Source organism: Panicum virgatum, chromosome 4K, assembly GCF_016808335.1.
Source record: "Panicum virgatum strain AP13 chromosome 4K, P.virgatum_v5, whole genome shotgun sequence".
Taxonomy (NCBI): domain Eukaryota; kingdom Viridiplantae; phylum Streptophyta; class Magnoliopsida; order Poales; family Poaceae; genus Panicum; species Panicum virgatum.
The window spans coordinates 30,041,165-30,100,313 of NC_053139.1; the positions used below are offsets into that span (position 1 = coordinate 30,041,165).

General features: G+C 44.0%; 4 protein-coding genes across 4 annotated transcripts; 1 reads left to right on the forward strand and 3 right to left on the reverse strand.

Moving 5' to 3' along the window:
- Positions 1-7,031: 7,031 nt before the first annotated feature.
- Positions 7,032-21,789, reverse strand: LOC120702102 (peroxidase 2-like). The gene is made up of 2 exons (XM_039985868.1): positions 21,607-21,789; positions 7,032-7,322 (listed from the first exon to the last, which is right to left on the reverse strand). The coding sequence occupies exons 1-2, from the start codon at positions 21,787-21,789 to the stop codon at positions 7,032-7,034; spliced, it is 474 nt and encodes a 157-aa protein (XP_039841802.1).
- Positions 21,790-30,423: 8,634 nt separating this feature from the next.
- LOC120702103 (CLAVATA3/ESR (CLE)-related protein ESR1-like) lies at positions 30,424-30,795 on the reverse strand. The gene has a single exon (XM_039985869.1). It carries the CDS (start codon positions 30,793-30,795, stop codon positions 30,424-30,426), a length of 372 nt encoding a protein of 123 aa, XP_039841803.1.
- A 7,674-nt stretch (positions 30,796-38,469) lies between these two features.
- LOC120702105 (serine carboxypeptidase-like 34) lies at positions 38,470-40,481 on the reverse strand. Its single transcript, XM_039985870.1, has 5 exons — positions 40,196-40,481; positions 39,816-40,019; positions 39,619-39,711; positions 39,119-39,495; positions 38,470-39,010 (listed from the first exon to the last, which is right to left on the reverse strand). The coding sequence occupies exons 1-5, from the start codon at positions 40,479-40,481 to the stop codon at positions 38,507-38,509; spliced, it is 1,464 nt and encodes a 487-aa protein (XP_039841804.1). The 3' UTR covers positions 38,470-38,506.
- A 3,983-nt stretch (positions 40,482-44,464) lies between these two features.
- LOC120702106 (hsp70-Hsp90 organizing protein 3-like) lies at positions 44,465-46,316 on the forward strand. The gene is made up of 5 exons (XM_039985871.1): positions 44,465-45,272; positions 45,452-45,547; positions 45,725-45,895; positions 45,984-46,063; positions 46,211-46,316. The coding sequence occupies exons 1-5, from the start codon at positions 45,138-45,140 to the stop codon at positions 46,314-46,316; spliced, it is 588 nt and encodes a 195-aa protein (XP_039841805.1). The 5' UTR covers positions 44,465-45,137.
- The last annotated feature ends 12,833 nt before the right edge of the window (positions 46,317-59,149 follow it).

Consider the following 59,149-nt stretch of genomic DNA (forward strand, 5'->3'; position numbering starts at 1 on the left):
CGGTTCGGCCTCCCCTTCAACCAGTGGCTTCCTCGGCTTATAAATCGCTCGCACCTTATTCATCTCGAAGCATCCATCCAACCAGAACTCGACGAAAACCTAGGGCCAAGACCGGAGGGAGACGACGGCCGCCACAAGTCTTCGAAGTTGTCTAGGAGATGGCTTAGGCCACCCCTAGCCGCCATGGCCTCCCTGCGTGGTTGTGCCATGGTGGAGTTCATGAGCTAGTTGGAGTCGTCAATGGTATGTACTCGGTGGTGACGATCCAAACGAATCTATTATGTGAGTAATGATAATCATGTCTTCCGAATCTATTAGCGACCATGTTCTCTCTTTCGATTTCGTTCTTTTCTTTGGGTTTGCTTCATCTTAGATCTATTATCGAGATAGATCACTTAGCATGATCTTGTAGTCATGGTGGCTAGAGGTTCATGACGGAACTACCAAATGTGGTTCGACTTGCTTCAGGGTACTTCGTTCAAAGGGGGGGCGTCGTGACAGGCCGTTCCCACTGAGTAGGCGGAGTATCGAGGGATCGGATTGGAGATTTTGAGTTTAAAGATGCTTTTGATTGATATGCATGATTTATTTGCTCGTTAGCTTGAACTACAACTAGATGACGATAGGCCTAGTCATGTCTTTGGTTTTGCTATGATTAAGCCTATGTTCATGGATGAGATCAACCTTTATACATCACTCATATCTGTCAAAGGTTTACCCTTTATATGCAATCAATGCTTCATGTTAGGATAGATCCGTTAGATTAGATGGAAAACCTTAGGTAGTTCTTTGTCGATCCACGGATTGATAAACCTTGGGGGAATACTCTAAGGGAAAAGCTACACGAACCGTGCGCTTGCAGTATACAAATCGGGACGCTAAGGAGCGTCAACAACCACCCTAGTCTGAATTGACTCCAACTCACTAACCTTATCCCTAAGAGCTTTCTTCTCATTGGCGTCATCCTCTACCGTCTTCCAAAGGTTTTCAAGAACCTTCTCGTTGTCTCTCGCTGCCGCCTCCAGCCTGGTACACTTCCCCTTCAATTGTGTGTTCTCATCCCTCAGAGCGAGAACCTCCGCCTCAGCCCGCCGTAGCTTCTCCGACAGGCTCAGCTTCTCAGTGGCACTCTTGACCCGAAGGTCCGCGTCCACCTTGGCCTTCTACATCAAAATTCGGCTAGCGTGGGCAAGCTTCTTGCTCAAGTCGGCCACGATGAATGCAGCATCGGAAGTGGACGTTTCTGCCACAGCTGCATTAAACTCTGAATCAAACACAAAATGACCTTCGGGGACACCAAAAATTGAACAAAAGCTAAACAAAATAAAACCCCGCATTACCCTTCTCAGGGGGGAGAATCCCGGTCCGGCCAGGCCCTTGCATCAATGCCAAAAGTTGCTTCATCGACGCTGACACAACTGCGAAGGAAATAAAAAGAGGAACCCTATAAGATCACAAACAAACCAAGAGCTGTCAAAACCAAGGTAACGAAGCTTACCGGCTTCATCGAAGCCCAACCCCTCCAGAACATCCACCTCCCTATCCGAAGCTAGAGCCGAGACTCCGCCTGGGAAATCCCCGCCACTGAGAGAGAGCAGCGTCTCACCAACCACGATCTCCCCCTCCTCGGTACCCGCCGCAAGGGAAGGTGTGGCGACCGCCGTCGTCGGCGCTGCATCCTTCGAGACACCAACCACAGGCCCAGTAGGCCTAGGCTCAGGCGGCTTCGGAATGTCCGCAGGCTTGGCCCCAGTTTTGACAAGACTCTGAATCCTCCGGCGTTTCGTCGTACCTTCGGAGGAACAGTGAAGGTTAATCAGCGCTCTCGCCACCTCAACCCGACGGCCAGAACCAAAAAGCATGGTCCCGTACTCATCACTAAGATCATAACGGGACCTAAAAAGCCTCCCCTCGAGAACTACAATCTCCCCACCCACCGTCCCCATGAGCTCTTCCATGAATGAGGGTGTACCGCTGTCGCCCGAAGAAACCTCCTCATCTTGCGCCTTCCTCTTGGCGCTCTCAGCCCTCGCAACAGAAACCCTCGTGCTCGAAGGTTGCCGACCACGCCCGCGACCTCGCGTACTAGTAGCCCCGGAGCTCCCGCCTCCTCCACCTTAGCCTTACCTCTGGACTTCGACCCAGGAACCTCCGAACCAACGTTCCCCGGCGGAGTCATTCTTGGAACGGCATTCACCGGCACTGGCCGAGCCTCGTAGGCCATGCCCATCTCAGCCAAACACCGGTTCAACCGAAGATTACCGCCGCACACCTCCACCAAAGAATGATACTCCTTTTTGTTCCAAGGACCCAGTATCTCCGCAGTCTGCCGCTCCAGCTCACCCACAATAACCTCGTCACTGGAACCTTCGGGCCTTCGAAGCCCAAAAACTGGAGAAGTCACATCATACTTCAAACCAGCAAAGCGCTTACGCTCGAACCTTGACGGAGACCAACCAGCAGCCAAAGGTCAAACCTTCGCAGCCAGAAATTCCTCGACAGCATCCCTGCCACCGCAAACTTGGCAAGCAGTCATGAAGGCCTCCAGACACGATTTGAAACCCGGCCCACGCTTGCTGAAGGCAGGCTGATAGACGTGATCGAACATCTCAATGTCCGAAGCCAGCAAATACTTCTCCTCGACAGAACCTTCGGGATCAGTAAAGCCAATCTTGGCGTAAAACCAGTATCCCAACTAGTTCCCCTCCCACTTGTTCTTATAAGCTGTCGAGACATAACCTTCACTAGGCCGGTCCTTTTGTTCGGCTTGCGAGGAACGAAGGTGCAGCAGCCGTTCTGAACCTCGCTAAGCTTGGCATCATCATCTACATAAACCTTACGAGGCTGGCAGTGCAGCTGAAAAAGCCTACAAAAGGCATCCACGGACACTTCCCCTCCGAAGGTCCGCACCACCCACAGAAACTTGGCCAATGCAACAATCCCATTCGGGGTAAAGTGGTGGAGCTTCACGTTAAATGGCTCCAAAAGCTTCGGCACAATTGGATCCATCGGAAGCCTAAGCCCCGCTATAAAAAAATCCTTAAAGACCACAACCTCGCCGGTCTCCGGTACAGGAATCACTTCTGCCCCCGGAGGGCGACAAACACCCTCGGCGAAATAGCCCTTCGAAACGTAGAAGTCTATCGTGCTCTGAGAAACGACAGATGACTCGAAAAGCAAAGTCTTACGTTTCTCCGGAGCCATTAGTTCCGACACGTCCGCGGACACTGCCGAAAGACTTTCGCTGGACTGCTGCTGCTGAGAAGGCTGCGAACCACCCGCCTCTCCTTCGGGAGCTGGACCAGAGTCTGCACGAAGAACCGCCCTCTTAAGGAATGCCATATCTACACAAAAACAAAGAAAGGAAAATTAGAAAGAAAAAAAAAGGGTTCAAACGAACCTTCGATTAACCTCGCTGTTTGCTTGGTACGAGCCATGAACCACAAATCCACTTACACCGAGGAAAACGACCAGCTTGACCACGCACGAAAACGAAACCTTCGAAAGAAACACTTTATAGTGGAAAGCGCCGAAGGTAAGCAAAGCTCGAGAGGGCACAGAATTTACCCCCCCCTCCGCTTATATAGGCGAGGGAAAGCAACAGTGCCAATGGTAAAATCGAGGAGTCGGCTGCCCGAGCGGCGCAATAGGAGCCTGACACATAAACCACCAAAACTGACCGTTGCAGCCGACGGTTCGGGAGACGTTTTTCCTCAGGAGCTTCCCGAAGGTTACTTGCAATCTTCTTCTTCAACGCCGGTTCGGACCGTCGGCTTCGGACCTCGCCCTCGAGGGGCTACTGTTGGGGATTGGACCTTCGGGTCAAGCCCTCACCCTCGGAAATGCTCCTTAACTCGTTTGCAGGGCCCCAACGAGAGGAAGCCAAGCATACCGAAGGTATCGGATGAACACTCAGAAGCGCAAGCTCAAAGACCATGACCTTTGGGGATGAAGGATATCACCTTCTGTAGGCCGAAGGTGACGGATGACTGCCCAGAAGCGCAAGCGTAAAGACCAATATCTTTGGTGACGAAGGATATCGCCTTCGTCCGGCCGAAGGTGACGAACGGTTGCTCAGAAGCACAAGTTCTAAGACCAGGACCTTCGGGTAAATTGATCAACTTCGGGAACGAAGGTGACGACTGATTGCTCGTTGATGGAACCTTCATGGCTGTGACTCCCGGAGGTCCCCGAAGGAAGTGAAAACCTTCGGCGGTTGTAGATATGTGTGTGAAACGTGAATATGTGAGAATGTCGGATTTGTACACCTCTCGAATACGTGAGAAGGTCGGATTTGTACACCTCTCACCTTATAATTTTACCCCAAAGACGGCTAAAAGTGAGCTGTAAATGAGTTGGGAGGGGCAATTTAGGAAAACCTGGCCGAGTGCTAGGGGTATAAATAACCCCCTCTCTCCACAGTGTAAAGGGTTGAATTTTCTGACTATTATTGGAGAATTCAGCACCTACGTTTATTACCACCTTCATACTGTTCATGCTCTCTGTCTGGACGTCTAAGAAGCTAAGATCCCAACACTAGGCTATGGGTCGCCGCCTATAAACCGCCTAGTGCCTAGCTGAACCATGATTTCTAGGCATCTGCAGTGCTATACAACTCCCCTAAAGGTCTTGGATATTAGCTTTGATGATCTAAAATATATTTAGTACAAATGAGTTAATTTTAGAGATACAGTTATACAATTAGGATCAAAATCATACTTGAAGGCTGATATACTTTCTTAAATATGTTAGGACAATTCACTCACATCATGCTTAAACAAATTCTGGGTAACTGAAAATATAACTCAGTGATAAAAGGCAAATAAGATGTCGTGGTTGGCGACCTGGAGAACAACTCATTTGTAAAATCATTACATTTTGGATATGTAATTTCATATCTGTTGTGTTCTTTTAGCTTTGTCAGAAAGAAGACAATCTTGATGCTTTTGCAAGATTGCTGATAAACTGATGGACAGTACTAACTAAGCACATAGATATTTATGGATTCTTCTTCTCTGTTTATACTGCAGGTCTGACATGACTCAAAAATCAAGAACTAAATTATCTTGTTTTTCACCTCCAGTGCCTTAAAGAGGGAAACAAAGAGACTCTCTAGGATGATTATGTAGGTCTGTGATGATTAAGCTTGTGGTACCTATCAATTGATGGCTAGTAAAGATGCAAGCTGAGACCGCCTGCAAGCAACTAAGAGTAGGTAGAGACCAAGCATGAAGATTGTTTAGCATATCCTACAATTAAAACTACCGTGAGATCTAAGGTGAGAACTCGTCCAGGCCGGTAACTGGCTTCTCCAGGTAGGACATGCAAAAGGAGATTCTCCATACAAGCACCATAAAACGTATTCCATAGATCCATCGACAGGCGGTACTCACAAAACGTATTCCATAGCCCGCCGCCGCCTGATCGCTCGCCTCCGCGCTGAAGCCGAGGAGCCTGGCGGCGCAAGGTCGTGAGTCGCGACTCGCGAGGGGGAAGTCACGCCGTGTCGACCCTATCCAACCATCAGGTCAACAGGTTTGAGCCCTAAATGGACCGTTTCTCATTTGAGGCCGACCCGGTGGCCCATTAGCCTTGCTATTGTGGGTCGGGCCAGCGACCGAATGGGTCAACCCGGCCCATTCTCATCTTGAAGGAAAATGCATTTGAGATGGGCGCTGCCACTCCTGAAAGTTGGCATCTGCAGTGTTCGCCGTATAAGCTTATGGCTTGCAAAAAATACTTTATATATGGTTCTTTTTTTTTTGAGTTCGTGTTAGGTTTAGGTTCCCCGTTTTGGGTGGACAGGATTTACCGTGTACCCGATAATAAGCTGGACCATAGGTTCGTCTGGCAAGCACGGTAAAGGAAAGCACAAGATGGATTTTGGCCAAATGCCTGCACACAAGCACTGTTGTACACTTATTTTGGACTTTGATGGATAAAGAAAAAAGAAGGAAAACATATGCATCCCCAAAAGCGGGAGAAGTGGGCCAAGAAATTCAAAAACATGCATCACCAAAAGCGGTAGAAGTGGGCCAAGAAATTCAAGTGGAGTCGATGTAGAATCGTAGCTAATGATGATGATCTGCTCTAGAATTTTGGTTTGCTGGCATTTTTAGTTGACGACCCGACACTTCTTCCTGATCTCTCCGTGGCAGCCGGTCTTCTTCCGGAACAGCTATATATCGCGCGCGCGATATTGTCGCCTACACGTGGGCTGTAGCTTGGTCCAAATAAAAAGATGCTGCTGTGGCCAAATAAACAGATACAAATTGCTGGCCCAGTTACAGCCCAGCATATGTTTCTAACAACTGGTGCACTCGCTATGTTGGCTCACTACCCACAATGTTACATTATTTTTTGTGTAATATTTCTCTGTATGCTAATATTTTCTTTCATTCTTTTGAGCATTTTAACTTTTTTTTTATGAGCCCACGATGTTGATGCATTTATCTTCATAAAATTATTTATCTAGGCAACACCAAATTATTTGTTCGCTTTGTAGATTAAATTGTTACGTGATGTTGACTGATTTGTTCGCGATATTCGTTTTTCATTATTATCAAATGTTCGCGATGTGTAATATTTTGTTCGTTGTATATTATTATTTGTTCGTAGAAAATAATCATTTGTTCGTGTTGTTAAAATATTTGTTCCCAATAGACGAAATTTATTAATAAGTATTAAAAAATAATTTTTTAAAATATTGTGTAAATATAAGTAAGTGCGGTCTTATTTTAAAAATCTTGTCATAAGAAAAATAATGCTGCAATCGGAATTTAATTTGGACGTACGGTTTAAGGTTTATAGATTTTTTTTAGCATGAGCTCTCCTGGGTGATGTCATCAATTTCTTCCGGTACTATAGTTTATTGGGCTGACGCTTAAGGCCCATTTAATTTGCATAGATTGTTATTGTTCAGGTGATGGTTCACCGATCCATTATGGTTTAGGGTCCGGTCGCGCAAGGTTGCGCACCATCCCTACTGTCTGCGCCGACGACATCAGCGCGGCGTCGGACGCGAAGAGCACCTATTGGTCCAGCATGTTCCTGTAGTACTGGTTGTCCAGCGCGTTCGGGGTGACGGCGTCCTCCGCCACCACGGAGTTGTTGCCAAGGGACGGGCTCGCCGGGCACTGCCGCCACAGCTGCGCCACCAGCGCCACGTCCATGTCGGACGGGGAGGCGATGCGCTCGGCGACCGAGGAGTAGTGGGAGCGGTCGTGAGGGTGCGCGCCGGAGAGCACGACCAGATCCTCGACGCCGAGGCCATTGGCCGCTGAGCAAGTCGGGCCGCGGGGGCTGGCAGGCAGCACTTTTTTCTTTTTTATATTTAAAAAAATCAAAATTTCAAAAATATACATCTGTTTTGAAAATTTTCGAAGATACCCCCGGTCGCCCGGCACAGGAGCGACAAGGTCCTGTCGCCCAAGCAACAGGCGACAGGACCCTAATGTAATTTTTTTTATGAATTTGCAAAGAGGTCTCTGGCCGGGGGGAGGGGGGCTGTCAACCCCCCCCCCCCCCCCGACGGGGGTCTCCCACCCTATATAAGTCTTGGCCTCCATTCCCTTCTCATTTAAGCCCAAAAATTACACTAAAAATTCAGAAAAAAGAGAGGGGTGAGGAGAAGAAAAGCGGAGAAGCTATGCCGAATTCCGCACTTGTGATCTACCGGTAACTTCCATATGAATCCGTTGATATTGTATAACAATTTAATTTAATTAGCGGATTAGCTGAATTAGATTTGGTGTTTTAGAATACTCGTTTAGTATTACAATTTCAGTACTATTACAGACTTGTTTTTAAATTAATTATGAATTAGAATAGAATTATGATAGTATCTTATTGATATTGCAGCATAAGGCAATAGAATTATGACAGTACCTATATTTTCACGCATCGATTTGGTATACGATAGGTGCATTATTGAAATCATTGTTCGTCATTTGGCGCACCACACTATAGCGTCAATGTCTTCGTCTGGATCAACCTACATTCCGTGGAGCAAGTGTGAAGCCACCGTACCCGAAGGAATTGATGTGCCAATGTGCTTCTGCGGTTCGTTATGCAAGTTCATGCAATCTGAGGTTTTAAGAGATGACTACGGCATAAGGTTCTTTATGTGTGTGAACTACGAATATGATCCACCTAAGCGATACGGCAAAGACCGAGCCAAGGTAGCAGGACAACAGAAGCTATTTTTCTTTGTGACCAAACATTGAGTTATGATTCTAACTTTTGTTGGACAAAGTCTCCTCCGCCTCTTTGTGATTTTATGTAGTGGTTCGACACCGTGCAGTCGCAGCAGGCAAAGGATTTTGTGGAACAACAAGCAAGGTGGGCTGCAGAACGTTGGCGCCGAATGAAGCACGAGGAACAGCAAGAGGAGAAGCGCAAGAAAGAGCAAGAAGAGATCCGCAAGAGGATGGAGGAGGTGGATCGTAAGGCGGTGGCGGAACGTGAAGCTGACAGGGAGAGAAAGCGAGAGAGGGCACGCCGTGCGAAGGAAGCCGGGCCCAAAGCAATTAGGAAGGGCAAATATCCTCGGTGCACTCTGTAGAGTAGTACCATGTAATCTCGGCATTTTACATTCCATAAGGCATGTAGGTTTAGATGCAACAAGAAACTATCTTGTCGCGTGCATATGCCACTGCAATTAGTTGTTTATATTTTCAGTTGAGAGCTTGACTCTGTGTGTTGTAACTTTTACCATTAATTTGCAGTTGTAGCCGGGAATGTATGAAATCTTTGAACTTGTCCTTAATATTTTCGGAGCTTTTCATGTCACTAGAATACTAAAAAGCACACATTTAATTAATATAACGATAAGAAATAAGAACTAAGAAATGCATTACATAATGTGAACCATCAAATTTACATCATAATACAATGGTAATGAAACACACATCACACATGCAGTGGCATGGCAGAACCCGTTGCAAACTACGGTAAAAAGATTCTGGACTAACCTAACATGCCTTAGGTAATTTAAAAAAACACAACAAACACGACGATGCAGCATGTCACTAGCAGTAGGGTAGTTCTAGTAGCCGTACACCCATGTAGCAAACTGCGTTGAGCCTTCTCCGCAGTATTCACCCATTGCAGGTGGTGCAGGCGGTGGTTGCGGAGGCGCAGGACCCTTCTTCTTGTGACAAGGGCAGTTGTAGTAAGGAATAGTGCATGGGTCATCGTGTGAAGCGGCCGCATTGCTTCTATCATCTTCTTCGTCGTCTTTGTTAGCCTCGCTCACTTCCTCGTAATGGTTCACCTTGCATTCTAGATCAAAGATCTTTATCTGGAGGTACTCGATGAACTCCTGAACTGAATCAATTGGTGCAGGATCGACCCACCTAGTAAAACCATAGTTTTCTGGAGCATCGAAAGACTGCAAAACAAATTTCATGTAAGATGTCTCAATGAAGATAAAGAAATGAAACAATCGAGTATTACCCATGCGTGTGGACATTTAAATAAACGCCGACCGCCATCCATTCCGTCGGTGCACATATGCACTAAGCAGTCCTCACCATGTCTGCATTTTGGCCACGGTTCTCTACGGTTATCGTATTGTCGAAGACGAGTTTCATTGGTAAATTCACTCTTGTGCTATGGCGGAAACTCAAACACTGGTTCCGGAAAATAATCAGGTCCAAGAGGCCCCTCCCATATTATGGGGTCTCCCTTTCTTCTCCCTTTTCCTTTCCCAAAACCGTAGTAATTCTTCCCGCTAGACCCACCTCCAGACATTGGGTATACAATGAGCTTTGGTGTTTGAGTGCTGCTGGGAGTTCACAAACTTCGGAGTATTTATAGGCGCACAAAGGTCTGATACCCGGAGTGTGGAGTGTAAATGCACCTGAAAAGCCTACATGGCAACACAGTGAAGAGGCTAGCTGACCTAACACTGAAAAGACTAGATTCGATTCTCGAACTAACTACTCGATGCATCTCTGTGCATGTAGAGCATTTAAGTGCATGCAGACTCACAGCACTGCATTGCTGCCGCTCGATCGATCGTGCCTAGATGTCGCCTTCCCCACTACACGCCACAGAACTTCACTGTAGAATGATAGGTCCGTCGTCCTCGCCAGAGAGACTGCTTTGAAGGTGAGCTGGTGTGGTTGCCGTGTTGTCACATCTTTTTGAAATGGTGAAAGGGCACTGCTATTGGTTTGTCGTCTTTTGTCACGTATGTCTGGGCAAACAATGCGACATGTGGAAAACCCATGATCGCCGTGCTAAGCAGTGGCAACCTGTGATCTCGTACTCGCAGCTAGATACACTATTGGCCCTATTTTGAGCTATACGAGCGTGTCACGAAGTTTACACTGTATGCGGTAGTCGTCATCATCGTCGGCGGGATCTCGGCCGCTAACTCCTACCGCACCTAACTTGTCCTTCATTAAATCACGGAAAAAATTCGCAAGAACTTCCCTTATTTCACGAGCATTATGGAACCCACAAATATAACAAGTTCACATCAATAGTATCTATAGAAACAAATGACAAGTGAACTACCACAATCATAAACATCGGATACAAATAAGCGGTCCACAGCTATCTCATTACAAATAAACATCAGAGATACAAATATCGGATATATCTAACCACCCCTAGGGCGTCGGACCCTCTTAGCCCTCTGCTGGGCAAGGACATGGCCCTCGGAGTAGGTGTGATGATCCGGAGACCTCACCTGTCGCTCAGGACGCAAAAGGGGCTGCGGTGTCTGCTACTGAGAGATCCCAATTGGTGCTCCTCCTAGCTGTGAATAGCCCAAGACATCGGGGTCACCGTGCATGCCAGGTGAGTCTGGAGTCAAGCTGTTGAGTTCGTCTAAGGTGAAGCCCTCGTTATCTGGAACGAACGTACTCGAAACAAACCCTGCATAACATATAAACGTAAACCAACATATGTTGCGTGGTAAATTAGTGAGTGTATTGAGAGAGTGTTTTGTACCAGGTCGAAAGGAGGAAGAAGAAGGGCCGGCGCCCGCATTGGGGTAGAGCCCTACGCATAAAATGCGGATGTTAGCGTAAGCTCGTGTCTTTCGTCATGACATGTAGAAACCGAAATACGAAACATAAACTAACCTGTGTAGGCCAGTATCTGTGGCCCCGGTACCATCCCTGGATACGGTCCGCCAACTGGTGGTGCCCCTCTAAACATTCCAGTATGGCCGAACGCAGTAGCTGGATCGTATCCTGTTTGTGATATTAGTAAATATGTAGCAACACTTGATCTAATTTTAAAGAGATATCTACGTTACCTGGAGTTGTGTAGTACTGCGACGTCGGCCCGTGCACGGTCGCCGGACACGGGAACGACGACGAGGCCGGGACGACCCGTGGCTGTCTTCGTACTACACACGGCTTCCCAAGTTGTGCACTACCTGACGCAACTGGTCACGCTGCCTCGACCATGCCTCTGTCTGCTCAAACTGGGTCATTGGGGATCCGGCACGTACCCTCGTCAGGTAAGTCGAGCAGTCCGTCTCCATCATGTTGCAAAGGCGAAACTGCACCCATTCAGTAAAGGAACAGTTAGAAACACATGAATTATCTTATAAATATTAATATATATATATATATATATATATATATATATATATATATATATATATGCAAATATGATCAAGAGACTCACCGCGCCAGCTAGTGCCTCCACGTGGTGCCGGGCATAGCCATCCTGAGGCCTCGCCTGGTGTGGCTGCGGGTGAGTGTCAACATAAACCAGACGAGTCCGAGTCCGGGGTAAGTACCAGGTGAGGTAAGCCCTGAAGGAGCTGTCTGTGTGTGGTCCTGTTGGATGGACCAAGTGCTCGTCTGCATGTTCCCATTGGTCCACCCACGACTGCATCTTGGTGAGCCAATCATCAGAGCACGGCAAGCCACTCCTTGACAACCTACAAAAGTGGACCACGAAGAATCGTTAGATTCGACACGAATGTATGAGCCAAGTTCATTCATAATTACATGTGGTCCTGGCGACTGACACGCTCCAACGCGGTGGGCACCGGAAACTCCTGGCGCTGCCCAAACTATCTCCTGACTCTCCAGGGGCAATATGCCTCAACCGCGATGTCGTAAACCAGGACGGCTGTAGTAAGCCACAGGCTCGCATTCCCGGAGCAGTGCAAAGCCAGGACTGCTGGTGCACGGGTAGCCACAGCCTCTGGGCTGTAAGGCTCCTAGACAATGTCCTCGGGCGTCAGCATCTAACCTGCACATGCTCCCAGCATGTGTCGAACAATCATTTTTGGCTCATAATTTAGGTTGTCCATAATCAACCCATATATTTGCTTTGCAACAAAGTCGCATGATATATTGCGATGCGAGGGAAGAACTTCTGACATCAAATAAGTGTGCTCTGTCACAATGGAACATTTCCAGTTCGACTTCCATTTTCCCTTGAATGCATGTACTCGTCATGGACATCCATCATTCAGACACTTCACCTCATATTCTTTACTGCCAGACTTTACGACTCTAAATTCTCGTTTCAATGATATTGCCCACAGTCTCACAGCATCTTTTACGGCTTCAATGTTTGGATATGTTGCACCTTGTACTACCTCATTCCCTCTGTACTCCCACTCCTAATTTCGTACGTCTTCTGCGATATGATTGCCAAAACTATGCCCCTTCCACTCTTTTGACATTGAGTATTGCTCGTCATCAGATGAGCCATCATATTCTTCCATCTCTATTGTGGTTTGGTCTTCTGCCTCCATCTCGTCCACAATGCTATGTATCCTCTCTCCCTCATCAGCAAGGCCCTATGGTCCGATGTTTTGGTTCTCTATCTCTTCTGACTCATCTTGCTCAACATAGTTGGTCTCTCTTCGAATACTCGGAGTTGCTTGATCTGCACCATGTTGGATTTCATTTTGTGTCTTCTCCCGGATTTGAACAAGAATGGCCAAAGGCCACCCACGCTCTAGAGCTGCTTGCATGTACTTCTGCCAGTCATCAGTGCTGTGTATCATCATCAATTCCCATAAATCACTTTCTACCTCCCAATTAACAAGAGACTGGACGGTCATCACATGTGTCTCTGGATCAACACGGAACTCACGCTGCAGCCACTTACATATGGAACCATGTAAGGATCACCGGGTGTCCGACCCTAGAGGGGGAGGGGGTGAATAGGGTCGCTAATCACTTTTTAACCTAGGGCTCAATCTAATTGCATAAGATAAATCTAACGCGTCCTACACATGCTAGTTATGACTAAGGTTTATCCATGCTACCCTCTACTTACCCCAAAAGACTTGCAACCTATAGCAAATCCTAATCAAACTAACTAGGAAAGTAAAGGTAAGCAAGAAAGAGTAAATGCGGAAACGTAATGCGGTAAGTAAAGTGGTAAGGGAGAGAATATGCAAACTCCCGTGAAGACACCAAGACACACGATTTAACGTGGTTCGGTTAGGACACCAAAGTCCCTCCCTACTTCCACGGCCACTTGTCCAACATGAACAAGTGTGATGCCGAGTCTCTTCGCTTGATCACTGTCTTGCGTTGGTCACCAAGGCACCCGGCAAGCAAAGGCTAAGTGCCACCAAGTCACCAAGACGAGGTCACCGCCACCGTCTATCTCGAAGCGTCACCACGGCACCGTCTTCACTATCGGAGCTTCTCAACAAGAGGGGTCTCCTTCCCCGCACAAAGTGTCGTTGCCTCTCCACACCAAGTAGGAGGGTCACACGACGAGTACAAGTGTTTGCTTGCCGCAGCAAGACTTCTCTCAAGGGAGCTCTCGCAAGAACTAATCTCTAATTAAGCACTAAGCACTCTAACAAGTGTGCTTAAGCCTATATGATGTACAATGAAGCTCTATGGTGGTTGGAGATTATCTTTAGCTCTTGTATACTTTCTTGAACTCCAGCAGTCTCAAATGAGCCGTGGGGTGGCATATATATAGCCCACACACCCCAAACTAGCCGTTGGAAAAAGGCTGACAAAAAGTGCTATCACCGATTCAACCGATGCTCACATTTTTGTCATCACCGGTTTAACCGGTGAGTGCATTTTTCAACTAGCCGTTATACTTCAACGGCTACCTCAATCGACCGACGTAATCAACCGGTGAAAGTAATATAAACGTCGGTTTAACCGGTGAGTGTAGTTGCTGAAAAACTAACTCTCTGGACACCTGCACCGACGTTCACCAATATCTAATCGTCGGTTTAACCGGTGTATAGAATTTCCTCTGTCTTCATCTGGCAATGCACCGATGTATGCATTTTCTTCAACGTCGGATAATCCGGTGTAAAACCCTAACCCGCAGACCTTCTCTGTGATTGCACCGGTGAGTTCATTTTGCCCTGAGACCCGCGAGGGGCGGCTCCCCCTCGACCCCCGTCCGCTAACCGGGTAGCGGAACCCCCGTAGGGGTGGCCCTTCGGGCCTAGTTACGCCTATCTTCTCTTTGTCATCACTTGAACCTAAAAGCCTGAGAATGGTTTTCTTAACAATCATATTAGTTCAAGTGTTGTGTTGTCGATATCAATCACCAAAATATTATATTGAAATATGGCATGAGAGGCCATTTTCGCTACAAACCAAAACTCATCTCCAGAGGTTTATCTATGGCGTTAGATGAGCACTTGAAGGCAGAAAGGTCTACTCCATTAGGCCCATACAAAACATTTTAGTCACCAAAAAATACTTAAAACTGCATCTTACTCGACATATCTGTATATCACAGAATACTTATCGAGTTATACTCTTTACTTCACTACCTTATTCAATAATCCGTAAAAACTAAGTATGGATTTCAACTACAACATATAAGTATTCATAACTACGTGATGACACTCAAATTTTATACTGCATATGCGAAATTCTATTCTAAATCGTAATTAATTTATAAACATGTCTCTAATAGTACTGCAATTGTAATAATTAAAGCATAGTAATAACCTAGTTTGAGGCCTTACCCATTAAATGAAAAGAAATTTCGAACAACTTGTGCAGGAAACACGACCATGAACGTGTGTCCGAATGATTTTAAAATTCTAAAAAAAGCAAATGAAGTCTAAAAATTATGAGATTTGGCAATATCTCATGATATCATGTGTGGAGGCTATAGTAAAAATTTGAGTGGATTTCAAAATTTTATCGTGTACGATGCTTACAAATGGAAATATCTGCGAAGAAGAATAAGAGAGTTGAGAAAGATGCAGTAAGATTTGGAGTGAAAGTTACGATCGAATTTGGATTTGACTTCAAAAAATTTTCTATTACCAATATACAATTTAAATTACATCACGTAAAATTTTGGTTATTTTTCGAAGCCGTTTAATAATTATATTTTATTTTTGCAATTAAATAATTAATTTGAATTTTAGCTTGAAACACATTAGATTATATATTTTTTCTCATAGAATCATCAAATACGAATTGTTGAGTCACTTTGGCAAAGTAAAAATTGTGACAAAGTTATGCAAACATAAAATATTAAAACAAATTGAATGGTACAAAAATTGAAGTTAAAATAAAGTGTTTCGAATGCTTTGCCGTGTGCCAGATCAAGGACACACGGCAAAGCAACTGTTTGCCGTGTGCCAGATCAAGGTACACGGCAAACAACCAAACTTTACCGTGTGCCCTAAATCTAGCACACGGCAAAGTTAAATTTAAATTTTGTAAATGACCTCAGATAGAAAAACTACCAAAATAAAAGTTATAGATCTCGAAAAATTATGGAACTTTGTAGTTGACAACTTTTTAATTTGAATTCATTTAGGGCCTCAAACAAATAATATACTTTCGGTTTAGTATAATATGTGGGGAAAAAATGGAGTATAGACACAAGTGACTGTGTGGTGTAGTGGTAGAGAAGGTTACACGTGAGGGAGAGGTCGTGAGTTCGAATCTTGCCGGCTGCGTGGTGTGCGAAAAATGTTACAACTTGCAATTTAGATGGAATCGGTGTGTGACTGGCCGGTGGGGTCCTCCCCGAATTAAATCTTTTTTGTTTTCTATTTTTAAAATCGGTTTTCTGAAAACTTCTTTGCCGAGTGCTTTTTAGCACTCGGCAAACTATTTGCCGTGTGTCCGATAAATGACACACGGCAAAGGACCTCTTTACCGACGCCTGTTTGCCGTGTGCCGTTTGTCCTGTGCAACACACGGCAAAGGCTTTGCCGTGTGCAAAAAGGTCTTTGCCGTGTGTTTTTGGCACACGGCAAACAACCAGCCTCCCGTAGTGCAACCGGGACAAAAAGGGTCCTTTTGTCCGGGTTGGTACCACCAACCGGGATAAAAGGGTCACCCTTTTGTCCGGGTTGGTGTTACCAACCGGGATAAAAGAGTTGGGTCTTTTGTCCCGGGTGGAGCCACCAACCGGGATAAAAGAGGAACCTTTTGTCCGGGTTGGTACCTTCAACCGGGACAAAAGGCTCCTGTCCCCCGCTGGCCCGACTAGTCTTTGATCCGGGACAAATGGCCTGAAACAAAGACTTATTCTGTTATTCTGTAGTAGTGTGCAGGGTCCAGCTCAACGCGCACGTCGCGGAGTCGACGTGCCGGCGGCCGGTGCAGTCCAGCCGCAGCGAGTCGACGTGCCGGCGGTGTAAACCAGCGGCAGCGGGAGACGACGACGTACGGGCCGGTGGTGCAGTTTAGGTCTTTAGAAAGCGATGAATGCGCGCAGATGATGGGACGGTGGTGGACTGCTGGGTGATGTTGGGGGGATGGCGCTTCTTGCGGTCTGCCGTTCCTACGCCTGTAGATGGATCGGACGTCTCTAGATGACTCGCGGCAGAACCACGATTACCAGGAGGTGGGCTGGAGAGGGATCGCACGTAGCGGTGGAAACGGGCTGCCGTTACCTGCGCCTGTCGAAAGCATCGGACGGCTGCATGTTTCCTGCGGCAGACTGACCAAACGCGAGAGGCAGACTGATGAATTGACGGACGAGTCGCCCATTCAGCCTTTTTAGGAGTAGAGATTTCATAAAGAACATATCACTAATATACAAAAAGTAACAGAAAAGAAATGGAGAAAACGGGAGAGCCCTCAAAATTTCACAAAACAAGAAATATGATACCGCCATATTTTCAGAAAGGAAAATAAAGCACATTTATAAACAAAATTTAAATTTTGGCAAAATAGTCAAAATCATCCCTAAACTATGGGGCTCAACTCAATTTGATCCCTGAACTATGAAAACGTTCAATTTAATTCCTGAACTATCCTAACCAACCCAACTTCATCCTTGAATTAAAAGATGAAGTTGGGCCGGCTAGGATAGTATTAATAAGAAAGTAAGTTTGTACTTCATGAAATTAAGAAAAAGTAACATCATAGTGCATTAATATTAGAGTAAAACTAACTCATGTGATTCATACCTTTATCAAGAAAAGTAACTTCATTGTTTATGATAGGAAGTAACTTGCTAATAGTATACACAATATGAAGTAACATGTGAATAATTGATATGAATTTATGATAAAAATATAGGGTTTGTTTTTTTTTGAAAAGTAACTTCACAACTTTGACTTAGATACTCAACTGAAATTATATTTTGGAGCTCTAACTGAAACAAATATAATTGTATTATTGAATTTTGATTGGTTGTACCATTGTAGAATTATCAATTTCTTATATTAGAATTGATATGCATATAGGAAGAGCTTTCTACCCATAGCCAGGTCCAAAAAATAATATTCATCTCAAATACTAAGATACACATTATATGTCTGCTTCACATACACCTCGGACCGCACGTCGTGAAATATATGGAATGTGGTTGGTAAGGTTTTTTACAGGTAGAAAATGTTCGCCTAGGCCCATGCTTATTTTCTGAATTTATTTCGGAATTTAACTGATATTATTTTTTCAGTGGTAAACCAGGTGTTCATCTTGACAGCAATACACTTATAGTAACTTTAACAATCTCGAGATCAACAAGCTCAGTCTTCCAAAAGTGCTTATAGATGTTTAGAGGGTTAAGTGGTATATGTGCATCTAACTATCTGAAACAAAAAAAAAGAAGAAGGAAAAAGACTAAATTACTTTTCTCAACTATAGTCAAAGTCTGAATAACCCCCTAAACTAACATTTAGTTTATTTTACCTTGCATAATATGCCCTTTGGTTTGAATTACCATATAATTTTTTCTTTCTCGATGCATAAATGGAGTCGTAAGTTGAAATTTTACAAGATAATAGTACACATCATAACACATACAAAAAGTCATCATAATTTTGTCATTATTTTGATAGGGTAGGATATTTAATAATAAATTAATTATTAGAGTTCAAAATTATATCAATAATAACCATGAAAAATATAACAATTTTTAATATGCATTGTGGTGTCCACTACTACCATGCAAAAATTGAAATTAAAATTCAACTTTTGTATGGAGAAAAAAAAGGAAAAAATATACCATGAGGTGTAATGTACTAAATAGCATAGTTTAGAGGGTAAATTGAACCAAGTTATAGTTTAGAAGTTATTCAGAATTCGGCTATACTTGAAAGGGAGTAAACATAATTTTTTCCAAAGAAGAAATAGATATGGATAGAGAAAAATGGTATGACTATAGTGAAAATTTTTAAAGAAGGCCGGACGGATACAAGTTTTAACTTTTAAGGTTTGAGAATATTTGACAAATGCTTTACATATATAAAGGATTAATATTTTTTTACGAAGTATAGTGCAGACGCAGAATATACATGCACATACACTCACCTCTGTTTTTTTCGCGGTCGTGTCTAAGTACGTTTTTCATTAAGAGGGAAAGAAACAATTACAGAAGAGTTAGCTACAGAGAAGCAGAACAAACCTCGAAACACATCACGCTAGATGTTCACATGGTGACATATGTGCGACCTGAAAGTCAACCTAAAGCACCTGCATCTACTTCTAGGTGCCTAAAACTTGCCTGGTACCAAACAACAATCTCGTTAGCAATCCTAGCTAATACATCTTGAATTGTTTGCAGTCGACGATCGAAGGTCCTATTATTCCTTTCTTTCCACAGAAGCCAGCAGACCAGAACCACCAAGGAGTCAAAACACCTGGCAGCATCCTTTGGTATGGTCTTCCTAGCAGTAGTCCACCAATATGCAAGATTGCTTGTTTGGATGTTGCGAGCGACAACTTCCCAGCTCAACCAGCGCAGCCCAGCCCTTTGAACCAGATTTCACGTGAGAACGGACAACACAACAAGTGATCTATAGTTTCCAACCACTGATTCCAACCACATCGATCATGGAGTACCAACCAAATAAAGAACTTGCATTTCGCTGGAACCCGTGGTTTATGGAGGATCTTAGCTCCTTTGATTGGATGCTGACCAATGAAGAAGGATCTACCCTAGGAGTACGCACACGCAACTCTACCCTATGAGTACTTCCAAAAGAGATTGAGTTGTTGCAGCCCCCGGCCTGTCCTGCACGCTGAGAACCAGGCTCCGTTTAGCCAGGCTGACGCCATTCAACTCGCCGTTGTTTGGTTATCTGAATATTTGTAGCATGGCCGAGCATAGCAATTGATTGGTTGGGTGGATCATCCAAGCTCCCAGTAGATTTTAGCTGCAACCTACGACGGCCTTCTTCACAGAATATTCTTGTAGCGGCATCTCACTTTTTGGCGCAGGTGGCCAAGGATTTTTTTTTTCTCAGACTCATGGGCGACGGTCTAGTTGTAGGATTGACGGTCACTAGTGTACCTGGTTATGTCACTACTACAGAATATGTCTTTGTTCTAGGCCATTTGTCCCGGCAGCCTTTGGGCCCGGGACAATAGGTGGCTTTTGTCCCGGGTCCAACGGCTATCCGGGCCAGCCGGGGGGGGGGGGGGACAGGGGCCTTTTGTCCCGGTTGGAGGCACCAACCGGGACAAAAGGCCTTGGCCCCCTTATCCCCTTCCCTCTCCCCCCGCCCGAGTCATTCAGCTCACTTGTTTCTTGTTGTTCTTGGCTCGGGAGAGAGGAGTTCTTGCTCATTTCTTCACCACATTTGTGAAGATCTTTGATTCCCCGTCCATCCATCGGCGCTAAAGGTTTGGGGCTTGTTTTTCTCTTCTTCCTTGGCTTGTATAGCTCATTTCATGCTTTAGAAATAGAGAAAATATGTAGCTAGCTCATTTCTTAGACATTTAGCTAGATTGCATATGTAGGTGTGATTTTCTTTTAGATTTAGATGAGTATGTGGATAGTAGAAATTTTTAGAATGAGTGTAGACATTTCATGTGATGTACTTGTATATATGACCATATTGTGGATAGTTGATTTTTGTATTCATGAATGAATTAATAAAATGAGTATATTAGAATTTTTTGTATTATGAATGGATTATTTTGACACTCTAGTGATGTATTTATTTAGGCTCACATTGAAACCATTTAGAAGCTAAAAAAATCTTTATTTCGAAACAAGTATACGTCGTTAATCTCCATCCAACGGTGATGGCACTACCTTTCGGGGATACACGATGCGCTATAAGGACGTCGCAAATCGGTTGGTCGCATCACCAGCACTTCCGATTGATAAGAAGACAGCATTTGACGCAGTCAGCATGGCCGTTGTTGTACTGAGAGCATATCAACGAGCACGCTGCATGTGCCAAGTGTTGTGCCTATTAATCGTAAATGTTGGTGCTGTGACTGGCCAATTGGTGACATCCTTGTACCGCACCGTGTCCCCCCGAAAGGCAGTGTCATCACCGCAGGGTTGAGGTTACTGACATATATATTTTCAAAAATAAAGGTTTATTTTTCTTCTAGAGGGTTTCTGGATATTGAAAAAAGTGTACTCCTGGAACTGAAGGGTGTCAAAGTAATTAGAAGTTATAGAGATTTCTTTCAATTAATTAGAGATTTCTTGAGGATTAATGATACATTTCGTCTTTTTTATATGATTTCATTCTTGAGGATTAATACTCTCTCACTAACACACTCACTAACACACACACACACTATCTCTCAAACTCACACACTACTCATTAATATCATGAAATTGCTTAATTTTATCTAAAATTCACTTTTTAAACGTTAATATCGTGATAGAATCCACTTTCTGTCGAAAAGCAACAGTTTGAAAAAAATTTGTTCACCTAATATATTTTTGCGTTGTCAAAATAACAAATATGATTTCAAAAAAGTTAGATATTTCGTTGACCCAATCACTTGAATGAAAATTAATTATTTTTGTTGCGTGTATCAAGTTTATATAGAGATAAGAAATTTTGTTCCATAATTTTTGGAATCATAATTTTATTAACTGAATAAACAAATGAAAGCCAATTTTAAAAGAGAAGTAAAAAGAAACAAAAACAAACATAAGATTTGGCGGGAACGATGGAAAACGGGCCCCTTTTGTCCCGGGTGGTAGATCCACCCGGGACTAAAGGTGGGCCACGGGCTGGGAATTTTCCCGGCCCGCCCAAAAACACCTTTTGTCCCTGGTGGATCCACGACCCGGGATAAAAGGCCCTTTTGTCCCGGGTCGTGGATTCACCCGGGACAAAAGCCCCCACCCCCCCCCCCCCCCTTTGTCCCGGGTGAAGCCACGACCCGGGACAAAAGGGCCTTTTGTCCCGGGTCACCTGGGACAAAAGGGGGGGCCCTATATGTGTCGCTCAACCTCCGCCTTCCTCCAACATTTGGGCATTTTCCTGATCTGCACCGCGCCGCCGTCATCTGGTCCATCGCGCCTCCACTCCGCGCGCACGCCCTCGTCTTCGCCGCCCTCGGCGGCCTCACTGCACGCCACCGCGCCGCCACCCTCTCCGCTGCGCGCCACCACGCCGCCAGCTCCCCGCCTCATCGTCCAGGGCTGCCGCCCCTAGGTTTCCCCGCCCTGTGTGAGTAGTGTGGCCGCCGGCATTTTCTTTTTTCTTTTCAAATTTTATGTTTATGTAATTCTGTTTTATATTAACTAGAATTCAATTATGCATATAGATATTTTTAGAATTATATTATGGATATCGTGTTTTATTTATTATATATTAAGTAAAATTGATTTATAAAGACATTATTAGAATGCAATTATGGATATAGTGTTTTCTTTATTTATAGAGATATTGTGAGAATTAGAGAGAATTTATAGAGAAATAGAGAAGAAAATAGAGAATTAGAGAGAATTTCTTTTATGATGTATTCATTATTTAATTATGTCATTCAAAGACTTTAATTATCATATATTCATTATTTAATTATGTCACACAAAGACTTTAATTTATCTTGTATTTATTATTTAATTATGTCATTCGAAGCCTTTAATTTATCATGTTTTTATTATTTAATTATATCATTCGAAGCCTTTAATTTATCATGTATTTATTATTTAATTATGTCATTTATATTACTTCTCGACCGAATCGTTTCCGATAGTTTTCGATCGTTACCGATCCCGACCGAATCGTTTCCGATAGTTTCCGATCGTTACCGATCCCGACCGAATCGTTTCCGATAGTTTCCGATCGTTACCGATACCGACTGAATCGTTTCCGATAGTTTCCGATCGTTACCGATACCGACCGAATCATTTCCGATAGTTTCCGATCGTTACCGATACCGACCGAATTGTTTCCGATAGTTTCCCATCATTACCGATCTAAATATGTGGATTATTTAGAGATTTTTTTAAGGGTTTTATTTGTATTCATATTTTAGTTACGATGGACCCGCAACACACAGACGCGGAAGACAAACAGTTCCTGTTGAATATGATTGGCGAAGTTCAAGGAGATGTCCCTGAACAAGCTGATGATGGCAGCAATACCGATATATATTTGAATATGTCCGGTGATGGAATTGAGCCACCATCTATTCAGGATGACGCTGCTGCTGAACAAAGTGCTAATGTACATATCACAACTATACTTATTTGTAGTGATAATCAAATTTTCATCTGAATCTATATGAATACTATGAATGTTTTTTTATAGCCGTCTAGATCATCGTCTCAGCAGAAAAAGACGAAGCGAGGCCCAACAAAAAAACTGGAAGGGCAGTTCATTATAACGGAAGTTGGTCCAGATGGCGAACCGATCGCTCCAGAAACTGCCGCCAAAAAATTTATAAGACAATCCGGATGTATTGTCAGGGACCACATCCCGATCAGCTTCAGGCTCTGGAAAGCTTCCAATCCAAGCGAGGAACGGGATGCGGTACCTGAAAGAGAAAAAGAATGGTGCTGGCGGGAGCTTAAGAAAAACTTCACGGTTCCAGCTGAATCCGAAGAGATATGCAAGCGCTGGACCCTGAGTAAGATGGCCGAACAGCTGCAATCATTCAAGAAAATTTTGACGAAGAAATATATCAAGACCGGGACCACACCCGTATTTACTAGCGAGCTCGAAAATCTCAGGGGTCACTGGGATGCATTTGTGGAATACAAGTCTTCAGAGTTTGGGCTTCAGAAGGTGCAGAAGGCCAAAGATAATGCCTCGAAGAAAGTATACCATCACACTCTAGGCCAAGGAGGCTATAAGCTTGCAATACCCAAATGGGAGAAGATGGAGCAGGATCTGCTTGATAGAGGCATCCAACCTGCGACCATGAACTGGCCTGAAAGGTCAAGGACCTAGTTTTATGGTCACGGGTGAAACTTGGACACATTGACTGGTGACTGCATCTATGGGCCAAACATCCAGCGAGCAGCCCAGAGACTATAGGAGGCCATACAAGCAGCGGCCGAGGGAACATTCCAGCCGTATAGAGAGAGGGACGAGCTGACTTACGCCCTTGGGAATCCAGAGCATCTAGGCCGCACAAGAGGCAAAGGCGTGGTTCCGTGGAAGTATGGGTTCAGGGATTACATTGAATCATATAGAAGCCGGCAAAGAAGAAAGAATGATGAGCGGGAGCACTTGCGAAGGCTAGAGGAACGGCTCATGTCACACGATCAAAGACTGGAGGAAGAGATTCAACGCCAAGTGGCCATAGCAATGAGCCAGCAACAGCAAGCGTAAACGGTGCCTCCAGAGCCTAATGTCGCAGCCGATCATCTGTCTCAGCGGAAAAGCAGCTGCGCTTCCACAGACGTCGCCATCGCCGAGCCAATGGGGATCCAGGCTGCAAATTGAAGCGACGGCCCCGCAGCGATTTCCAGTGGATGAGATCACCCAGCGGACACCTTGTGACCTGCAGACTACCGTTAAGAACTTAATGTTCACTGTTGCATACGGTACTGCCATGCCAACCCAACCAGGCGACGTGTACCACGGGTAGCAAATTCCGCCAGGATACACAAGAGTTGGCATGGAGCAGGTGTGCCAGGGTTGGGAGACGCTCGAGCTTGATATTCCTGGAGGCGGTGGGGAGAGGACACTAGCAGAAGCCATTCATGGCTACATCCTATAGGATAAGCGCTAAATTGTCCTAAAGTCGGATGATCAAACACCAAGACCGGCATCTCAGCATGCCTCTCCAAGGCCGGCATCTCCGCAAAACTCCCCAAGGGCAGCACTGTCTCGACAAGATTCACCGGCACATTCTCCATCACCATCATCTCATGCGCCGATGAACACTCAAGCGTCACCGTCGCCTCCATGGTCACCCCCTCCGTCGCCGGCAAAGAAGCTGAAACGGACGCCGGCAAAGAAGGTAGCTGCACCGGCTAAGGAGCCTCCAAAGAAGAAGGAAAAGGAGAAGAAAACCAAGGAGGCTCCTATTAAACGCTGGGACATGAGCCTTGAAGAATGTTATCGGACAACTCAAGAAAGAGTTAAAGAGCACTTCAAGCCGAAGCCGAAACCGGAGCCTGAGAAAGTGATAAATCCGATAGATTTGAAATTTTTTAAGGGAATGTGCGAAGCAAATAAGAGAAAATTCATTCTGAGAGACCCCCCTTCAGACTACGAACGCACAATTATCAAAACTACTGAGAAAAAGAATAGACAATAAAAGTCGTCGTCGTCCGACGTTCCACAGCTCGGAGCCCAAAAGAAACAATCAATAAAGCCTCTCGTAGTGGGACAGATGACGCAAGAACATGACTTTGTTACATTTTTGAAAGAATCAAACCTGATGGCGGCTCAGATTGCAGGGGGAGAGGATATTCCAAAGGCCGATGTGGTCGTCAAATGGACGTATGAGATCGGCAAATCTCTCGTACCCCCCAAAGTAGTGTTCGTGCTTCCAACACAAATGTATAAGCTGCACCAGCACTACATGCGTGCGATGGCCGATTGCATCTTCATGCAGGGCGCAAAGATTAAAGATGACGATTTCTTACGGGGGGAGGCCATTATATGGATAAACTGGGAAGAAATTTACCAACTATTCCATCAGGAGGCCCTTGACATCTCTATGGTCAGCTTGTGGGTTCTGTAAGTATTTTACTCTCCTTACATATTGTTTTGCATGATCTCAACATACTGATCTCTTGATTTATTTGGTATCATGTAGAATGGAGATACAAACTTGCAGGAGAAAGGGATACTCTCACCTCGGCTTCATCGACCCAATTACTTGTAATTGGAGGATTCTACACGACACTGCTGATGAGCTATACCAAAACTTGTTCAAGTACATAAGCGTTCATCACAACAAGCAAATGATATTGTTTCCTTACAACTTTGCGTGAGTGATTCCTTCCGTCTAACTCTTTCTATTCTGTAATCGAATTGTTTAAACCTTAACTACCAAGAACTGCCTCCGTATAATCTTGCAGTGAACACTGGGTCCTAATTGTCATAATTCCCGAGAAGAGCCTACTCGTGGTTATGGACTCATTGAGGAGACCTCTAGAACAATACGAAAATCTTCTTAACATGATGAAAAAGTAATTCTACCACTACTCCGTCGATGACCGATAATTTGAATCACTTTATTACTTGACTATAATTGTTCTAATTATGCACAGGATTTGGAAAGAATTCGCTAAAAATCATCCAAGCAAATTTGACAAGGAATTGAAGATCAAGACAGATTTTGCGGTACGCACTTGAATAATTCGTTGCACGATTCATTAGTTGTATTATATATTCATGTAAATACCTGATAATTTCTTCTCTCTTAAAGTGTATGAGGCAGAAACAAGGCCACTGTATTATGCGCATACTATGTATGCGAGAACATCCATGGTCTGGTAGGTCCTCCAAAGGGCTGGACAGATTGGAAGGAGGAAGTAAGTAAAAAACTTGTTAATATTTGAACTCGTATTTTAATTAGTCGAAATTAATTATCCCCTTTTTCCATAGGTCGAGGAGATGCGCGATAAACTCATACCGGAGGAAAAGATTATGGCGATTCAAGAACAATTGTCCGGATTTATTGTTGAGCAAGTCCTCGATCCAAAATGCGAATTCTACTATGATGGACTATCTAATATTGACAATCGCAGCAAATATGATAATATACACGTATATATGTAATTAAGAACGAATATACCATGTAAATATATATGTGTGTGAATGTATTAAATTTCTATTTATGAGTATGTATGTATTATATATATAAGCACTCCAATAATATATATGTGTGTATATATATATTTATATAATATTAGTCCTAGACATTTTCATATGTAAAGGAATTCACATGTATAGATATGTGTATACATATATATATATATACATATATATATATATATACAAGTGAATTAATTTATATATGAAAACTATCTAGGACAAATATTATATAAGTAACTATATATATATTAGTGGAGATCATACACACTGAATTCCAATACATAAGTTTAATTGAAATGCAAAAGTATAATTGAAATAGAAAAAGAATTGAGAAAAGAAAAATAGAAAAAAAGGACATTTTGTCCCGATTGGTAACACCAACCAGGACAGGATCTTTTGTCCCGGTTGCCAGACCCGGGACAAAAGGGCACCCCCTTTTGTCTCGGACTGGCGTTCCCGGTTGGGAAACCGGGACAACAGGAGTTTCCCAACTGGGACAAATCAATGTTTTTGTAGTAGTGTGTTAAAACTTTTTTTAGGCTGTGTGCCATTACGGCAGAGGCCGGGAACATTTCAAATTGATGTATCACCTTGATGTATCCTCTTAAAATCAATAAAATTTCCCCTTTCTAAAAAAAGATTTTAGCTGCGGGCCTCGTGCTTGCTGCGCTCGCGCGAGCCAGGCTGCCCATACACACCGATTTTCCTCGCATCTCCAGAGCCAGGGTGGCGGAGAGTTTTTGCATCCCGCCGGCCAGGCCCAAAGGCAGGTGCAAATAACCAATCATGGGGACGATGCATCCAGGGAGCCTGGTTGAGCTAAATTCAGGCAACCAATCACCCCCTTAGCAAATCATTGAGATTGACACACAGTCTACCACTGGAAGTATAGCACCAGTTAAATCCTGGAAAGAAAAATGCGTGCACTCATGCTGAGTCTAGGACTCGAATCCGGGCAGGCAAGTTTAAGCACAAGGGACCTTACTAGTTGAGCTATGATTAGTTTGCACTATCTGCAAATTTTGTCTACACCTTATATAGTTGATCCTAGACTAACATTTGATAACATGATTTGATGGTTTTATCTATATATTTATGCCTTTTCCTTATCATAATGAAGTACTGTTCACCAATATTGTTTTTAAAGGGCTTGTATCTGTCTGACAGGATGAAAATGATCTATGGTAATATTCACTACTGGAATCTGCATGTTTCTCTAGAGCTAAAATCCTAGGAAAATGGTTGAAAACCCTAGGAAATGCATTTCCTTAGGAAATTTAGTAGGGAAAGATCTGTAGGGATAATTTCGACGGGAAACAAGTATTGCCACGGAAACCCTAGGGAAAATTTCCCTAGAAAACTTGGAAACCTAGGGAATCTACCTTGGAAAATAAAAAAATGCCATGCTCCCCTGCTCGCCTGCCGCCGTAATGTTGCTCGCCCGCCAATGCAACCGCCGCTGCCACCGCCCTCACCCTGCTCAGCGCCGCACTCGTGCTCCCAGCGCCGCTGCCACCGCCCTTGCCCTGCTCGGCGCACGCACCACCGCGCTTGCCCCAACGTGCTCGCCTTGCTCGCAGCCCCGCCACCACCGCACTAGCCGCATGCTCGGTGCCGCCACGCTCCCCATGCCCAGCGCCGCTGTTGCTATGCTACCCCAGCCGACCACGCACTCTCCCTGCTTGTTGATTGCGCACTCCGGCCGCGTGCCGCGCTCCCCCCGCTCATGGGCTGCGAGCTCCTACGGCCGCCGCGCCTCCCTTCTAAGTTTCGGCGAGATCCCGCTATCCCCGGCCGCGAGCGAGCTCCTTTGCTCACCGGCGTACAGCTCGTGCGCGCTGACCACGAGCTCCACAAGCCACGAGCCAACATCTAGGGCCTCGTGCGTGCCATCCAGGAGCTCACTAGAGCTCGGGCATGCCGGCATTCACTACTAGAAAACTTCTCATTCATCACTGTCGTTAGTACCGGCTGCATTTTGAGTCGGTACTAACGAATGAATTTAGTACTGGTCATGAAGAACAGTGTCCAGGGAGCCTTTTAGTGCTAGTGGATCCCACCAGTACTAAATGTCATATTTTAGTATTGGACCGGTACTAAATGGTCCTCCACGAGTTACTTTAAAAGAAAAGCCTCTCTCACCTTACTATGTAAGAAGAGGCCTATAATGACGGGCGTCATCTGCCTAAGGTGACAGGCATCGCGCCCGTTACTTATACATCGTCACTGATTAGAACAGAAAAGTGACGGGCAAAAGCCCGTCACCTATATACGTAAAAGGTGATGGGCATCAGTATGAGCCGTCACCTATGGTATTCTTAGTCCGTCACCTATGTCAACACATAGGTGACGGGCATCATTCTTTTGCATGCTAAAATAAATATTTACAGCGTGAATAAAAATAAAAAATATTTTCTTTTTTCGCGCATGCGATTTTTTTCGGCGTTACTAGGATTCGAACTCACAACCTCGGCCTCACGCGTACCCTCACCTACTACAGGGCTACACCATCACATGTGATCAACAATGAGATATTTTTCTTTTATCATCATTTTCTAATGTCTTATATAACCTGTTTCACAGCTGTAACGATCTCAAATGGAAAACTTTTCAACTACAAAGTTGTAGCTCTGGTGGCGAGCTACAACTTTCGTATATACTTTTTTTCCATCTAAGGTCATTTGAAAATTTTGAAAATTTGAAATTCAAAATTTAAACCATATATTTGGGTGCCAAAACAACCTCAATTGAAAAAAATTTGAACTACAAAGTTGTAGATCTGGTTGAGACCTACAACTTTTGTATAGACCAATTTTTGATTTGAGACAATTTGATTTTTTCAAAAATTGCATGTTCAAATATTAAGAAAAGTCACAAAGGTGACGCGGCTTGATGTTGCACGTCACCTATGTCATCACAAAGGTGACGTTGCTTTGATGTTGCCCGTCACCATTTACTTATCAACGTCCGTCACCTATACTAATCTTATAGGTGACGTGCTTTAATGTTACTTGTCACCTATATCAAACTTATAGGTGACGGGTCATCCCATCACCTATAACAAAGGTGACGTGTTTTGATGTTGCACGTCACCTATGTCATAACAAAGGTGACGGACAATATTTTAGAGAGGCCACCAAGAGGTAAAAGGTGACGTGCATCATCTTTGCTCATCACCCAGATGACAAAGGTGTCGTACAACAACAACATGTCATCTTTTTGCACGTCTCTATAGGTCATTTTTTACAGTGTCTAGTCACATGTGATGCATTGGTGGAATGGTAAGCTAGACTCACACGAGGCTGGAGGTCGTGGGTTGGAACCCTGGGCATGTGTGTGCAGACCTCCCTTTATTTTTTACAAGAAGCAATTATTAGTACCGGTTGGTTCAACCGATACTAAATGATATTGCCATTTAGTACCGGAGAGACGGTACCGGTTAGGAAACCGGTACTAATGTCTCTTTTTCTGGCTGTGATTGCACGCCATGGATAGGAGGGAGTGAGGATGAGAGGATAAGAGAGAGGGATTCAAAGAGAGAGGAGCAAGGGGATAAGAATGAACTTTGAAGAACTTTGAATACACTGGGCGGTCCACGTGATTTCCCCAGGAACATGGTGAAATTCTAGGTAAAGATCAAATGTTTCCCTAGGAAATAAGTTCGATTCATAGGGAAATCGATATTTCCCAAAACACTAGGGAACCATCTTTCAACCTTCAAACAACTCTAGGGAAACAGGTGGATTCCAGTAATGAATGCTCTGGCATAGGTTCCTTTTGATTGTAGTGATCATAATGATACATTTTGTTTTACAACTATTTTATTTCAACATGTTCAACGCTCTCTCAAGTTGCAGGTTGAGCGAGGATACAGAAGGATTACACAGTACAACAACCCAATACATGCCAATACAATACATATATACTAGCTAGTAGCTACGCACTCGCAGGGGCTACCTGCCCTTACCATGCATCCATGCATGCATACATACCCATGGCCGCGCGTCAGCCATCACTACTGACTGCTCTCTCTGACTCTGGATCTACGGTGTTGTAGGAGCAGCCGACGACGGCGAGCCGGGGTGGTGTATAGGATCCGGCCCACTCGGCACCTCTCTCTTAGACCCACCGTCCTCGCCGCCGCCAGCGGCAACTGGCCCATTTGGCAGCGCAACACCGTCGCGCCGCGTGAACGACGCGAGTCTCGGCCGGTGGCCGATGAACCCTTGCTGCTGCTGCTGCTTCTTCTGCTCCCAGTACCGCACATTGCCGCTGCCACCACCTCCATCGACACCGGCAGCAGCAACAACCTCACCTCTCTGCCCCATCCTCGCCGCCTCCGGCGTCCAAGCCAGGATCGCGCAAACCAAGAACACCGCCGCCGCCACCATGGCAAACGTCCTCGACGACGCCATCACTAACACAACCAATTCGTGATCAGCAAAAACGTACGCTAGCTTCAGGTATTTGTTGTCAGACAGGTGGTGTGGGGTGGTCAAGCTCATGCAGTCGAACGCCCGTATATATACACACGCCGATCCGTGGAGACGACGAAGCAGCGAGGAAGAATCATTTCAACAACAAAAAGATCGTTATTAGTTTAATTACTCGATCGCAAAGCTGTGGGGGCGATCGGAAATGCCATGGCCTTTCTGGTAGAGAGGAGATGCCGATGAAGTGTAGCTAGTGGGGGTCGCTTCGGCATCGCAACGATCGCCATGGCCACTTGCCTGCTTCTTGCCATGGCAGTTAATCGTGGGCACCCCTGAAGCATTAGTTTAGTGTCACTAGTGCAGCGCCCTCGTTATCCTGTCGAATCCCTGTTCGCCTATGGACGCCGCCAAAAGGCCGGGCAATTTATTTAATCTGGTGGTTATTAAGAGGAGAGATTTTATCTATCCGTCGCAAAAGCTGCTGCTTGGATTGCATTTAGCTAGTGTACATGCACTGATGATGAACAGTGGCCTTGATTGCACCCATCCATCGTATCTTGTTGGATAAAGATCAAAGGCATGGACGTATCTATTCTATGGTCGCACCGGCAGCAGGGTTTATTAGTAGTTGCAGTTGTAACCAAGGGCCACAGCTAGCTGTAGTAGTTTAAGAGCCACATGGAGTTTTTTCTTCACTCGCGTGTAGCTACTCTCATCATCAGTATACCACCGTGTATATGTCTGCATACTCATTTATCACTTTGAGTATGTTCATATACTTATTCTAAGATATTTCAAAAGTATATATATAAAATTTTTCAAAAGTAGCCCTAGTTTTTAAATATATAATAGTTATACCTTAGTATTAGTATATAAAAATAAGTATGTCCATATACTCTATGTATGATCACATATCCAACATATGTTTCATCATAGGTATTCTAGTATGAACACATACTCCACGTACATACTCTTCGTTAGATCAGATACGTCATGTATCATGAGATACACACATAGGAGTAGCTACAAGCAAGTGTAGAAAGAAATTTTCATATGTGTGTATAACCTTAGTATTAGTATATAAAAATAAGTATGCCCATATACTCTATGTATGGTTACATATCCAACATATATTTCATCATAAGTATTCTAGTATGAATCCATACTCTTCGTTAGATCAGATACGTCATGTATCATGAGATACACACATAGAAGTAGCTACAAGCAAGTGTAAAAGAATTTTTATTATATATATATATATATATATATATATATATATATATATATATATATATATATATATATATATATATATATATATATGCGCGCGCGCATGATGAATGATCGACAGATCGCGTCGTACGCAGTTGCATGGTGGTGCATGGTGGGCCAGGGGGTAATCCGTTAGGGAGTGCTTTAATTTGCATGGATATGTGACACGACGCCGACGTGGTATGTTGATAAGACGACGAGAAAGGGGTATCTCTTTCCGTCACCATTGCCGGATTTCTGACCTTGCGGCGGCCTATCGCCGGCGAGATGCTATCGTCGATGCGGCAGAGTGGATCAACATGGATGGTGGCCGTTGGCCCTGCTGGAAATATGATGCCTATGAAAGCCAAATCGATCCGCCGCCGGCAGGTCCCTTCTATCTGATTGGATAGTTCAAGCAATCCGATGCAAAAGTTCCACTAACAACCGACGAAAAGGAAATGGTCTAACTACAGATTGTGCGCTGAATATATATATGTCATTCCAGGGAAAAAAACAAACCAAGTACCAGACGGACATTGGCTCACATGACTGCATTGTGGGGGTGTTTGGTTTGAGTATACTTGGCCAAACGGGCCGCCCCGGCCCGGCACGGCACTGGCCTGGCGAAGCACGGCACGACAGGGCATGCCGGGGTTGTCATGCCGTGGTGCATAGTGCCACCGTGTCGAGACATCGGCCCAAGCACAGCCCTATGAGGGTGTGCCGTGCCGTGCCCCTAGGCACGGCAGCACGACGGAGGTGGCCAGCGGCCTGGCGTGGAGCATGGGGAGGAGGGGATGCCGGATGATGACGGCAGCGGCTTGCACGGGGGCGACGGTGGCGGCCGAGGAGGTGGGGACGACCTGTGCCGCCCGGGGGCCGAGGGTGGTAGGAAGATCTGTGCAGGCTAGGGGGCCAGGGGTGACGGCGGCCTGAGCAGGCAGCGACAGCGGCCAGCGGACGCAGGCGCTGCGCGTGGAGGCAGGGCAGGTGCGCGAGCGGGCGGTAGAAGTGGCGGCGGCGCGTGAAGGGGGCCGGCGGGCTGCTGATCGATGGAGAGAAGAGGGGCGAAGAAGAACTGAAAGTGGTTAGGGTTTCTTTGTTTAAATGGGTCCTGCTTTGTCGGGCATTTTTTCGTGCCACCCGTGCTGCTGGCCCAATAAACGGGCTGTGCCCGTGCTAGTGCCGCGTACCACAAATGCGGCGCAGGCACGGCACTGGGCATGGCACTAGTATGGCACTGACTCGATTGACCACGGGCCGGACCGTTGCCGTGCTTGGCCAACTATAGGTTTGAGAAATCATGACAATTAAAATAGACTTGCACGATCCAGATTTCTCGCGCCGGATTGAAGATGGAGATCAAATGGTGACCACATGAACATGCGGTGTATATAGAAGATGAAGATCAAGCTGGATCACAGGAGCTTCCAATTAGTGGAAAGCTAAAAAGACCAAGAAATTAAAAGGGGTCGTCTCTATCTAAAGCATCTAGTATGCATAGGAGCTTGTGGCCAGTAGAAGTAGAGAAGAACATGGTTAAATACGGATCACGTTGAGATATGCATTCTTATGGGAAAAAAAGGTACGCATGGGCAGACATGAGTGCATTATAAGCGGTGGCTTAACCTAACTGACATTTTTAGGATTGTTTCACTATAGAAAACACGCCAAAGGTCCACCCAAAAATACCGGAATGAAAATGAACCGGTACCTATGCTAGTTTTGGGATCGATGGAACCTATAGATGAGCCTTAGGTACCGGCTGGTAAGGCTCTCCATAGGTATCGAGTGGTAACTTTTCCATTAGTACCGGGTGGTATCACGAACCGGTGTCTATGGATGAGCCTTAGGTACCGGTTGGTGTTGACCAGTACCTTAGGAGCCTTAGGTACCGGTTGGTGTTACCAACCGGTACCTTAGGGTCCTTCACAGGCTATTTCAAAAGGAAAATATCTCTCTTTCTATCACATATGTTGTGTAGATGAGATGGTAAGAGAGGTACGTGCGAGGCAAGAGATTGCTGATTCGAATCCTAGCTACAGCGCGTTAATATTTTTGTTTGACGAGAGCCTTAGGCACCGGTTGTTTTACCCGATGCCTAAAGCCCAGACTTTTGGTCTCGGCTACCCGATGCCTAAAGCCCAGACTTTTGGTCTCGGCTACGGAGTACCGGTTCGAAAAACCGGTACCCAAGAGCCACAACAACCGGTACAATAAGCCTATTTTACAGTAGTGTAACCGGTACCCAAGAGCCACGACAACCGGTACAATAAGCCTATTTTCCAGTAGTGTTTGGATTGAGGGATCACCACATCTAGAACGTACGGATTGCGTTAAAGACCAAAACAGGCTTGCCTAGATTTTTCGTTACAAAAAATGGTCTAGATAGTACTATGGTTTGTTACAGAGAACTCAGTCACCTAAAAAAACTGCTTTGAACTTAATGTTTAATTTGCATGTATGGAAAAAAAGGACAAATCTCAATACGACTTAGATTAAATCAATTGAAATATATAGTTTGGGGAGTGAGTTAAGAGGATACAGTGGATTGATTATGGTAGTAAAATGAACCATTTTTCCAATTTACAATAATATGGATTGTGGTCAAACCCTTCAAAAAAAATAAAAAAAAGTTCCCCACCGTTCTGTTCCACACCATCTACTAGCTGCTAGGTGTTGACTTTACTCACCTCTGCATTAGCTTGCGCGCTCACCTTAATTTGTGCTTCACCATTGAGTAACTGCTGTATTTCTCATGGTTGCAACTTCCAATTAAGCCAGTACTTTGTTATTATTTTCACTTCGCAGTCAGGAAGAACGGTACGTGATCGAGGTGCACCAGAATCCTCCTATGGATCAGAATTAGGCACCAGCAAATTAAAGTCCATGTGGAAAAGGCACAGAAAAATAATTCAAAGTTCCAAACCTTAATTAGAGTCAGTCTAGAACATAATTATCTTTTTTTTGAAGCAATAGAACATAATTATCTTTAGTTTGAACATTTGTTCAGGAATGTATAATGAATTTAAAAATTCCATTCTAAAGAGCCATCAGAGTTGTGGTGTGCCTATGATGCCCACATAAATTATATTTAACCTCAAATACTAAAACCAATCTGACATAAAACCAGACATACCAAGCAGCAACCAAAGATCCATCCCCACCCAAATTACTAAATGAACCAAGCAAATAATATTCAGAAACATATTTAGCCAGAGTTTGTTTAAAAAAGAAATATGTCATTTCCCCCCTTTTCCTCTGTATGCATCTCTACGATCAGGATTTAACCACAAGGAGGACCACAGAACCACACAATTCAGAAGGGTGGGATAACCTCACCTCTCAATCGTCAGCTGCTAATCTGGTGGTTCAGATACAAGGATGCATCCACCCCCAATGGCATTCATAAAAGCTCTCGTTCAACTAAATAAGAGTGATGAAAGAAAGCCAAAGCTGCTGACCAAAAATAGCATAGTTACAGGCTGTAACCATGATGTGAGTTCCACAATGGCTGAATCATCAGATGAACTGCTTTCCGAACTCCGTCGCCGCGAGCCGGCCAGGAGTGTTGACTGACAGCTTGAACTTGCAGATCTCCTTGTTGATGTCCTGCAGTTAATGTAAGCACAATGGTGAGTATGTGAATATGCAAATGTTGAGTACAAACGCACAATGTCTACACCTCTCACGCAAATTAAAAGCAATAAATGATGGCAAAGGAGAACAAAAAATTGCATACATCTGTAATTGCGAAAGAAATAAAAACTGATATGAGCTACTGAAGCAAAAGAACCTACACTTCAAATGACTGTCCAATCCAAATGCATAGAAGCTTTCAGTATTTTTATTTCATTGTAAAATCAATATTCACTTAATCATGAAGCTCAGTATACAAACTAATGAATTATGTTCATCTGAACACCATCTCTACAATGATCAGCATAGGAAGAAGTCTTTTAGAGGATCTACATTAATTCTCTGATAGCTGTAGCTGACATGTTTAACTGGTTATTACTCAATTTATTTGTGCTATATTGAACAAGCCGCCCATGTCGCCGCGCCTCCCCCTCAATGAAATCGCTGTGCAATGCAGCCACGCAGGGCAGCCGGCTAGCGGTCGGGGCTGCGGGCTGCCACACCAGCCTCAAGGCCTATGGGCTATGGCCTAGGCCAGCGTCGCTGTGGCGAGCGAGCGGCACAGGCACATGCAGTGCTCGCCCCTCACCGAATCGGACCTCTGCTCCCCACGTGCGGCCCCTGCCTTCACCGGCGCTCTGCTGCTTGATCCCCAAGTGCACTCCCGCTTGCCTCTACCTCCGCTCCTTGGGGTGCTCACCCTCTCGCCGCCGTTCCGTCGCTGCGCATCGCCACCTGTGTCGCCGCTCCTCGGGCAGCATGGCTTGCCTCTTCGATCCAATCTGTCGATCTGGAGAGAGAGAGAGGTTGCATCAGGAGGAGGAGGGCTGTAGGGGCCGCACATCGGGGCGAGGCCTCATCATTGGTGGGGGCGAGCAGAGGGTGAAGGGTCGGGACGCCGCGGCTAGGGCGTGGAGAGGGGAGGGCATAGCGAGGGGGAAGGGGTGGCCAAACGGGCCGCACGGCACGGGCACGAGTACGATGGACCACAGCACGGCGGAGCATGGCACGACGGGGCACGGCGGCACTGCCGTGACGTGCCGCATAGTGCCGCCGTGCCGAGGACGCGGCCCGGGCACGGCACTACCAGGGCTTCATCGTGCCGTGTCGTGCCGATGGGCACGGTGACCCGCACGGCCACTGCGGAGGAGGCCGCCGGTCGCCGCCGCGAACGGGGCCGCCGGCCGCCTGCATCAGAAGGTCGTTGATGCCGCGGATGAGGTCGTCGGCCGCCGCACGAGAAGGCTGTCGCCGCCGCGGATGAGCCATCGGCCGCCCACACGAGAAGGCTGTAGCCGCGAGAAGGCTGTGGCCGCCGGAGTTGCCGTGGCTGGAAGAGGAGGAACAGGAAGAGGGAGTCGGAGGAGTCGAGCGTGCAGCGCGAGTCGGAGGACCGAGGACCGAGGGGGAGGAGCGGCTGTGAGGGAGAGGGGTGTTTTTGTAGATAGGGTTTTGATCCAAGGGCTGGTATTCATCTAAACACATCTCACGGTAGAAAATCAACGGGCCGCGTCGTGCTGGCCCATTATCCGTGCCGGGCCCGTGCTAGTGCCGCGGGCCGGCACGGCGGCCCAGGCACGGCCCGCTAGCAGGCACGGGCACGACTCGAGCACTAAGGCCATCGGGCCGGGCCGCTATTGGGCCGTGCTATGCAATGCCGTGCCCGTGCCAGCCCGACGGGCCTGGCCCATTTGGCCACCTATAGCGGCGGGCGGGCAGCAGCAAGGGAGAGGGCGTGCGGGGTGGGAGGCGGGTTGGGGGACAATCTGAAGTGGAGCGCTCAGATCGCACGGGGAACGATGGCTCTGTTTGGTTCTCTGTACTATGAAGTACTAGGAAACTTTGACCGCTAATTACGGTGTTAAATAAAGCTAGTTTACAAAACTAACTTCAGAACCCCTACGCTAGGAACCCTGAAGAATCTAATGAGGCCTTTGACCGCGTGATTAGATGATGGTTACTGTAGTAGCCAATCATCAATTAATTGCATCATTAGATTCGTCGCGAAATTTTATACTCATTCCTGAAAAAGTTTTGCAAATATACTTCATTTAGCACTCTATGCATGTGAGATTCTTTTCTCGGCTTATGTGCACTAGAAACCCCTAGTGTGAACCAAACAAGGCCGATCTGCGATCGTGGGAGGAGGGACGACAAAGCGTGGCTGACGATGGGTCGAGGTGTAGACGAAAAAACGCCACTCTTAGCCTCTTTTTAGTAGTAGAGAAGAGATGGATTGTGGTCAAGCCCTTAAAAAAAAAGTTTCCCATCGTTCTGTTCCACACCATCTACTAGTTGCTAGGTGTTGACTTTACTCACCTCTGTATTAGCTTGCGCGCTAAACTTAATTTGTGCTTCACCATTGAGTAACTGTATTTCTCATGGTTGCAACTTTCAATTAAGCCAGTACTTTGTTATTATTTTCACTTCGCAGTCAGGAAGAACGGTACGTGATCGAAGTGCACCAGAATCCTCCAATGAAGATATGGATCAGAAAAAGGCGCCAGCAAATTGAAGTCCATGTGGAAGGGGCGCAGAAAAATAATCCAAAGTTCCAAACCAATAGCAACCCAATTCAATCATTATTAACTAACGAAACGATGATAACAATCCAACCTAATCCCTATCTAATTGACATACTGCTGCCCATTCATGACAGCGGTAACTAATTAAAAGATCCATGATTATTAACCTAGCTAAACTAACTGCATGCTCAACCTCTAACTATCTAGTAGCTTATTATTGTAATCCACACCTCTAACTATAACTAACTAGCAAATGACTCGACCATCATAGCAATCTAGGCGGCGGTGGCGGGCACGGGCTTGGCCGGCAGCTCGTTCCCGTCGAGGAAGTGCGCGAAGAGCTGGCTGGCCTGGACGGGCTTGATCATGGGCACCATGTGGCCGGCGCCGCGGATGGTGACCAGGGTGAGGCCGTCATACACCACCGTGTAGCCGCCGACCTGGTCGCTGGTGAACCACTCGCGCCACTCCCTGACCGTGGCCAGGCCCAGCTTCCGCAGCGCGTACCGCGTCGACGTCACGGGCACGCGGTCGTCCGTGTCGCCGCTGAAGACCCACACGCGGAGCCCGGCGTCCACCAGGCCCCTGATCGCCGGCAGCGTCGAGCTGGCGCTGTCCGTCCAGTTGGTGAGCGCGTCGCTGCAGGGCGTCCACGCGTAGGGGATGCCCGTCACGTTCGCGTGCAGCGCCGCCTGCACGTCGCCGCGGTTCAGGTAGTCCACCACGTGGTAGTCGGCGCACGGGTCGTACGTGTTGTACGGCCTCCCATGGTGGATCCTCTGCAATGCCATGAATCATGCATCTTCATGTAAGAAAAACACAAGAAAATAGAACCAATGTAAAGAGACACGACGGATGGACAGTAGTCGACGGCGGCGATGACGTACGGCGAGCTTCGAGGAGGAGGAGGCGGCGGCGGAGGGGGTGCGGCTGGCGTTGGCCAGGGTGTCGGTGCAGGCCGGAGTGTAGAGGCTGTAGATGTCGATGTTCCGCATGGAGCCGAAGAACTCGTTCCAGGCCTGGTTGCAGGGGCCGGTCTCCTCGCCGTCCTCGGGGAAGGTGCACTCCTTCTTGATGGCGCCGTAGAGCTCGTCGGAGATGATGGCGTGGTCCCACGCGTAGTCCGCCAGCCCGCGGTCGTCGGAGCTCGCGTCGATGGCCGCGTTGCCGATCATGATGCCCTTGAGGTTGATCCGGTCCTTCTTGTGGTGCGCCTTCTTGTTTCCCTCCAGGATCTTGGTCGCCAGCTGCGGGACGTAGTGCCCTGAGGAGCATTTTTTTCATGGCCATGGATCGTAATTAACATTGTTAGTAAATTTATCACATTTGGCAGATGAATAATTGAATCTACATACACTAGTATATATGATTGTAAGAGATCTCGTACCAGCGTAGCTCTCCCCAGTGATGTAGAAGTCGTGGCCCCTGAACTGCGGGAACCTCTTGAACCAGTTCACCAGGAACCCATGGGCGTCAGTGGCTACAACATGATCCACACAGGTTCAGAAAATGCGTGCATATATAGCAGTGCTCGAACAAATAATGTACTATAAATCTGAGATTGATCGATGCCAATGCGTATACCGGTGAGCTCGTCGCCGAACTGGCTGAGATCCTTGGTGGTGTTGGTGTAGGAGAACCCAACGCCGGCTGGGGACTCCACGAACAACAGGTTGGCTTCTTTGTTCCACGAGTAGGGGTTGAGGCTGATCTCAGGCTTGCCCTTCTGCACCAGGAAAGGACCCAGCTCCTCCAGCGCCCCATATCCAACGGACGAGCATCCCGGTCCTGCAGTGCAGATCGAACAATATACATATCATCAGTTCATCACAGACATCTGATGCCAGAGTAAAAGGTTAATCTATCGAAACAGTAAGTGTACGTAATAGATCGCATCTACTACATCTAACAAGCTAGTACGTTACGTGGAATCTGAAGAAAAAGAAAATGCAAGAAGAAGTTACCTCCGTTGAACCACAAGACGAGTGGCTTGTTCTGCACGTCGTGCGTGGCCTCGAAGAACCAGTAGAAGAGCGCGCGGCCGTGGGACTCGTTCGCCGTCACGTACCCGGCGAACTGCCGGAACCCGACCTCCGACGGCTGGCCGGGCAGGGCCTCCACCCGGTCGGCTTGCTGCCGGTCGAACACCCTCTCGTAGTCGTGGCTCCGGTGCAGCCGCACGGCTGCCGCCGACGACCAAGCACCGGTGGCCACGGCGAGCAGCAACACGAGAACTGTTGCCGGCGACATGGCTCGGAGGAGGAGGGGGAAGCTAGCGGCCGTGTGCAACTCTCTACTAGTAGTTGCTTGAGTTGGCAGAGATGGAGAAGCCGGGCAAATTTATAGGCTACTAGCTGCTGCCATCGAGAGATGATCAAAGCAAATTAAGAGATTGTTAAGATTTTTTGTACCAGAAAAGGTTGTTAAGATTACTCGCCAAGGTTGTTGAGATTATCCAAGTTTATTCTCGTCCATCGGGAGATCCCCGGTGCCTGCGTCGTTGAGCGCGCGGCGTTTCTCCCTCTGGTAGGGCCGATCCTCCAATTCGCTGGTTGTTGGAATTTGGGAAGTTGGGCTTGGCCCAACGAATATTTCAACTAATTTCAAATAAATCTCAAAAGCCCATATAAGCATGAGGAAGTGTAGAAGTGGTGTAAACCTTTAGTCTCACCTTGTTTGTGGAAGTTGAGCATGACTAACTTAAATAGTGAGACCATACTTATCTCTCCAAGTTATGTGTATGGGAGAGAAAAGAAGCTTCACACTCGTGTGCTTGCTTGCCTTGCTGGGCCGCCACGGGCCGGGACAGAAGACACGGGAGCATGTGAATGGTCTGCCGAAATTTGGTTCCTGCAATTGTCTCTGTGACCTGCAATTTTAGCTAGCCGGTCAAACGACCCGCAGCCGATCCTAGAAATACAATGTGATTATTAGCTGCTAGTCAAACGACAAAGGAAAATAGGGATTGTCATCACAAGTGACTAATCACTCGTTCCTTCAAAATAAAAAGAGACTAACCACTCGGTCCTACTCCAGTCCAGACAAGAGCATGTCTAGGTGTTTGTTCCCTGCTTGCACCCACAAACAAGCCTCATCTTGTATCGTTGAGATGATCCGTGGAACTGTCAGTTCCTTTCTCTGGAGAACACATCTATTCCTCTCCTTCCAAACTGTCCAGGTTATCAGGATAGCAAGCGCAAGGGTCCCAGGAGCAGCGGCTGGTGCTGCACCTGCCAAGGTGCCTTTGAACCAGTCCAAGAGACTGCTCATACCTGACCAATTACAAGGATGTAGACTTGCTTGTTTTGCCAAAATTGTTGTGCCCTCCCAGACCTTCAGAACAATTGGGCATTCACAGAAAAGGTGTTGTGAAGTTTCAAGATTCCTGTGACAGCCTGTCTTGAAGTAGTAGCCACATAAAAAACTTACAGCGTGGGACAACTTTGGCATCCCAAACATATGATCCTATATCCGAACGCATTACACCTTCAAACTGATTATGCACTGTTTGCAGTGTGTCTCCAAGTTATGGAGTCCAGGTCTTCAGTGTTCAAGTTGAGCTACGCCTCCCACAGCATGGTGAACCTATTTACAAAATCATCCATAAGGGGCTGTCAGGTTGTGATCAATGTCGGCAATCCAGTGGTCATCTTCCATTTGCAGCAGCCAATGTTCGATTCTTGTGCTTGCTATGAGAATATAGCAGCGGGAATAGGGAGGACAAAGTTATGCCTTTCATCCAGCTAGAATTCCAGAAAGATGCCTTCCTTCTATTCTTAACCAGGACACAAGTTGAAACATTGAACAATGATGTATCCATCTCATCAACTGGTAGCTCCATACCAGCCCATGGCTTCTGTGAGGAAAGCCAGTCGAACCACAGCCATGTTAGCCAAAGGGCCCTGCTGAAGCACTCCAAATTCAGAATTCCAAGTCCCCAAAATTGTGTAGGTTTGGTGCAGATGAGCCAGCTTACTTTACATCTAGCGCCTGTTAAATCCTGTTACTCGGCCCAAAGGAAGCACCTGCGCATTTTGTCCAGGTCCTTCATGAACTGCTTAGGTGTTTGCAGGGCCGTGAGCAGGTAATGGTTTGTGAAGACAAAACTGATGGTAACAACTCACGCTGTCCTGCTGGGTTCAGCAGCTTTCCTTGCCAGACAACAAGCTTGGCCTTTGCTTTGTCCTGTATAGGTTGGGTGCACCATCCTTATTCAGTCGGCAAAGTATTAGAGGCAAGCCCAAATAGTTTATCAGAAAATTTACCCTGTTTCCAGGATAAGCCTGCAGGACCTGTTCTAAGTCCAGATCAGCACAACAGATAGTGGCAGCCGCACTCTTAGCAAGTTTTATATCAGGCAAGTAGCTATACCGAAAAGGTTCATAATGTCCATAACCAGGGAAATGTCATGCTTGTCTGGATTGGTGAACATGACTGTATCATCAGCATATAGCGATAGGTGCAATATTGCACAGCGTCGCCTTAGTGATGACAACGTCCTAACCAAATGAGCAAGCCCAAATACTCGTTGCAAGGTATCAATTGCCAAAATGCACTAGTATGGGGAGAGAGTCTCCTTGACGGAGATCCCTTTGGTAATGAATCCTTTGTCCCGGAGCACCATTCAGTAAAACTGAAGAGGATGAAGTTGTGAGTAGAGCAGCAAGCCAGTTCGCCAATGGTTACTAAAACCTGGCAGATAATCCCAAGAAACTGTGTCAAAAGCTTTTCATATACCATGTTTTCAAATCGTCTAGTCGAACCTAGTCGCCATGGGACCGATCAGACGACTAATCGCGATTAGTCGTCGATCAGGCCGATTAGTCGAGCTTAGTCGGTCCTAGTCGTCTGCCTAGTCGTCCTATTTGTCCCAGGACCGATATGATATATGTACTACATATTACTTAATAAAAAGCAAGTATGAAGGCAACAATAATAGTCGATTTTTCACTTATTTGTGAGAGATGATTTGTGAACTGTCCAGAACTCTGTATTCCTGTCCCATAGTCCATATTCCTGACTCTCAGCCTCTATATACCAAAAACCTAATGGGCCACCTTGCCAGCCCATCACCGGCCGAGGCCCACAACTCAAACAGCCCACAAAACAATCTCAAGTCTGATCGTTTTCCAACCTGATCGTGCGACTAATCGCGACTAGTCGACGACTAGTCGGACGACTAGAAAACTAGTCGCTCAGACCTACTCGGTGTCCCTTATCGGGGTCACCGGACCGATAAGCCTGACTAATCGCGACTAATCGCGATTAGTCGGACGACTAGATAACATGGTTCATATATCCAATTTAAGGAGAAGGCTGGTATCTGCTTCCTGCGGTATGCTTGCACTACGTTCCTCACATGTAGGAATAATCTTGGATACTCCTCTTCTTGGTGAAAGCGCTTTGGGAGATGGATACCAAGTTGTTGATATGTTTGTAGAGTCTAATGGAGAGGACTTGTGACCAGTTTTGCAAAGGAGTGTATTAAGCTTATTGGTCTAAAATCCTTGGGTTCACAAGTCGTCTCCATTTTTGGGATGAGGGTGATGTTAGCTCAGTTAGTTTGAGGCAATGCGTTCGTGTGTAGATGGTGGAAACAGGAGGAATTATTCAACACTTCACCCTTAATGATACTCCAGCAGCAGCGATAGAAAACACCAGTGAAACTGTCCGGTCCTGGCACCTTTTCAGAATGATATTGTTGTATGGCCTGCCACACTTCCTGCTCGGCAAAGGGCCAATCCATACACTCTGTCACGTCATTTGTTAAGCATGTCAGGTTCAATAAGTCCCAACTGAAAGAGTTGTTCCTGGTCCTCTTCTGCCCTAAAATGTTGTTGAAGTAATCAGCGATAATGGTTTCCTTTTCCCACCAGGGACTGGTCTGTTTTGTGCCAAGCAGGGATGTAATTTCTCCACCGCCTTGCGTTTGCACAGAGGTGAAAGAAATGGGTGCAAGCATCGCCGTCCTTGAGCCAAGCTATCCTAGAGGATTGTCTTCACCGTGACCACTCCACAGCAGCAAGGTCGAGAATTCTAGCCTTCAGGCTCCTGCCCAATTGTTGCTTAGACTGGGTGTTAGCAAGGTTCATTGGCTTGTATGTGGTTAGTAATGTGGGCAGTTTCACCTGCCGGCCATTCAGGCCTTGATTGATTAGGAATAGGCAACGATCTCGGGTACGGTTGTATTTCCATAAGCCCTACTGTGACCCTTGCCTATATAAACTGATGTATCATCTCCTAATTAATCAATCCAATTACTTCCTGCAATTACTATTGTTTACACTGGGATCAAGTGTGTTCCCATTTAGTGACCTATTGTTTTCATGATTTAGTAGAGCTCATGACCAGGTAAAAAATAACTTTTAAGAGCATACTGTAAGTGTGTGTACGAAACACTTGTTCATGTGTCAAGCAAGTTTTGTACAGTGTGTTTATTCTATGCAGATTTTTGGGTTACTTTGTTTTGGTCTGCGTGATCTGATCAGATATTCTGAGGTTTGCAGCTTTAGTTATAAATACCTGCAAAGACATCATGAATGATTTTGTAAAGTGTATTATAAATCAAAATTGCTTCTCCGGAATTGTGATGCCTTGGAGGTCCAAAGCACGGGATTGAAATCCCACTATTGAAAATGTTAGTCGTACATGTGCTATGATTTCCTGCACTTGACAACTAACCAGAATTTGTTTCCTCGAAGAAAACTAACCAGAATTTAAGATGCACTGATTTTGCATGGTTTCCTCTAAATTCTTCTCCGTATTTAGCATTATTATAGGACCATCAATGTGATTGTTATGTTATATATTCTTAGATTTGTTTGTTGTTGGTCTTTTCTCCTTTCATGCTAGACTATATCACCTTCCACCTTTGTCTTTGCATTGCAGCGTGGGAAATTCCCAATCATGTTAGCAGCAGGTCATGAACATCGTGAGCTAGTTGAAATTCTATTTCCTTGGACAAAGCCAATTCCACTTTTTCCAGATTGGAGTGTTGACGGGATTATTAGAGCTATGAAATACCTAAGCTTCGAGCCTCAGGTTTGTAATTGGTTTCTTACTGGACACTTTAGGTGCCAGGCTTTCAAAGTTAATAGAGAGATAATGATTGTGAATGAACTCATTCAGGAGAAAAATTTACTGACTGCTACATTTAAATTTATATGTTGGAGCCCCTTTGAATGCTATGGACTTGTAACTGAGCATGCTTCCATGTTTAGGAGTCGGTGGAAGAACAGATTGCTGTTGCGAAGTCTGAAGGAAAAGAAGCGTTTACAAAGGGGGGCTATGTTGATGCAGCCTACTGCTATATGCTGGTAAATGCTTGAGGCAATGCTATACTTGTTGGAATAATACAAAGTGTTGCACGATAGGCACTTAGTTCTGAAACATCAAGCACAAGACACATGGACCTTCATCTTTTTTTTTTCTTGTAGCCACTAGCCACTGCTCAAAGAAGTTCTGAGACCCCGTGGTGCTGATTGTTACTGCATGCAATGACAAAAAACCCACACGACGCCACCTTATTCGCCAACCGGAGCCTATGCTGGCTGCGGCTGAGAGAAGGGGAGAGGGCTCTGTCAGATGCTCAGCGTTGCAAAACATTGCGCCCACGCTGGGCGAAGGCATGGTACCGTGAGGGCATGGCTCTCGGCTTTATAAAGGTATAGCATACATCAAGTTTAACCTTGAATCTAGCTAGTTTCTGCTCCTGAATCATCACTCTCGTGGTTGGTATTCTTCATTATATAGGAGCACAAAGGAGCAGTGGATGCTTTTGTGGAGGCGCTAAAGCTCGATCCCACCAACCATGACATCAAGAAAGCATTGAGGCACTGCTCTTGTTTCCTTCTATGCTATACTTTCTGCTATTAACCTAACTGAGTCTATTGTGCATTGGATGGGATGGGAGCATGAACACCCAAATCGTAGCTCCTCCCTGTATTGTCTTTACTTTAATCTATGCATGGCATTCCTAGGTCTCTGACTCCTGAAACTTGCAGGGAGGCCATGGCGTCTATGAAGAGTGCTGCTTTCCCTGGAGAACAGAACCATGAGTTGCTGCAAAGAGTTCGATCTGATTAATAATCAATCATCTATAATACCTGTGGGGATTAGCATCAGCCCACTGCTGCTAAGAATATTTTAAGCTGTTCTTGACTCTTGATCTTTTGTGAAATTTAATTTGCCTTAACTGAAATACCTTTTTTCTGAAATATCATTAGCATCAGCCCACTGGTGCTGTTGGGTCATTTCCAAGGAAAATTGAGTTGTTTTTCCTTGTAATGTACTATCACCCATTTGAGTAGCGTGGGCCAACTAATGACCTGGCGAATGAGGACTCACTCGATGAATTTTATGTCAGATGGAGATCATCGTGTGAACAAGCTGGTACCACCTGTTCTGACCAAGAGTCCAAGAGACTTGCATAGCTATTGGACCTGAGTTGTTATTGTGCTCCCTGACCATTTTTTTAAGAACCAAATGCGGTAATTCCGTTGTGCGCATGCTATTGTTATCACCTGAGCTACTGGATCCAAATGGGATGTGCCTAATGCCACAGGAATATATGTCGTGTTTGGTTGATGACCAAAGCTCGTCACAGGTTCTGCGCGTAAGTTTGGCTACTGGATATTTTGTATGCCGCACATTGTTTGGCTGTATTTTGTAACACCACAACTCACCGATAGTCCGAAAGACTGGCGAGCCTTTTCTATGCAGTTATAGTACTGTAAGATTTAAATGTTAGAACTGAACCAAACGTAACAATTTCATTTTGCTCTAAAGCATGGAGTAGTAAGATGGTCGTTTCACCTCTGATGGCACGCGAGCATGCTAGCATGGCAACACCACAACCAATCTGGGTCCGAAGTCCAAATGATTCCAAACTGCAACAAGAAATTTTCTTTCACGTGGCTCCTGCGGATGTACTTGATTCCTCCGTCCCAAAATAACACTCCTATGAATCAAATTTTATGTCACAAAAGTACACATATAGGTTATCAAATCAACGTATAGCAGTACCGAGTACTCCTAACAGCCACAAGTTGGGACCACCAGAATAAAAACATTATAAAAAAAGTAAAAAAGGGACCGGAGGCTACCTCCCTCCGACCGGACTCCGAAACCTCTCCCATGTTAGATGCTTCTTATAGGGATAGCATTGTGATTTTCCAGCTATATTAGTTTAGTCACCCGAATTTTTGACGTGCTTTTATTTTGCACTAGTGGAGATGTACGTGCCACATGCACATATTGATTCTTCTTCTATCAAGCAATGATGTCATTTATTTTCTTTCCAAAAATAATACACATCTTTTTTTCTTCCATAAATAATGATTTCAATTAATGTCCTTCCAAAATAATTAATGACGTGAATTATAGATGAATGTATGTGCAAAAAAAAGTAAAAGTCTGTGCCAAAGAAAAGTTATGTGGGTACAGGAGGTGGGTACAAAAAATTGCTGGTGAAAAAAAATTAGAATTTTGGTGGAAAATATTAACGAAACCAATCTCTCCCTCACTTTCGTCAAACCTTTGGGTCTGACAGGTGGGGTCTCCGTGAGGGGCACAGTGAGCCTAATTTTGGTGAGAAAAAGTTTCAATTGTTCCAACTTTTTATAGATTGATGATGAGGTTGGGGGGGTGGGGTTTGGTGCCGTAGGCAGTGTCAGCGTAAACGTTTAAACAGACTAAGTAATCACCTATCGCTTAGTTATTTATTCGAGCTAAATGACCATTTAAATAGACAGAACAGTGATTAAACAGAAAAAACGGTTGATTAAATGGACACGACAGACCATTGTGCAGTGTTTACACAGTGTGTAAATGGACTAAAGAGGACTAAACAACCATGTAGATGAACAGTGTCCTAGCGTTGCCCTCTCCCCCGATCTTCCATCCTCGGTAGTAATAGCGTAACAACAGTGGGTGAGTAGGGTGATGGAGCATAGGGATGACAATTTTACTGATGGGTACTCGACCCGATAGGTGAGGATATGGGTATGAAATTTTACCCGCGGGTACGGATACGAATATAAAAGTTTACCTGCGGGTACTAGTACAGGTAAGAATTCTTACCCGCGGGTATCCGAAATACAATACATTATCTAGTGAACTCATATCATTCTCAAATTTTATGTCTTATTTTCTTGTGATTGTATGAACTATGTGGACTATTAATGAGATTGTGTGAACTAGTGGACGTGAAAATGATATTAACATTTCGCTTATTGTTTATTGTGAAGTGTATTCATCATTGTTGTATTTTTTTTAGTTGAAGTACATAGCTAGAATTGAACACATTTACTTATATACAACTAAATAGATTATAAAGATAAGAAAAAACAGTGCATGGTGAATTGTTTAGTTCTCTATTTTACTAATGCTTTGCATTCGCTTGGATAGATTATTTATGCTATCATTAATATATACCATGGGTATCCGAAATCAGACCCATACCCGGTGGGTACAGATACGGGTATAAAATTCTACCCGCTAGACTTCACAGATACAGGTATGCCTAATAGTTTCAGGTATTGTCGAGGGTGAGTATTTACTCTATCCACACCTTACCCGACCCGTTGCCATCATTACTGGAGTATCCTTAGCCTATTAGCCACCCACGGGTGATGGCTGCATTATAGAGAGAGCCACTGGCAGGTTAAGGGAGGGTGTCAGGTGTGGTAAAGCCATCACTCTTTAGGAGAAGGAAAGTGTTGCCGAAGGTGTGGCAGAAGCTACATAGCGGCGGGCGAAGGTCTCACACACTACGTCCTTCCCTAGCAATTGTGTAAGAGTATATCCAAAAATACCTTAACTCAGCATGCATGCTATAGTAAAAGGAAATGTTTATATGCACACAAAAAAGAATCTCCTCAAATGTTACTGTTACCCAACATTTAATTTTGTAAGAAATCATTCTTCTTCCACCTCAAATTTGAGTCATTCCTCAGTCCACTCGATCTTATGTAGAAAATAGGAGGCTTAAATTTATAAAAGTTGCTTGGGAAACGATAAGGAACGGATTGGAGGCATTTGTTTGTTTGTTACAATTTCCACTTCAACTTATTCAAGTTTGACCAAGTTAACAATTGCTTGATTGAAGTTAACAAGTGTTTGATTAGTAACTTATTTAGGCAAGATTCTTTTGGGCTCCATATATTATAAAGTAAAAAAAATGTGACTAGATTATATGAGATATGGTAAAGTGTGGCTCTAAATTTTATACTTACATTTTTGTAACACGGAAATTTATACTTATACATAAGGTTAAATGTGATAAAATGGTGGCTTTAGTCCCATACATTTGGGTGGACCCTGCTTCATAGAATGGAGACACAAAAAGTTAAAATTTTCCGGTTCATTTTATTCAAACATTACCCTTTCCCATATGTAAGCCTCTAGAGCCCAAAACGCCAAAACCCTAACCCTCTCACACGCCTAAACCCTCCCTCCCCCCTATCCCGGCGCCGCCTATGCTGCACTCATGGCCGTCTAGATCACCACGTCCTCAATCATCCCGAAGCGCTCGTGGCCGCCATAGATGGTGACCTCTACCTCCTCAACGGAGGGTAACTACCCTCCATCTCCCTCGCTCTAATTTCTATTGATCCACCTCTGCATCTTCCATTTGCTTCGCGGCGCCAAGTTTTCATTTTTGTGTTTTCTTCTCTTTACTTTCTACCTCCTTCCTCTCTATTCTTTTACTCGGAGGACTAAAATGTCTGTAGGACACTAGAACTGGAAGCATGAATTTCTACGGGGTACAAATTCAATTAAAGTATAACCTATGTTTCCAATGTTTTGCTTTTGTTTAACCATTTGTTGAAGCTAATGGACACCAATAACAATTGTTCAACAAAGAGGACATGAATGTATAATCATGAATATGCAAAACTATCAGCGCTATATTTTCTCAGAAAAAGTATGATCGTTAAATTTGTCAAGAAAATCTAGAAATTATATATTGATCCATTGTAAATTTATAATGTCTTGGAAAAGGAATCCTAAAGAGATGAAACAACAAATCTGGTCATGTTATTTGCAGTGTCAATTTGCTAGGTTTCGTAACTCTATAATTCCTTATATTTGTGTAAAAATTAATATTGTGAGTTATATGGAAATAACAACCGATAAAATTGTACAAGTTATATGCAAATAGCAACTAGTACAATTGTATAGCAACCCTCTTGTAGGGCGGAAGATTTATTTTTTCAGATTTACTCCTTTTAAGGTGACTTAGATCTTGTATTTGCGTAAATCACCAGTGTTGATTGTTGGATGTGCCATCCATGGATGAGATTGTTTGTGTGTGTGTGTGTGTCTGTATGTATGTATGTATGTATGTATGTATGTATGTATGTAACTCAAAAATACAGTGACTTACAGATAACTAAAAGTAAGTCACTTGACAAGGAGACAACTTATTTTTTCACATTCAACAAACACCCAATTATTGCGGACACATGCTAGTATATCTTACATCACATCGTGCCTGTTGCCATGTATGCACGAGCGATCATACTTTTTCTCACTCAATACATAGTAGCCCATGCTAGGGGCCTATTTCGACCATGGTCAGACGGGCCAGGTGATATCCTTTTATTATTGTCATCTCTATGTGGGGCAGATGCAAGAATACCATTATGTGGAGGTTTTATTGGGCTTGTCGGACTGGGCAATGTTATGCTTCTTTCATGTCTATATGGTGGTGGTGCCGGTTTCTTATTATGCTTGGGATTTGGCCCAGAGGGCACTTCTCTTTTTTCACTGTTTGCTTGATCTGATGCCTTGATGAACGATACAAGCCTTGGTTGATAACCAGTATACTCATGTTGTTGCTGCTTCTTCATGTTGTTGTTGCCATCTTCTTCATTAGCAAAAGCAACCTCACCTGTCCACCACACGTTGGCAGCTGCCGGTTGCAAAGCGATGAGAGTGCAGACCAATAGTGTCACAATACCCACCATCGCCATCCTTGACGGCATAAGATCTGAATCTAACTATATTTCATATAATTATCAGTAAGAGTTGAAGGGGCCAATGTCTGTGGCGACCCATGTATATATACACATACGGAACCACTCAAGATAGGAAGCAGTGAGCAAAGATTGCCTTTAAAATGATTGTTTGTTTTAAGGCGACATTGATGAACTGCTTAATATGATGTATGCCAATCAGAAGAAATTCATCAAAGCTACCTAAAAAGGAGTACACCAGTGAGGCGATAATCTTGAACTGTTAGAAAGAAATATGCTAGAGATGCATATTCATTACCTACCTAAAAAGGTTTGTAGACAGTCTTTAATGTTTGTCTTTATTAAAAGTACTTTATGGTGAAAATTAATAAATACTCCAAGTTTCGGGGTGAATTTCAAGAATTGATAAAAATAGAATGTTAATTTGAGATACTATTGAAAATTGTGAAAAAATTATCAATACACAATCTATGACACCATTTTTTCATAATTTTTCGAGAATTCATGTCATACATTCTATTTTGCAAAAAGAATGCCTTAAAATGTTATATGTTTATTCAGAACCTCATTTTGCGAGATAATAAGGGTATATAAAATTGATTAAAACACAATCTAAGAGGAACCGACAAAGGTGGATAGGTGGAGAATACACAAGATGACTATTCCAATAAGGATCTCGGCACTTTTATATACAAACAACTAAAAGTAAGTCACTTGACAAGGAGACAACTTATTTTTTCACATTCAACAAACACCCAATTATTGCGGACACATGCTAGTACATCTTACATCACACCGTGCCTGTTGCCATGTATGCACGAGCGATCATACTTTTTCTCACTCAATACATAGTAGCCCATGCTAGGGGCCTATTTCGACCATCGTGTGGAGGGTCTATCTGGTCAGACAGGCCAGGTGATATCCTTTTATTATTGTCATCTCTATGTGGGGCAGATGCAAGAATACCATTATGTGGAGGTTTTATTGGGCTTGTCGGACTGGGCAATGTTATGCTTCTTTCATGTCTATATGGTGGTGGTGCCGGTTTCTTATTATGCTTGGGATTTGGCCCAGAGGGCACTTCTCTTTTTTCACTGTTTGCTTGATCTGATGCCTTGATGAACGATGCAAGCCTTGGTTGATAACCATTATATTCATGTTGTTGCTGCTTCTTCATGTTGTTGTTGCCATCTTCTTCATTAGCAAAAGCAACCTCACCTGTCCACCACACGTTGGCAGCTGCCGGTTGCAAAGCGATGAGAGTGCAGACCAATAGTGTCACAATACCCACCATCGCCATCCTTGACGGCATAAGATCTGAATCTAACTATTTTTCATATAATTATCAGTAAGAGTTGAAGGGGCCAATGTCTGTGGCGACCCATGTATATATACACATACAGAACCACTCAAGATAGGAAGCAGTGAGCAAAGATTGCCTTTAAAATGATTGTTTGTTTTAAGGCGACATTGATGAACTGCTTAATATGATGTATGCCAATCAGAAGAAATTCATCAAAGCTACCTAAAAAGGAGTACACCAGTGAGGCGATAATCTTGAACTGTTAGAAAGAAATATGCTAGAGATGCATATTCATTACCTACCTAAAAAGGTTTGTAGACAGTCTTTAATGTTTGTCTTTATTAAAAGTACTTTATGGTGAAAATTAATAAATACTCCAAGTTTCGGGGTGAATTTCAAGAATTGATAAAAATAGAATGTTAATTTGAGATACTATTGAAAATTGTGAAAAAATTATCAATACACAATCTATGACACCATTTTTTCATAATTTTTCGAGAATTCATGTCATACATTCTATTTTGCAAAAAGAATGCCTTAAAATGTTATATGTTTATTCAGAACCTCATTTTGCGAGATAATAAGGGTATATAAAATTGAATAAAACACAATCTAAGAGGAACCGACAAAGGTGGATAGGTGGAGAATACACAAGATGACTATTCCAATAAGGATCTCGGCACTTTTATATACAAACAACTAAAAGTAAGTCACTTGACAAGGAGACAACTTATTTTTTCACATTCAACAAACACCCAATTATTGCGGACACATGCTAGTACATCTTACATCACACCGTGCCTGTTGCCATGTATGCACGAGCGATCATACTTTTTCTCACTCAATACATAGTAGCCCATGCTAGGGGCCTATTTCGACCATCGTGTGGAGGGTCTATCTGGTCAGATAGGCCAGGTGATATCCTTTTATTATTGTCATCTCTATGTGGGGCAGATGCAAGAATACCATTATGTGGAGGTTTTATTGGGCTTGTCGGACTGGGCAATGTTATGCTTCTTTCATGTCTATATGGTGGTGGTGCCGGTTTCTTATTATGCTTGGGATTTGGCCCAGAGGGCACTTCTCTTTTTTCACTGTTTGCTTGATCTGATGCCTTGATGAACGATGCAAGCCTTGGTTGATAACCATTATATTCATGTTGTTGCTGCTTCTTCATGTTGTTGTTGCCATCTTCTTCATTAGCAAAAGCAACCTCACCTGTCCACCACACGTTGGCAGCTGCCGGTTGCAAAGCGATGAGAGTGCAGACCAATAGTGTCACAATACCCACCATCGCCATCCTTGACGGCATAAGATCTGAATCTAACTATTTTTCATATAATTATCAGTAAGAGTTGAAGGGGCCAATGTCTGTGGCGACCCATGTATATATACACATACGGAACCACTCAAGATAGGAAGCAGTGAGCAAAGATTGCCTTTAAAATGATTGTTTGTTTTAAGGCGACATTGATGAACTGCTTAATATGATGTATGCCAATCAGAAGAAATTCATCAAAGCTACCTAAAAAGGAGTACACCAGTGAGGCGATAATCTTGAACTGTTAGAAAGAAATATGCTAGAGATGCATATTCATTACCTACCTAAAAAGGTTTGTAGACAGTCTTTAATGTTTGTCTTTATTAAAAGTACTTTATGGTGAAAATTAATAAATACTCCAAGTTTCGGGGTGAATTTCAAGAATTGATAAAAATAGAATGTTAATTTGAGATACTATTGAAAATTGTGAAAAAATTATCAATACACAATCTATGACACCATTTTTTCATAATTTTTCGAGAATTCATGTCATACATTCTATTTTGCAAAAAGAATGCCTTAAAATGTTATATGTTTATTCAGAACCTCATTTTGCGAGATAATAAGGGTATATAAAATTGAATAAAACACAATCTAAGAGGAACCGACAAAGGTGGATAGGTGGAGAATACACAAGATGACTATTCCAATAAGGATCTCGGCACTTTTATATACAAACAACACTCCTCACGTGGATATACAAGGGCCAACCACTAGCTTGAATAGGTCGACTTAATCAACATGTGAGCTCATTCATATGTATATTTGGTAATTGTAAGAATGGTGCAACCTAATGATGTTATTGTACATAGGAATAATGAAGAGAACTAGGAAGAGTTTGAAGAAGACTTGGAGGAGGATAATAATAGGCCGAGCATCCAAGCCAAGCTGAAGGCCCAGAACATGCCGACTTTGCATCCACCTCGGAGTCTAGGATCAGTCAGCACTAAAATCATCATACAACACACATACGTACTCCATCTTTATGCTCTACATATGTACGTACTAAAATGCAACAAGGTGCATTCTTTGTATAAAATGCAACAAGGTGCATTCTCTATATAAAATACAATCACCCTACAGTTGCAACCAAGAGACTACATTGATTGTAACAGGAAGAATAGACCAACTGCAACTAGATAGAAATGATTGCGACTGGGTGCAAACTAGTTGCAACTGGAAGCGAACCCAGTTGCATTACGAACTGACCTAGTCCCAAATGGACATAGCCCAGGTGCAACTGAGAGGGTGGGTGCATTCTCTGTTGCGACTCAAACCAACTCAATTGCAACTGGACGCGAACCGGTTGCATCACGAACCGACCTAGATGCTAATGGACACAATCCAATTGCAGCTAGAAATTTAGTTTCATTCCGTAGTGTTGATTTTGTGTCCTAGAATGAGTTTGGTTGCTGGTTTAGATTTTTTTTGGATCCATCATTGATCCATACATCTGCTGTTGTTCCATCCATCAAACCCTAACCGTAACCTCCCTTGAAATCCTAATTTGAACATCCTTCCATAAAATAGTCATAACTTCTACATATGGACTCGAAATTGGGCAAACTTTTTTCACCGACATCTACCAAAACTTTTCCATCTACTTGTGACTAACTTTGCTAGTTTGGCAAAAATTAAATTCCAAAATTTGGCTGGGAGCAAACAAGCTCCAATTTAATTTTTCGAGCATGCATCTACTTGTTTTTCTATAGACCAAAACCTTACATCTAATTGTTGTGAAGCTTTTTGTGATTCAATCTCTTATGCTCCTGGTTGAAAGAAAAATATTGAAGAAAAAGTAAAAAGTGTGAAGAGCAAAAAAAGAAAGAAAGAGAAAGAGCAGGAGAACATAAAGAGGAGACATAGCAAGCTAAATTGTTCTTTTCCGTTGCCATTGTCTGTGCTGCCTTCTTTTATTCACTTTCTTTGCAACGATCTGATTTCAGTCTAGGAATAAGTTTATGCCATCTGCTAGGCAAGTGATTTGTATATTTTTACAGTATTGATATCTATTCTGAATTGTGTGCCACATACATATATATGTTGTTTTCTTTCAAAGCTACACATATTACTTCTATTCTACAAGTATTCGAGCTATGAAATCATGTACCACTCTCTCAAGATAAGAACAAGCCACTGGTTGTCCATCCTGTGTTTGTGGTGGTAAGAACCTTCTAAGAGTTGGTAAGTTGTATAAAAGTTGCTATTTTTTCCACTTGAGAAATGTAGTTTATAGGGATAATGTATTGCGTTTCTCCTATTTTCTTACTAACAATGTTAGCGGAAGTGAAAAACATGGAAGATTGGATAAGTTGTCTACAACGGGAGTTGAAGGCTTTGGTTATCATTTTAGGTTGCTATTTGAATCTAAGGCATTGGCTACAGAAATTAAGAAGACGATAGCTGATTGTGCCAAGCGAAAGATGACCCATATCGCTGCTACATCTACTACAATACAATAGGATGCAAAAGTAAATGAAGTACTAGAAAATCATGTGAAAAATTGGAAATATATGTACTGATCGTGCACCTACAATTTCTGAACATGGGACCGACAGTAATAAAAAGAGTGTTACACACATGCAAGGTGAGAATTCTTTTGATGTTCTAAATTTGTCGACAAATCATATTGTCTTAGAGCAACATTTAGTGGAACCTTTAATTGATTTACCTTTGTGTATTGATACTTCTATTAGCCATATGCAACAACTTGTGAATAAGTGTGATACTTTTTCTTTACAACCGTACATTTGTGTTCAAAAAAATCTTTTCTTCTGATTACAAGTGCATAAGATGAATTGAATTTGTTATCTTCTTTAAATACTTTGGGTTATATGGAATTTGATGATTCATGTAATCAATGTTGTTTGGAGGAGGGACTTCTTGGAAATTCTGAATTGTCATAGTTTTTCTCATAATACATATAACTTTATTATTGGCAAATATTCAGAGGAGAATATATGGTACATCGAGTTTATATTAGTTCAAATTTGAAGTTTTCTTTGGTTGTGCAACAATGTGATCAAGTAGAGCAGTGCAATACGACTAATCTTTTCATTTCAAGTTCCTCTAGTTTTATTGTATAGATACAGGTTCAATTCAAAGAAGTGGATTATTATTGGTTGTTACCTATGACATGTTCAGTAACTATAGTCGAACCGTGGACGGTTTGCTTCCAAGAAGAAGAGAAAGATGTGCGCATGACATGCATGGATACAAACATTCAAAAAGAACATACAATGAGCTTATTCCTATGCACTTTTAGTAATTTTAACAAACCGATTGCTACCTAAGGATATTATTACAATTAGAGCACTAAAGAAGCCCAAGAAATATTTGGAGAAGGCATGGAGGAGGAGAATACAAGCTCAAACATCCAATCCAAGTGGGAGGCCCACAACATATCAAATTTGAATCACTACGTGAGAAAGCCTAATTGGTAACGAGCATAGATTGCTATTGGAAACGGGCATAATGCCTGTTACCCTTATTGGGTTACTAATGACCCATCATCGGTAGCATTTGCCCATTACCAGTAACAGTCATTGGTAATGGGCATTAAGTCAATGCCGACTACCAATAACAGAATATCAGTAACGGGCATCAATTACCCCTGTTACCGATAATAGAATATCAGTAACGGGCATCAATTACCCCTGTTACCGATAATAGAATATCAGTAACGGGCATCAATATGCCCGTTGCTAACAACAGTTATAGGTAACGGGCCTTTTTGTAATGCCCATTACCTATGCGGAATTAAAAAAACAAATTGAAATTTCTTCTATTCCTTTATTACATCCATACACAGTAGCATCCATACACATTAGGAAATCGTTAAAAGGATGAGGCAATTGTGCTTCCTCCTTGCTCGTCCCTTGATCTGAACCTTATAGGTGCTGTTGAATAGTTAGAACACATAAGTAGAGAAGAGTCCTAATTCTCTTTCCAATCAGAAAAAGTAGATCACAGCATCAGGAGTAGAAAAGCCACTGCTAACACTCATAATGATTGGAAACAAGTGCATAAAAAATTTAGGGCTTGCCAGACACACCATTAGATCAGGTAGCAATAGCAACAAGATAATATCCACTCGTGGCACTAACTGCCCAGTGGTACTGCACTGAACAAGTGTAAATAAATGCTCTGAGCAAAACTAACTATTCCGAAGGGAGTACAAACAAAAACAAACCTGCTGATTTCTATCTCCATGGATAGAAGTAGTTGGAAACCCATTCATGCACAACCAGCTTTCCAATGAATCAGCACCCGTTTTTGTTTCCACAAAGACAAGTGCGATGGTTTGCTGGAGCAGGGGGAAAAAAAGAAAATGAGTAAAAATATCAGGAAAGTTGATTTGATAGCATGGACAAAAAGATTAGATCGAACATTACCTTTCCCGTATCATTTTGTGCATGTAGAAGGTCCATCAAGTGACTTCTTTTATCTGCCTCCTGCACAAATTCAATTCTCTAGACAATCAACTCAGTACTCAACCCAACTCTTCCAACAGCCAGGAAGATGTAGTTCTCCAGGAAGTCTGATGCCATTCTCTGTATTCATTGGAGTAATATCGATATCATTAAGAATGTAAGAGTGGAACAACTTTGCCATTAGAAATAAAAAACATCCAACAAGTTCAAATATCAAGTGCAGATACAATTAAACAGCACAGCCAGCAGCTTGATAAAGTTACAGCAGTTCTAATATGAATATGAAAACTAATTTGGGACACGTACTGGCTAGCAAAGGATAATCCAATGTCCATGTTATTTTTTTTCTTTTCAAGTTTTCAATCAAAACATAGGCTTAGTGCAGATAAGAATTAAAAAAATCACATATACACAATTGCAAGATAATCATGGTATACCATACTATGATAGAAATCTTCTACATTTAACAAAATAATAGAACCGGCATATAAAATTAAATAGCAGCATTAAATAGGATACAAAAAGTTTCAGCTACACAAGCATGGTAGTATCAGATTGTCAATTCAACATTCATAAATAAACAACATATTAAATAAACCAGAAATCTAGTTGACTGCAGTGACACTCTTGCCCTTTCCAACAAGTCAGGGGTAGCCACAAGAATGTCAACACGACAACACCCCTCTCAAGATCTCTTAACTGCAAAGATAGAACACGATTTTAGGATGTAGATAGAAATCTAACGAAATAAGTTATGGTGATAGTTCAGCGATTCCAAAAATATATGTGGTGGAACATATCTTGCGTCATGACAAGTCAAGGGAACTACTATGATTCATGTCTTGATATTACAAGTATTAACAAGCTATAAGCTTTGCATT

What these genes read in the sequence shown, in the direction of transcription:
- LOC120702102 (XM_039985868.1), bottom strand. Translation starts at nt 21,789, where the DNA reads ATGAGGCGGGGAGCTGGCGGCGTGGTGGCGCGCAGCGGAGAGGGTGGC. An exon ending in AATGTTGGAGGAAGGCGGAG is followed by an intron (nt 7,323 to 21,606) that starts GTTGAGCGACAC and finishes AATATAAAAAAG; the next exon opens with AAAAAAGTGCTGCCTGCCAG.
- LOC120702103 (XM_039985869.1), bottom strand. Translation starts at nt 30,795, where the DNA reads ATGGCGTCGTCGAGGACGTTTGCCATGGTGGCGGCGGCGGTGTTCTTG.
- LOC120702105 (XM_039985870.1), bottom strand. Translation starts at nt 40,481, where the DNA reads ATGTCGCCGGCAACAGTTCTCGTGTTGCTGCTCGCCGTGGCCACCGGT. An exon ending in GTTCGGCGACGAGCTCACCG is followed by an intron (nt 39,712 to 39,815) that starts GTATACGCATTG and finishes ATCATGTTGTAG; the next exon opens with CCACTGACGCCCATGGGTTC. An exon ending in CACTGGGGAGAGCTACGCTG is followed by an intron (nt 39,496 to 39,618) that starts GTACGAGATCTC and finishes AATGCTCCTCAG; the next exon opens with GGCACTACGTCCCGCAGCTG.
- LOC120702106 (XM_039985871.1), top strand. Translation starts at nt 45,138, where the DNA reads ATGTTAGCAGCAGGTCATGAACATCGTGAGCTAGTTGAAATTCTATTT. An exon ending in ACCTAAGCTTCGAGCCTCAG is followed by an intron (nt 45,273 to 45,451) that starts GTTTGTAATTGG and finishes TTCCATGTTTAG; the next exon opens with GAGTCGGTGGAAGAACAGAT. An exon ending in GACATCAAGAAAGCATTGAG is followed by an intron (nt 46,064 to 46,210) that starts GCACTGCTCTTG and finishes TGGCATTCCTAG; the next exon opens with GTCTCTGACTCCTGAAACTT.